The sequence below is a fragment of the Bufo gargarizans genome, chromosome 4 (genome assembly GCF_014858855.1).
Source record: "Bufo gargarizans isolate SCDJY-AF-19 chromosome 4, ASM1485885v1, whole genome shotgun sequence".
Taxonomy (NCBI): domain Eukaryota; kingdom Metazoa; phylum Chordata; class Amphibia; order Anura; family Bufonidae; genus Bufo; species Bufo gargarizans.
The window spans coordinates 178,899,242-178,971,330 of NC_058083.1; the positions used below are offsets into that span (position 1 = coordinate 178,899,242).

Genomic DNA, 72,089 nt, shown 5'->3' on the forward strand with positions numbered 1-72,089 from the left:
GAGCCCCGGTACGTCACCGGAACTCAGAAAAATGCCTTTGCCCTGTGCAATTTAGCGCAGGGCAAAGGAGAGCATCGGAGCATGAACTGCTCCGATGCTCATGTCAGGGGGGCTGCCTGGGTGAAAATGGAGGGCTGTCCAGGTTCAGCTCTGAACCTGGACAACCCCTTTAAATAGCATTATTTTTGGCTTAAAAGCGTTTCGTATTAGGGTCTTATTAAAAATTTGAATTTATTTGTTTGCTACAGCTTCTATGAAGTAAACTGCAAGCTGCAGAATGCCATTCACAGTGAAATCCATCAGAGATCTTGTGTGACAGCTCTGCCTCCAGCCACCTCGCTTTCTCTCTCCTACAATCTTCTACGTTGATTTGTGACTATATCCTGAGTATAATGTAATTGTATACACTCCTAATTTTAGCTTGGAAACTACGTATGTGAGACACTCACCAAACCTGCTCTGTGGGAATGACACCCAAGCATGCTAAATACTGTATGTGTATATAGCAAAAATATTCTGTGTTTTTTCCAGTTTGAACATGGCAATGAGTGTAAGCATGGAGCGGTAGAAGGAAAAGTCATCTTATAAGAAAAACCGTATTGGGTACACAGATAAAAGGGTGATAACAAGTCTGTACTATGATAAGAAGAAAAATCAAACATCTTTCTTCTTCGTTTCTGCTCAAACCCTTTGGTGTCTTACCTTTATATCTGCATTTCCAAGAAACGAAACATGGAGACATGTAGAAATACATATCTGAAACCAGCTTGTCTCCTGAACTCAGTAAACCAATAAAAAGCTTACCCTTCGGAATTCCCTCGGTTTCTGCATTGGTTATTAAAAAGTGGTTTCATTTCTATGTAAGTCACAATTATAGATGACCACAATCTAAATCAACTAATAACACTCAGATACATGTACCGTTTATGTCATGTATTAAGAACATTAAGTAAACTTCCACAGCGCAGTGCAGGGGGAAAAAGTGAACCCTTTAATTTAATTACCTGTAGGGGCCCCTTTAGTAGCAATCACCTCCACCAAATGTTTGTCTGTAGCTGCAAAGAACATTTGCACAATATTGAGGATTAATTTTGAACCATTCCTCCCTGTAAATGTGTTTCAGTTCATATATACTGGAATAAATCACGGGAAAAAAATATATAAAACATCCTGCACAATATGTTAATGAATGTTGCAGGAGCAACACACAATATGTGCAGCGTCTGCGCTCCTGAACATAAATGCATAACAGCGGCATAGGCAGGTTTAGCATAGGACCCGCCTTAAATGAGACCACCTTGTCGCTTGGTAGGTGGGCTTAGATGTGTTTTGATAAAAATGTATTTACCAAGTATCTCAGATTTTATCAATATAGTGAGGGCTTAGTCCATATGTTATGCTTGCATCTATCATTATAGTGCATTATTTTCTGTGATTGTATAAATGTAGCCATGTACATCCTCAACATTCATTATCATATTGTGCAGGATGTTTTATATTATTTTTTTCCGTGATTTGTTTAACTTGTCTTGAAGGAGTGCATTATTTTCTGTGATTATACTTCTGGAATGCCTTGCACGTCCAGCCTTCTTCAGGTCATACCTTAGCATCTTAATAGGGTTAAAGTCAGGACTTTTTCACCTATTTTCTATTTGGTTGACATGTTGGCTTTGGCTCATTGTGTTGTTGCGTCACCCAACATGTCTCCATCTTGAGGTCATGGACTGCTGCCTTTACATCTTCCTGCAAAATGTTTTAATATAGTGTCCCTCAATGACTGCAAGGCACCTAGGTTATGAAGCAGCAAATGGACCCAAACCATGATGCTCCTCACACATTACTTCACAGTTTGGATAAGGTTTTGGTGATATCCAGGGGTGCACCACCAATGAGGCCAGGTGAGGCAATCGCCTCAGGCAGCACCAGGTAGGGGCAAGAGGGGGGCAGGCGAAGGGTCATGGGCTAAAGAGAAGGGGTTAGGTTAAGAAATTTGCATTGGGAAGGGGGGCGCCATTTCAGTTTTCGCCTCAGGCAGCAAATAGGCTAGGTGCACACCTGGTGACAGCCTGCAGTGTTCTTTTTCCTCCGAACATAGTGTTGTGCATTTGTGCTAATAAGTTCCACTTTTGCTTCATCCAGTCCATAGAACATGGTCTCAAAAACATTGTAGAACATTCAGGTGGTCTCAGACAAACTTTAGGTGACCTTCATTGTTTGTTTTGGACAGTATCTTTGTGCTGTTTCTCCATGATGCTATATTTGGAGGAATAAGAACATTGCACACCATCGACAAAACCTCAAGGTACTGTGGCATGACCTGAAGAAGGTTGTGCATGCAAGGCATCCCAGGAATATTGATGAACTGAAATAAATTTAGGCTTATTGCATATGAACGCTTGCGCTCCGTGGCCGTATTGCGGACCGCATTTGCAGATCTGCAATACACGGGAACCGTTCCGTGTGCATTCCGCATCAATGTGGACCCATTCACTTCAATGGGTCCGCAAATCCGGAGGTGCGGAACGGGAGCACGGAACAGAACCCTACGGAGTGCTTACGTAGGGTTTCATCCCATACTTCCATTCCGCAAAAAGATAGAACATGTCCTATCTTTTTGCGGAACGGCCGGATCGCGGACCCATTAAAGAGAATGGGTTCGTTATCTGCTGCGGCTGCTCCATGGTGGGTGTTCGTGCATTGCGCCCCGCAATTTGCAGGCCGCAGCACGGCCACAGGGCGCACATGTTCGTGTGCAAGAGGCCTTACAGGGAGGAATGGTTCCTCATCAACATTGTGAAAATCTTCTTTTCAGCTTCAGGAAACAGGTGGTGGAAGTGATTGCTGCTAAAGGGGAATCTTCCTTATTTTTTCTCCCTGCATGGGGAAGCTTACTTATAAAAGACATGAACAGTACAACTGCTTGTGTGTTATTAGTTTAGTTACATTGTATATCTATCTAATTGTGACTTAGAGAACATTCGGATTACATTTTATTGGTGGTTCATGCAGAAATCTCGGTAATTCCAAAGGGTTTACTTGCAACAGTTAGGTAAGGGTAGGTTCACATCTGGGGCAATATTTCAGTTTTCTGTTCCACCATAATGACAAAAAAAAAACTGAAACGTCAGATGGCTAAAAAAGAGACTGTCACACTTCAGGTATGAATACTGGCATTGTGCTGGACAAAATACTGCAAGGTAAAAGTTTTGGTGTGAGTTAGATATCTAGGAGATGGAACATTTTAAACTTCACTTCTTTAAGACATTTTTATAATGGCAGAATTAAAGTACTTCCTGTATTATTATGGTAGAGCTGTACCTCACCACGTTTTTCTACCTCTTTCATGCTGTTTAGTTGTTTTTCAAAAGAAGAAAGTCTGGTACCATGTTAGCCAGTAGAAATGGTGTTACACGGCAAGCTTTTGAGACAATTTAGGTCTCTTCATTAGGCATAATATAATGTTAGAAACCTAAGTTTTTCTCGAAACCTTTCAATTTAACATCATTGCTTCAATTTTTGTCAGCCATAAAAAGGTATCAGACCTGCAAGACACTTAGGCCTCTTTCACACGGGCGTCATGTTTTTTGCCCGGATAAGAGGCGGGTGCGTTGCGGGAAAATGCACGATTTTTCCGCGCGAGTGCAAAACATTGTCATGCGTTTTGCACTCGCGTGAGAAAAATCGCGCATGTTTGGTACCCAGACCGCTTGGGATTGATGTTCTGAAGATTGTATTATTTTCCCTTATAACATGGTAATAAGGGAAAATAATAGCATTCTGAATACAGAATGCTTAGTATAATAGTGCTGGAAGGGTTAAAAATAATAATAAAAAGTTAACTCACCTTCTCCTCTTGTTCGCGTAGATTCCGGTCTGTTCTTTAGCTGTGGACTGAATGACCTGAGGTGATGTCAGATCACATGCTCCAATCACATGGTCCATCACCGTGGTGATGGAGCATGTGATCTGACGTCATCAAAGGTCCTTTAGCCCACAGCTAAAGAACAGACCGGGATCTACGCTAACAAGAGGAGAAGGTGGGTTAACTTTTTTTTATTATTTTTAACCCTTCCAGCCCTATTATACTATGCATTCTGTATTCAGAATGCTATTATTTTCCCTTATAACCATGTTATAAGGGAAAATAATACAGTGAATAGACTGTCACCTAGAACCCATGCGTGAAAATCGCACCGCATCCGCACTTGCTTGCGGATGCATGCGATTTTCACGCAACCCCATTCATTTCTATAGGGCCTGCGTTACGTGAAAAACGCACAAAGAGGAGCATGCTGCGATTTTCACGCAACGCACAAGTGATGCGTGAAAATCACCGCTCGTGTGCACAGCCCCATAGAAATGAATGGGTCAGGAATCAGTGCGGGTGCAGTGCGTTCACCGCACGCATCGCACCCGCACAGAAAACTCGCCCGTGTGAAAGGGGCCTTACTCTGTTTTCTCCTAATGACAGCAATAAACCACTTGTTTTTAAAAAAATTGTTGCATTACTTAGTGAAAACCACAGTTTCTCTCATGTCATGTGCAGAAAATGTTTGGCTAAGAAAGGAAAAAGAAAATCCAGCTGATCTAGCGAGTTTAAATTTCACTTCCTTTGTGATATAGAACAAAACTTCCAAACTTTGGAAATTCAATATACCATACATATACTTATTGTGCCAGGTCAGAAACTTACTAAATGGTACAGATGAAACATACACTTTAGGTGCCAAAATACTACACAGCTTATACCATGTTAAGGGTACGATCACACGGTCAGGTTTCCTGATGCAGTTTTGGAAGCCAAAACCAGGAGTGAATTAAAAAAAGAGGGGAAGCCATATCTGTCTTTTATATTTCTCTCCTTTTATGAACCATTCCTGATTATTGGCTTCCAAAATTGCATCAGGAAACCTGACTGTGTGGCCGTACCTTAAGACGAGGGCGAATATTTGTCGCACCAATGTCACACAACATTTATTGTCATGGATTTTTGTGCGACTGTCGCATCGCAGTGTGACACGAATGTCACCTGTCACCTTGTAGCCCTAGCCTAAGAGCTACTGTGCACGATAGCAGCCAAAAGAGGGACTTGCTCTCTCTTCTGCATCAGGATGAAAGCATACGTATATACTAGAGCACTGGCTGCAGTCGTCAGTGAGTTTTCATCTGAATTGCAGGGTACATCACATACATATGGATGGAGATGAGTCTGCATAAAGAGATTTTTGAAAACATTGAAAGAGAATGGGTGCAGAAATGAACAAATCAGCAATTAAGGGGGCATTTATAATTTGATGTTGTTTTAAAGGGGTTGTCCAGGTTCAGAGAACCCAAACCCGGACATGGTGACAGGTTCTCTCCAATACTTTTTCTTTTATTATACATTCCTGGTTTTAGTTTTCAAAACTGCATCAAGAAACCTGAATTTGTGGCTGTGCCCTACATATGTCTGAAGGCAGGATCGCCGGTGATGCCGGGCAGTACATGCACAGTGTGTACAGCCACTTGACCATTCAATTTCAAGCAAGTTCTATTTAAAGGCATTTTTCCCATTTTAGTTCATTTCTCTTTCTTTTGGAGGGTATTTTAGTGTTCTGCTGTCTGATCTTTATTGACATGACCTGTATAGACTCCAACTAGCTTGACACTCTTTCCTGTCCTTTGTCATCTGATGCTGGCTTATTGGACCATGTTCCTACTCATTCCATTAATCCACAATACTCCACCCTAGATATGCCAGACTTCTCTTACTTGACACGGATTACTCCACAGTACTGCCTCCTGAATCAGTCTGACTACAGTTACCAATTGCTCTATCTGAACCTGATTCGTTTGAAAATGTCTCCTACGGTACGTAGCGGGCTAAAATATATGGGCTCTACTGAGGCTTTGAAAATCTGGCTGCAAATAACATGAGACTTGCTTCGTCTCGCGTTTATGATGTGACACTAAGGTTAGGTGCGTATAAATTATATAAAAATCTCATTAATCAGCTTCGGATTTAGAAACAGTGATTTATGTGCATAACCAAAGTGTAACATTATAGACAAGAGACGAAGCAAGTCTTAGGTTATTAGCAGCAAGATTTTCAAGGCCTCAGCGGAGCCCATACATTTTAACGTGCTGTGGAGGGGATATTGTAAACAAAGTTTTCAAACAAATCGAGTTCGCATAGAGCAATCCGAACCCGATTCGCTCACTAGTTACCAACTTTGGCTTCCCTGTCTGCTTGAAGGGGTTTTCCCATGCATGACATATATTATAGCGCATGACAATTTATTTCTAACAAACTTAGAACCAGCCCTGAACCTCACATGGATCCAGAGATCTCCCCATTCATTGCTCTGCTAGATTTATATCAAGCTGACAGCTCAAGGGGAGTGTGTCCTTTCTCTATACAGATACATTATATTGATTAACTCAGTGGCTATAATACAGTTCCAACTACATCCAATTACAAAAGTATTTAGATCCATGTTCTGGTATGAATTATGTTGAATATTTTTCATGGGACAACCCTTTTTATGTGAGCATCCTCAGTCTCCTCAGCGGTATTCTTATTTATTTTAGTGCCATTAATTCCATGGCGCTGTACATCCAGCCGGGGTTACACAGAAATAAAAAATACAATAAACAAGAAACTATTAACAGACTGGTACAGAGGGGTAGAGGACACTGCCCACAAGAGCTTACAATCTATAAGGGAAGGAGAGAACACAATAGGTGAGGGTATATGATGCTCATGTGGCCAGGGGCGGATTGGGAACTTAAAGTGGCCCTGGAAAAGAACCAAAAAGTGGCCCCATGTTGTAGGTGGATAATAACATAAGACGGGCCAAAGCAAGCAGGCAGGGACAACAGAAGTAGTCAGAGCCTGTAATATCAAAGTGCAGCGCAGAATACCGCCCCACCAGAACCAAATACCACAGGGCAGCACAAAATCCTACTGCCCGACCACAGTATTCAACTGTATCACCATCATGAGATTGGTAATACAGTCGAGTTCAGGAGGGCACCAAGGGGGATGCCATCAAGGGCGCTTGAGTGGCCCTCTGGGCATCAGCCCACCGGGAAATTTCCCTGTAGGTTCTATGGCCAATCCGCCCCTGCATGTGGCTGTCTGGTGGCAGCATGCTCATTGCAGTTGGTAGGCTTTCCTGAAAAAGGTGGGTTTTCAGGTTACTCTTGAAGGTTTGGATGTTGGGGGAGAGCCTGCTGGGGTAATGAGTTCCTGAGTAGGGGAGAGGCACGTGAGAAATCTTGTAGTCGAGAAGAGAACAGAGGAAGAGGTCCTGTGAGGATCTGAGATTACGTGTGGGGATGTATCGAGAAAGCAGGTCAGAGATGTATGGAGGGGACAGGTTCTGGACGGCCTTATAAGTAGTTGTATTTTAATCTGAATTTCCTGAGCAATGGGGATCCAGTGAAGAGATTGGCAGAGGGGAAATGAGGGGAGAGGTGGATTATCCAGGCAGCAGAGTTGAGAATAGATGGGTCAGGATTTAGCACGGGTGCTGTGCGTGCACTTCACGCATGTCACCCGTGTGGAAAACTCGCTTGTGTGAAAGGGGCCTTAGGCTCATGTCAAGACAAAACTTTAACTTTGTGTATCTGAACATTCACATGTAGACTTGCACTTGAGTTTTGAATTATCGCTTCGCATAATCCAATCAGGGTATCTTCACAAGTGGCTGATTTGTTGCAGAAATTACTGTGACTCCCCCATTCATCTGAATGTAGAAATCCAAATGCTTGCTGCTTAAACAACTCTATTTAGGTAAATCATACTAATTTTTACTTGCAGAATTGTCTACCATCTGTGAATATACTCTTAAAGTATAACTGTCATATTATTAATTTTTTGGGAGCATTGGATTGTGGTGATTTAATATCTCCTTGGTGGCCCTATTTCAACTTTTCACTGTGTTTTCAATTACCCCTTAATTCCACATTTTTGTTCCCTGTACTGCCTGCTTTTACCTGTGCTTAAAATAGGGTTGCCAGGCATGGTCCGTCTATGTGTTGAAGGACGGAGGACGCAGAAGCACTGCAAGGTCACATTACTGACAGCTAGGGACTGTAAGTAAATGATTAAAGCCAGGTCCTCCCCAGCAGCTGATACCAGTGCTTGGGCTGTGTGCACTTCTCCCTGTCCCTGCGCTTGGCAGACGCTCCCTCACTCAGCAGAGCTGGAGAATGCAGTGTTGGAGCAGCGCAGACCGGTGAAGGGAGATCTGCCATCTGCTCAGTGTATAAATGAAAGCAACATGTGGTAAGAGGAGCCCTTTGTGCTGCAGGAGATTAACCCTTTAGGGGGAGGGCTATAGTTACTGACACTTTTGGGGGGCTATTGTTACTGGCTAGTGAGGGCAGGCGGGATTAGCCTCAGGGGGAGGGCAGTGGCAGCCATCTTAACTGAATAGTGAGATTGCAGTTTTATGCAGACTGGTTGCTAAGGGCTGAATCTTATTAAATATGAGGTAAGTCAGTCTAATAGTAACTGATTCTGGAATATCATGTTATTAGTAACTACCTATATGAAAATTGAAATTAGGGTCTAAGTGTGACAGTTATCCTTTAAGGTACCCATATACACAACGAACGATCGATGACAGACCATTATTGTTAATACATGGAGGTATTTGCACTGATACACATTGTAAGGTGGTATTTTTTGTACTGGCACACATTATAGGGATATTTTTGTACTGGCACACATTATAAGGGGGTATTTTTGTACTAGCAGACATTAGGGGTTATTTTTCTACTGGCACATATTATGAGGAGAATTATTACTACTGGGGGCTATGGAGAACACAATTACTAGTATGGGCACAACGGGGGCATTATTACTATTAGGGGCACTGTTAATACTATGCACTCTAGGAGATAATTATTTCTATTGGTGTGACTTTGGGAGCACTATTACTGTGCACTCTTCCTGGCACAGTATCAGTTTAGCACAATTATTTTGGGGAACATTATGTTTACACTATTAGTGTCAGAGACACTATTTTGCTGGTTGCTGTTATTTCTTAGTTCACTGTGATCCAATAGATATTGAAGGAGGCACTATATGTGTGGTATTAGTATTTTCAGGGGTGCTGTTTCTTCAGTATAGTATTGGGAAGCACAGAGGGCACAGTATTGGGGGTGGCAGTATGGGGTGCTCAGGAGGTAAGAGGATGATGAAAAAGTAGGAAACAGATGTCTGTTTGTCCAACTTTGCAGAGACAAGACATGGCTGAAAGAAATCATCATGGTGGTCTGCTCAGAATGGAGAAGATAAGGAAAGAGAATGTCTACATCAGAGGAGAAATCACTGGATGTAAGAGGTATGTGGCGCTGTATTACCCTGTATGTTTTGTCGTGCTGTATGTAATGATTTCTAAGTATGTCTTTAGCAGTTGGGCTGGGGGGAAAGGGTAAGGTTGAGAATTTGGGATGGGAAGGCCATTTCAATTTTTACCTCAGGCAGCAGCCCTGCCCCTTGGCACAAAGCACTGAGGGAAGGGGGGCGCAAGCTGAACTCTTGCATCAGGGCCCAAGAGACTTTGGCTACTCCCCTTAGTGAGCTACTTGGTGTGAGAAATATAAGGCAGATGCTTGGGCCAAAGTCTACCTTGCACATAAAGTTTATTTGCTGGGCAGTGAAATTATTTTGTAGACCAGTCATACAGTTTTGATGGACAGACATTAGCCCAAGCACTTGAACACTATTTTGTACATGTTTTCCTTTTGGCAAAAAGTGTTTATTTTAGCAGTGTGGTGTTGATGGGTAGAAATACACAGCCCCCTTGATCCAAGCCTAGACCAGTCTGGGGTCAGATATATCTATAATGAAAGTACTCCTCAGTTTGTTCTGAGGTCTGATAGGGGGATATTATAAGGGCCACCAGCATGGAGCAGAGACTCTGATGTCCAAGGCCCTGCAGTTATAAGAACCCTGAACATCACCGTCCCCACTCAGACTGAACAGTACAGTACTTTCTTCATGGGAGTGTCCCTTAAACTGGCCTATGAGACGATTGGGGCTTATTAAAAATTACAGCACCCCCGAGCAAACAGCTGATTTTACTAATGGTAACCATGACCAGCCAGACATTTACCCGGACAGGGAATATGTTTTATTACATCGTGAACATTTAGGCAAATTACCTGCTATGTAATACAGTGACAGCTTGAGTAGCCAGAACTCATGTGGCACATGGACAGTGGTTGTCACCATGAGGGTACTACAGGCTGCGGTCGTGTACCGCGTGGCCCATTGGGCCGCAGATGACTCCTATTTAACTTAGGGAGAGTTCACATCACCGTTATTTTTCCATTAGAACAGAAGAAAAAAACAGGAACCCGGAAAAAAAAACGGTTATGCACATTTGGCAACCATTTGAGCCATTTCCATCTAAGATCTTTTTTTTTTAGATGAAAAAAAAAGTACTGCATACAGCCCTTGTACAGAATTATATACTGACAGATTTATGTCACTATGATTTTGTAGCAGTAAGGTCAAGCAGTGGCACACAGCATTATAAATCATGATAATGCCATGCGCTTCTGTAAGTCCAGAACGTAGGATCACTTTCACACAAGGAGCGTTAGTTCTGCGCTGGACTGAAACAGCCATAAGGGTATATTCTGCGTTTTTTCACAGAAATTTCTGTAACTGTCCCAATTATCTGAAAGTACATGCTGCTCAAACTGTTTCTTTCAGGTGGAACAGATATTTTGCAGAATTTCTTCAACCTGATGCATGTGAATTTATTCTAATTGATCCAGATATTGGCGCTGTGTATGCTGGTCTTAATTTGTCGTGCACCTGGCATGAGATGTGCCACAACTAAGAGGTGTACGACTCATAGTGATTGTAGCACATGTAGGGCCCCCCATGCTCCAGAAATGAAATCTACTCCCATTTCCATGGGTCAGCAAAAAAAAGTGTCTCCGTGTGCATTCCGCTTCCGTATTTCAGTTTTTCCGTTCTGTTCAAAGATAAGACATGTCCTATTATTCCCCACAAATCACGGTCCGTGGCTCCATTCAAGTCAATGGGTCCGCAAAGAAAATGAAACACATACGGAATGTAATCCGTATGTCTTCCTTATCCGTTCCATTTTTGCGGAACCATCTATTGGAAATGTGATGCCCAGCCCAATTTTTTTCTATGTAATTACTGTATACTGTACAGTATATGCCATACAGAAAAACGGAACGGAAAAACTGAACCGGAAACACTACTGAAACAAAAAACTGAAAAACTGATCCGTTAAAAACGGCCCACTGAACATTAAAAAAGCCATACGGTCGTGTGCATGAGGCAAAAAGCGTGGAAAAACTGCAGTGTAGTATACTACCAGCAAAGTGTATGAGATTACACAAATCTCATGTACATTTTGTGGATTTCCAAATCTGCAGCATGTCAGTTATGTCTGCTTTTTTTTTTTATCCTTTTCCAATGAAGGGTGAGATCTGCGGCAAAACTGCATCAAATCCGCACCAAAAACTGTTGTTAGAAATTGTGGACATTGGTACAGATTTGCTGCAGAAACGCACCTAACTCAGCAGAGAAATTCATGCTTATCTTATGTGCGTTCACGTGCACTCGTGTGTTTCACAGTCAGTGTTTGGCCAGTGATTGTTAGCAAAGACCAGGAGTGGAGCCCACACTGAGATCAGGTATATTGGAAGATTTACTCCTGGTCTGTGGTTTTGACCTGCACCTGATTTCGGCTCTCAATCACTGATGGAAATCACTGATCAAACACTGACCAAACACTGAGGCCTCGTTCATATTTCCGTTTTTCACTGACGTGTGCTGTCCGCATTTTCCACGGACAGCACACTGATTTGGTTGAGTCTGTTCACATTTCAGTATTTTATTACTGACTGTGGGTTAGTAAAAAAAATCACAGGAACATGCACTACTTTGATCTGTGATGCGGACCAAGCACGCCCATTGAAGCCTATTGGTCCTGTGAAAATCACTGACACACATCCGTGTTGTGTCCGTTTTCACTGAAGACTAATAGGAGATTCTTTGAAAATGTATTATCAGCTGAGCAACGTCAGTGAATTACTGATGACACATGGATGGTAAAAACGGACGCACGGACCAACCATGGATCCTTCACAGACAGCTTCACAGATGAAACACGTACGCTTTTTTTTTCAGGGACATGACACTGAAAAGGAAATGTGAACGAGGCCTGACTGTGTGAAAGCGGTCATATGCTGGGGTCATGCGGCAGCATGAAGATTGTGATGTTGCATTGCGACATTGCATCTGATGATTGGCAAGGGGGGGGGGGGGGGTGAGGTGACACGCCACCTGCCGCAACCGGGAAGCGACAGTCACAAGCAAAAAGTCCAACACTTGAATTTTTGGTTGCAAGTCACATACAACTGTGTTGCCGTGTAGCCTTAGGCCCCTTGCAGACGAGCGTAAGCGGATTAGGTCTGGATGTGTTGCGAATGCATTTAGTGAAAAATGCGCGATTTCGCAAGCATAGGCATTCAGTTTAGTATGCGATCGCGTTCAGTTTTTATCACACGGGCGCAAGGCGATTTAATGCATTTTGCATGCGCGTAATAAAAAACTGAAGGTATACAAATAACATCTCTTAGCAACCATCTGTGAAAAACGCATCGCATCCTCACTTGCTTGCGGATGCTTTGCGATTTTCTTGCAGCCCCATTCACTTCTATAGGGCCAGCCTTGCATGAAAATCGCAGAATATAGAACATGCTGCGATTTTCACGCAACGCACAAGTGATGCGTGAAAACCAATGCTCATGTACACAGCCCCATTGAAATGAATGTTCGCATCATGCATTGCACCGATACAGAATACTTGCTTGTGTGAAAGGGGCATTTTGTTTCCTTGTCCGTTCCGTTTTTTTGCTGATAGGATGCAGACCCATTCATTTTAATGGGTCCGCAAAAAATGCAGACAGCACACCATGTGCTGTCCGCATCAGTATGTCCGTTCCGTAGCCCCGCTAAAAAAATAATGCATGTCCTATTTTTTTCTAGTTTGCGGACAAGGATAGGCATTATTACCAATGGATCCACAAAAATAACGGATCGTCATCCGTTTTTTTTGCGGATCCGCAATTTGCGGACTGCAAAACACATACGGTCGTGTGCATGAGGCCTAAGACAGTGAAAAACGAACCTGTGATGTACTTTTTTTTATCCGCCATCAACCGTCCGTTTTAAGACCAATGGTAGTCTATGGGGTTATTCACACGGCAGTGTTTTTTGACGGTCAGTGAAAAATATTTTTCTATCTTGTCCGTTTTTCACTGTCCAACTGCCCCCATACAATTAAATGGGTCAGTTTTTAATGTCCATTTCTGAGAAAGGCATCAGTGAAAAAATTGTCCGTTAAAAATGGACAGTTTATCTGTTTTTAACAGACTTTTTTTTTCACTATCGTGTGCCTTTGGGCTCATGCACACGAACGAATTTTCTTTCTGTGTCCATTCCGTTTTCTTTGCTGACCGCTATGCAGAACCATTCATTTTAATGGAACAGCAAAAAAAACGGAAGTCACTCCGTGTGCATTCTGTTTCCGTATTTGCGTACAAACATGTCCTATTATTGTCCGCATTACGGACAAGGAAAGTGCTGTTCTCTCAGGGGCCAGCTGTTCCGTTCCGCAAAATATGGAATGCATCCGTATTTTTTGAGGAACTGTTTTTTGCATTCTGCAAAATACATACGTGTGCATGAGCCCTTATTCAGATAGTCATATTGAAAGTTGTAAAAGTTTTTCCAAGGTCTTTTCCCCCGGATTAACACTGCAGGATAACAGATTAAACTTCATGGACGCGTGTTTTCAACCTTTCGGTCAATAATAAAAGTAATAATAATAATTAAAGAAAACTGTGTCGTAAACTCGGCACAAATGCTTCAAAACAAGATTGCAAAAGAATGAGAGCCTGTGAGCGTGCTCCTCCCTCCCTATAGAAGGCGCAGCGTGCAGTGCACCTCTCCACACTGGCAGCAGTCCTCCCTCCCTATAGAAGGCGTAGCGTGCAGTGCACCTCTCCACACTGGCAGCAGTCCTCCTACCACCAGCATGAACTCTGCCGCAGGATCCCACATTCTCCCCCTGGCTGGACTTGTCCTTTTCCTATTGCTGCTTCAGTCTGTATTTTTTGCAGTTACATATATTTACTTCAGAAATGAAATCAAACAGGTATGCTGCATTTTCTTCATCTTCTGAAGCTTTCCAGACTGAAGCTCTCCTCACAGCTGGAGTGATACATACAGTATATACCGTATACTCCCCGTCCTCTGTATATATACTGTATGTGGCGTCCTCTCCTGTCTACTCTTACTCTGCTCTCGGGATAAGGGAAATAAATCTGGGTGGATTTACTTCTTGCACATCGGTTCGGATTTCTTTGTTCTTCCAGTTTAGATGCTTTGTGAGGTGGCTTTGTGCTTGCTTTATATCGCAGCGCTGCTCCACATTAAAGCATATCCTACAGGTTATAACTCTGGCTAATTTCCCAGAAAATACAAGTTTTTTTCTTCAGGATTTGGAAATGCTCCCAGTGCGCCGTATAACGTTTGGCATAAATATGACTTATCTTTTCTTATTCTGCATGTATAAGCTATGTCAATTTGTCATTTGGGTCTGTCCCTGGTCTGCATGCAAATAATATTCTAGGGGAACCTATCTAGGGGTCAGCTACACGGTGACATGTAATGTTTGTCAATGGTGTTACGCGACAAAAAATTCAGGAATTTCGGATTTTATGCGTGCAACTTTGATTCCATTAACGTTAATGTAAGTTGCAAGTGACTCAGCTGCGTTTCCATAAAATACTCATGTGACGACAAGTTGCATATTTTTGTGCTGCGCGACTTTTCTGCATCTTGCAGTCGTGTAGCCGAACCCTTAACGTCACAGACTGACAAATGTAACTCTGCTGTACCTGACACACTCAGCTCAGGCTGTATCAGTAGTTCGTCCTATCCCATGCAGAAATGTGATATTGTGCTGTTCAATTGTGGGTGCTGTGGTCTTTACATGAAAAGCATAGTGGGTGACCACATCCACTAAGAATTGTTGTGATGTTTTTGACCAGATGGCCGAGCCCTAATGATGTTGAGTGCGGTCCCTCAGCAGGAGGCGCAGAGACTATGGCTTTTGTGCTGTGTTTGTTCACAGGAATGCAGTCAAGTTGAATGTACACAGCTTGTTGTTAGAGGATACAGTAGGCACGTAGGTGTGTGCACGTAAACAAGCGCAACCGCGTCGAAACTAGAAAGTGATATATAGTGCTTAGCTATATAAGCACTAATACATGAAGGAGAGACCCCCTTTAAATTCCACCACTGGAAAATGTATTATGTGGCACAAACCTGATTACAATAGGAGAGCTTCATTTTCCAAAAATCTGCAAAAAGGGAATATTTCTACATAATTTACGGGATTTGAATAGGGGCAAAGTTTACAAGGTCCAATGATCTAGGATTCAAAGGATGAGAGGAATGCAAATGTCTGTATATTAACGTATGCACATACAGGGAATGGTAAAACCAGAGCAGTATACTGTGCAAGGACAATGATTGAATGTAGTGTATATTACGGTATATACCGTACAATGTATTATATGGATAATAGGACAAAAGGGACAAATGCCCTTTGGGCCGCTATCATACTCCTCAGAATGATTCTCTGATGTTTGTTCTGAAAATCCATGACCTGATCCCTGTTATCTGTACAGTGTATAGCGCTATTATTTAAGGTGGGTTTGGACGGGCCGATGGAGCGGCCGATTGTCGGGACTGCTCGTTCAGTGAAGGTGACACCTGTATTTACATGCAGTGATCTCCTTCACAGTATGACTATAGCGATCCTTCGTCCCCATACAGAATCATTGTTTCTGGGCAGCAGATCGCCGTTCAGACGGCACAATCTACTGCCCAGAAACTAGGATCGGTGGTGGTGCCTGCACGAACGACAGGATCACCCAATGAACAAGCGTTTTGCTCGTTAACTGGGTGATCAGTGACACAATTACAACCTGCGAGCATCCGTTCCCGATAATCTGGACAATTATTGGTTTGTCTAAATCCACTTTTAGGCAGGGTATCTCGGTATTATTAGGGCACTAGATTATATTACTGTTATATACTTTTGTTTTCTACTTTCATCCTGGAGTTTTTACATTTCTTTTCCAAAAAGACCTTGATGAGGTTCTAGCTGTGTGGGCTGAACTTTTGTAAATGTTACTTTTTTTAAGGTTAAGGTACCAAGCAGTATGACTAACTGCAAAAAGATAATACCAAGTATACGAGGCAGTGTTCTTGGACGCTGGTGGTGTTTACATGCAACGTGCACGCTAGCTAGATAAATAATCCATGAGACTGCAGAGTACTTTGACCATATTACCTTGACCACAGTTCATACCTGCAGTATAACCTGAGAGTCATTGCACACTATTGAGCAGATTACATTGTTTACTTTATGCCTCTTGGCAGTTCCCTGCAGGAAAACACAGAGACCATATACCACTTACCGCCAAAATATGAAGATAACATGCATGTAAAAAACATTTTTCAAGGAAGACTTCCTTGAACTGTTTGTAAAGAAACCTTCTTAGTTCAAAGCACATACAAACTTTTTTATGGCATTTCCCACAAACCACCAGCTCTAACTGGTAAATCATTTTACTAGTATATGATTTTTACTAGTTTCACTCAAGTTTTGTGGGTTTTTTGTGGCATATTTTTCCCACTTTTTTAATCGCCCCAATGTTACTTTAAAGTCTACAGGTAATTACGAACTTCACTGCAAAGTGTTTTTCGTGTCGTATTTGTGTGTTTTTAGCATTTTTGGCATCTTTGTCCAAATGCAGCATTATCTAGATATGGTGACTTTTTATGTGTTTTTCCCTTAGTGTACTACCGCGCTACACTTGGGCAATAGTACCGCATGGCCTTATGATCCACAACTGCATTCTATTAACTCATTACAACTGCATTGGTTCTTCAGTCTTCATTTTAGTGGCCGTGTGGTTTTGTGAAATACCCCTCAGCCATTAAAAGGGTTGTCCTATCTCGCCATTTCCTCAGCAAGATGGGACTGAGCTCCTTTACAGAAACAGCCAAGTGGGCTGGCACTCTGCTTTAACTGTAATCCCCTTTGTAGTGAATGGGAGCTACAATAGGTTGTTCTGCTATGCTGTTTGTATAGCTCCCATTTACTACATTTGCTCCCAGAGAGCTGGCCCACTTGACTGTTACCTTAAACCACCTAAGGCCAGCGTCATTGAAATGGCGAGATGGGACAACCCCTTTACCAACGAAGACAGAAGACACAATAACAATATTGTTTTTAGTTAATAGGATACAGCTGCAGGTTTAAGGGCCGCAGACCACGATATACTGAGCACAACACAGCCACTAAAAAAGCCAAGAAAAAATGTAAAAACCATAAAAACATATAGGTTACCAAGGCTTTTATGCCAAATGGCATTAGAAAGTCACAAATTATGGTGCATTCCATAATGCACATAACTTTCCTCAAGTGGCTGTAAAAGGAAGGGGGGGGGGGGTTCAAAAGAAGTGGCGCCTCAACAGAGAGCTAGAGATAATAAATTAAGCACATGTCACTTTAAAGCCAACAAGAAAATCATGAAAAACAACAAAAAAAATGCAAAAACCTGCAACCCATAGCGCATATAACTAAAACAGTACGAATTAGATTTTATAGCAGTAGCCAAACTATACCGGAAAAAAGAACATGTGGGAATATGCATGCAGAGATATATACATATCCATTTTTGACAATATAGACATCAAATAGTAAAAACAACTCGATATAACATTTAAATGCAAAAAAAAACCACATCAAAACTTAACTGTAAGCTGTTGCCAGTTGAAAAACTACGATGCGTGAATGGGAATATTATAACTGCAAATCTGGTCACTACAAACCATATGACCGGTTCAGTGTGAACTGGCCTTTACTAATGTGTTCCAGATGCTAATATCATGAGCCCCTGTGTGTAGGAAGGCAAATGCAGTATGGATAGAATGCAGACAGTCTCCTATTGTACTCCAGCTATGTACACCTTTAGGGGCAATTTCTTTTTTATTATTGCATTGTACTTATTTTGAGCTAAAAACAATTTTTTCACTTGGTCTTTATTAAAAATATGGAACCTTTTTTTGTGTACAGGGCTGAGATACTCTACTAGCTGCCTGTGGATTTTCTCTCTTTTCCGTCATCTGGGGAGCAGACGGACTCCTTATCTTTGATATTATAAACACTCATTAAAGCTCAGTCCTTATCGTACTGATTAGAATGTGGCTTATATAAGTGTTTATGACCTCTCAGTAGAGTTTAGAGATAAGATTAGACAAAGTTAAAATGAAAGTACCAGTCACACAGTTAGAAAAACAGTTAACCCTTTGTGACAGAACAGCTCAATATTTTTTTTAATAAAGGCCAATTGAAAAAAAAAAAGAGTAAAATACAATCATAAACAAAAATTGCCCCTGAAGATGTACATAGCCTTTAATAGGATTTCGTCCTCTGTGTTGAAGCAGCAATAAGGCTGGTCACACTTTTCACGCTAATTATTAATTCGCCGTAAATCTGAAACTGAAGCAATGTCTCTTTTAGCAATTATCCAAGCCCTGTGCTTGACCTTGGGAGTGTCTGGATCTCATCCTGTTTTATTTCTTTTTCAAGGAAACTGAGCCTAGTCGGACAATGAAAGATGACAAATAACGTTAGCTTGCAGGCCTCCACTGCAGCGGGGTTTACACGTGAGATCCCTTATAGACTTCACATTGTGGTCTGCACTTTATATGACTCACAATTACAGCAGACATTTCTGTCTGGATTTTCAGCAAATCAGCAATAACATCACAAAGTTACAAACAAATGTGATTTTAATTCACTCTTGCTGTAGTGGATTTCTTTCAAAAACCTGCAGCGAGGTACCAATGTGAAACCTCATGCACATAGGGGGGTGCAGATTTATAGCATAATGCAGATTTTTCTATCCACAGCATGTCCTAAATGTCACTGATATTTTCCAGCCCTTTGCAATGCAAAAGATCATATGCAAGGCACAATTCGGGGCTAAAAAAAATTCTGTGGATAGTCAGGTATATCTACTACAGAAAATGATGGCCAGATCAGGACATAACCTAAAAGGGGCCTCTAGCTTTGAAGCTCTATTTTAATAGAAAATTTGCACGACAGTCAAAATACCAAAATTCCCCTTCCCTGCCCTGTGGGGGGCTGTTTCTGTCATTGTGTCTTGTTCAGCCAATGGGCATTTGCAGCAGGCTGTGTCAGCACAACCGCTTGTTATAGTCTTGAGCAGAATATTTGCAATAGTATACATTACAGACCAAAGGCAAATAGTGCCACCAATACCACACATCAAAAACAGCATTCCCATGTAAATGCATGATTTGCTGCAGTACTGGTTGCAGTCTTGTAGTAAAGAAAACTGTTTTGGGAACATTGTCCTATAACCATGTACTGTATATGGAGACTGTGTTGCGGTAGTACATGTATAACCCACAATCACTGTGTATACTATACATGCAGTTTTCATGGGCAGTTTTCAATCCTGCAGTTTTCCCAGATTAAAGTAATACATAAAAACTGGAAGAAAACATGATATAAAAGGTCACAAATGTCTGATGAATGGCAGCGCATAACCATATAGAACAGGGCATAACCATATAGACCATGTTATGTCAATGAGAAGGACTGTGAAAAACATGACGAAAAAGGTCACGAAGCACAAGAAACATTCAAGATTCCTTTAATTACTCATGGGCATGGACAGGATGAGTCCACAGAGCCGCAGGACTTGATCTTCCTTGGTGGCCCCACCCCAGCTCTTGCCCATAGAGGGGGTCATGATAGAGCAGAGAAAGGCAACCTCTGGCACTCGAACTGTTGTGAAACTACAACTCCCATCATGCATACTTGCTCTGCTCTTCTAAGAACTCACATAGAAATGAATGGAGCATGCTGGGAATTATAGTTTCACAACAGCTGGAGTGCCGAAGATTGCTGATCCCTGTGATAAAGGGACAGGGGGTCTATTGAAAGACAGCACCCCCAATAAAAAAGAGTTCCTGCTGATAAAAAGGAGAATGTAGGTTGGTTAATCATTAGATAATTTTTATTTATTTTTTTGTAATAGTTTTTCTGAGTTGCACTGAAATTCTAGTAAGGTTCTGGTAAAGGGGTCATAAAATAAGCGCTATATCTGTATTATGCGCCATAAAAGTGGAAATTTGCTTTAAATAGAAAATATTTCCTGGTAAACATTTTCAGGAAGTAAACCTTGTATGAAAGCTGCAGAACAGCCCAGCTCTATTATTGTCACCCTACAAGGAAATTGCACAAAGTAAATGCAACACACTCTTTCAAAGAGTCTGGGAATTCCTCCTCATTAAAATAAACTAAGCGTTAACAGATTTTTGCTATTTTTATCTTTAAACTAGCCCCAAAAAATCCCAAGAGATGGCCTCTACCTGTCACGACCGCTATCCCAGCAGCAGTCGTGTCGCACCAGACGGAGGGGAAGGGGGACCCTATTCTACGGATGGGAAATAGAATGGTCACCCCTGACTAACCCTAAGCTGGCACCTGTCTGCCCTGATACCCTATACGGGATGTGAACCCGTGCGGCGAGCAGGATGCCTAAACCCTTAGTCACCCTAACAAGACTAGCCTGGGGAAAGGCAGATGGGAGCACTAGTCACCATCACTCACGTCTAGGAGAACAACAGGGGAAGACAGCAACAAACAAACAAACAAACAAACAATCTATAACATAGACTTATCCAGTCACGAGCAGAGAAGGTGATCCCAGCAACGACAGTCCACGCCAGACCAAAGCTCCACGGCAATACCGTCAAACGATCTCCTCCAAAGGTCAGAATAGCACTGGAAGTAAGGACTATATCTGGCAATGACTGCAAGTGAAACTGAAACTAATATAGTAGCTGGGAGTGGCAGACCGGACTCACCTGAGAAGGATGCCTACAAACTCCCAGTCAGGACAAAAAGGTTCACAAGGCAAAACCCGGATGACATACCCTGAACCACGGAGCAAACTCACAAGCTATCGCGAGTAGCAAGTCGCTGCGACCTTCTCCTCCCAGACCTGTCTGGATCAGTCACAGACGTGACACTACCTAAGAGTAAAGTGTTCTTTACTTTACCCCTAAACACCTGAGACAGAAGGACTTCTACTTCTTAGTTGTCTACCTTGGATACAACTGCCAATCATCAGCAGATGGGTGGGGAGACCGGAAGCTCATGAATAACCATGACTCTTCTCAGGCAGCCGTGACTCTTCGCCAGGCCCGGACTGCAATGATTATGGTGCTGGTTCTTGGCAGCCACGCACTTTTAGCCCATGAATGACACACCGCTGAAACCAACGTTTCTGTCACTACTTCATTCTGCCTTCAGTGAGGTCAGCATACAGTTGGTGACAGGTTCCCTTTAAATGTCTCACCGTGAAGCTTTAGCTTATAATTCCTTCTGTGCTATGTTTGGCTAAGGTTTATTCCCAGAGCTCTGAACAAAATCAGGTCAAGGCTTAGTTGAAAATTAAGTGAAAAAAATATTTAAAGAGATCCCATGTCTCATCCTACTTTCATGCAGTTATGTCCTTTGCTGCATAAATAGAAGGTAGGAGGAGAAGTTATTTCCTGCTTTCGTAATGTCGCAACTGAACAACTCCCCCCATCATTCCTTGTTTCAGCTTTTTAGAAGACTATAAATTAGTGTGAAGCACCAGGCTTGTCTGACGTATTCCAGATGGACATCTACCATATATCAGATTGTACAGGCAAAGATGCAAGTGAACATCTCAGAGAGAAGCATGGAGTGGTTGAGGGTTGTGACAGATTGCAGATCTGAGAGATGATTGGCATCCTTTGGGGAACAAAGCGCCATGAGAGTTTATGGACTGACAGTTACGTCAATCAGAGCAACTGAAGACAGTGACGGATTTGGGCTGATGCTAGAGAACGTTACAGTTGGATTTTGCTTTGTTAGACACCTACATATTGTGTTGAGCTATTCTCCTACAAAGCCAATTTTTCAGACACTAAATTGCCTGGAAGAACCCCATGTGATTTGGATGATCTCAGACTTCATCCAGATGTTTCCCTGGTTTTATTTCATGTGCGGTTAAAAAGTTGACTCAGCAAAGTAAGAAGGAACAGATTTTAACAATAACTCTACGCTGCTTTCAGCTGTGCAGACTGTGGTTATGTAATATACCAGGGACCGACAACCTCCGGCACCCCAGCTGTTCTAAAACTACAGCTTCAAATGGATTTATAAGAACAAATGAGAAAATGTGCATGCTGGGAGTTGTAGCTGTGCAGCAGCTAGAGTGCCAAAGGTTATTAAAGGGGATGTCTCATCATAGACAATGGGGGCATATCGCTAGGATATGCCCCCATTGTCTTATAGGTGAGGGTCCCACCGCTGTGACCCGCACCTATATCGAGAACAGAGCCTGGCAAGGTGGTGGCTAGAGTACGCCAGTCCGGCCACCACCAAGCCGGCTCCCCATAGAAGTGAATGGGAGCGTACCACAGTGCTCAGCTATTTTCGCCAGCCCCATAGGAAATGAATGAAGGGGTTCTGCGCATGCGCAGTGCGCCCTCCTTCACTTTTGGGGCTCAGTTCTCGATATAGATGTGGGTCCCAGCAGTGGGACCTGCACTTATAAGACAATGGGGGCATATCCTAGGGATATGCCCCCATTGTCCATGATGAGACAACCCCTTTAACTCCTGTAGCAGACTGTTGGGCCCCTTCCCATGGCTCCCTGTGCCTGAGGGCCAATAGTTTAGGATATTTTCATATTAGACATACTGATAGGGAACATAGATTGTGAGCCCTATTGAGGACAGCTTGATGCTAATGTCTGTAAACCGCTGCAGAATATGTCAGCGCTATATAAGTGCATAAAATAATATTGTCCACAGAAAAAAAATAAGAATTTCAGTCTAAGGCCTCATGCACACGACTGTATTTTTTACAGATAACACACTGACCCATTAATTTGCAGCCATGCACACATTGGTATATTTTTTGTGGCCGTTCCCCTAATAACAGAATACATCCTATTCTTGTCCTTTCTTCTTTTTTTTGTGTAATTGTCTTTTTATTAAAGTATTTTATATCATACAGTAATACACCAATGGAAGCAATCATTTGCCCATAAAATGCATGGGTAATCAAAGAAGGAAACATACACATCTAATATCAATAAAGATAGCAGATGGATATCTGCAAGATACATGAACCAAGATCAATTTAGCAAAATACAATAAAGTATACCGTAAATTGTGATGTTTGTCACTAAAGAGTCATATAAACAATAAACTCGTACAAAAGGGGGGGACACCATAAGACAAGACAAAGGGGGGGGGGGATGGAGGGGTAATAGACTAGTACCATTGATGCTTAAAGAGGACCTTTCACTAGTACCATTGATGCTTAAAGAGCACCTTTCAATAGTTTAAAAACTAACTATATCAGTGGGCAGAGTGGCGCCCAGGGGTCCCCCTGCACTTACTAGTATGTCTGGGCGCCGCTCCGTTCGCCTGGTATAGGCTCCGGTGTCTGCAGCTCCCTCTGTTGTACTGGGCGGAGTTTGTATTAGGTGTGTCCCTTGCTGCAGCGCTGGCCAATCGCAGCGCACAGTTCATAGCCTGGGACTCCCAGGCTATGAGCTGTGCGCTACGATTGGCTAGCGCTGCAGCAAGGGACAACCCTAATACAAAAACTCCGCCCAGTACAAAAGAAGGAGCTGCAGACACCGGAGCCTATACCGGGCAAACGGAGCGGCGCCCAGACATACTAATAAGTGCAGGGGGACCCCTGGGCGCCACTCTGCCCACTGATATAGTTAGTTTTTAAACTAGTGAAAGGTCCTCTTTAAGAGCGTGAGTCAAAAAACTCATCCCACAATTGCCAAATTTTCTCAACTCGATCGACCTATCTTCTTTTGATGGGAGTGAGATATCCACATGGAAGGTGTCTCTATTTAGTGAACCCATTGGTTGTGGGTTGAAATATGAACATGACCGTGTCCATGAAGCCTAAACCTAATCCCAACTCTGTATTTGGATCATTCTGCTGCCTGCTCCTTCTCCTTCCAAATCTACAGCACTGCAGGGATTGCTGAAAATAGCAATGCCCTTTGGAGGAAAGCAGGGGCACTGGAGATGTGTATATGGGCCGCTGGGAGTATAGATGGCCAAGGTGGAAGAGTGTTGATGTATTGAATGGTATCGCACTTTGTTTCTGGTGTATTCTGAGTTACATTGTAAGCTTCGTACACCCAGAGAAAGAAACCTTCTCCAATATGTATTATTTTCTAGATGAATGAGAACTACATAAGAAACAATGTTGCCTGCTTGGTGGGAGATGACTTCAGCTACGTATTCCAAGCAGCAAACCTCCACAACGCTGATGACAAGATTGAACCATGTAGAGAAGTGAGGAAACAAGTCCAGCGTGTTATCAGAATGGTAAATTCTTCTGAAATTGCTGTGCATTAATATTTCTTTCAGTACAGTCCATGCTGTGGTCTGTGTCACAGTGAATAGATTTTTTTAATCCTTGGCGTAATTTTCATAATTTCTGATTTTTTCCTTTTAGATTTTGGAGGAAAAGTATGGACATGAAATAACATCATTGATTAAAGGTATCTTTTTCCACCATCAGTTTTTTTTCTTCTTCACCTTAGTACTTGATATTGGGGAGTGATCCATATGCTCATGTATGAAAGTTGGAGGCCTCTTACTTCTAATAGATGAGTGCATTGGATCACTCTGTTTAATTCCACCATTAAGCCTCATTCACACGTCAGTGTTTTGGTCAGTGATTATGAGCCGGAACCAGGACTGGAGCCTCCACAAACATAAGGTATAGTGGAGAGATCTTCACCTGTTCTGTGTTTAGAGCTGCATCTTGTTTTGGCTCAAAATCACTGAAGGAAATCACTGACCCAACACTGACGTGTGAATGAGACATAACCCTTTGGCCTCCTGCACATGATCGTATGGCTTTCTCATTATTTTGCGGTCCGTTTTTTCATGGATCAGTTTTTCAGTTTTCTGTTTCAGTAGTGTTTCCGCTTCCGTTCCGTTTTGCCGTTCCGTATTTCTGTTTGGTTTACGCTTGTGATCCGTTTTTTGCGGATCGGAAACGGAAGCATACAATAATGCTTAAACAGTAAGTACATAAAAAATTGGGCTGGGCATAACATTTTCAATAGATGGTTCCGCAAAAAACGGATACGGAAGACATTAGGATACATTTCGTATGCATTTTGTTTTTTTTGCGGAACCATTGACTTGAATGGAGCCATGGAACATAAGTTGCGGGCAATAATAGGACATGTTCTATCTTTGAACGGAACAGAAATATGGAAACGGAAGGCATACGGAGTACTTTCAGTTTTTTTTGCAGATCAATTGAAATGAATGGTTCTGTATACGTAACGCAAAAATAGGAACGTAAACAGAAAAAAATAACATTTGTGTGCAGGAGGCCTTTATCACACACATACTGTTTGCTGTGAAAGCCTTCCTGGCCAAGCTTTAGGGTCAAGCCTTAAGGGTAAGGCCACACAGTCAGGTTTCCTGATGCAGTTTTGGAAGCCAAAATCAGGAGTGGATCATAAAAGAAGATAAAGCATAGAGGACACATAAAAACATTTTTTTATTTCACTCCTGGTTTTGGCTTCCAAAACTGCATCAGGAAACCTGACTGTGTGGCCTTACCCTTAAGGCTTGACCCTTAGTTTCATGCAGAAACGTGACTGGGTGGCCGTACCCTTACAGTTGCCAGATCGCGTGGCCTCACATAGGTTGGTAATTGAGTAGTTCTCACCATAAGTGATCCCGGTTGCACGCAGTGACAAAAGAACAATCAATGTTCTGCTATTCATAACCAAAGTCCAAAGCTTCACTGTTTGCATTTAACTATACATTGACATATGAAAAGGTAAACACCTTCTTACTTAAAGCAATATTTCATGTCACTCCATGGTCAGCCTCTTCTGTTAGTTTCATGTTTGTTCAGGTTGGTCTTTATTAATATCTTAATGAGAAGGACCTTTCTGCAGAAGTACATAGAGCACTGTGCACAAAGTTCGAGGAAATAACATACAATGTCTTTGTAATGACACAGTTTTCTATTTAGTTGACTATTTCATTTTAAACACTACCACATCTAGAACTGTATTTTCATGCACAGCAGGAGCATTGCTAGGTCAAAACATTCGGGGCCTGGGCCCCTGATGTTTTGTCCCAGGCCCCGAATGTCCAGCCTGCCTGTTAGATATAACTGTATTGCCGTCCTCAGGACGGCAATGCAATTGATTCTAATGCACTGCAAGAGCTGAAGGACCTGTGGTGATATCACAGGTCATGTGATCAGTTATAAATACAGTAGCTGAAAAGGACCTGCAATGATGTCACCATCATGTGACCAGTGCAGGAGAGGATGGTGCTCAGCAGTGACGAGAAGCCCTGGGAAGAAGCTGAGATGATGTCTGCTACATGAGGAGAGGTAAGTGAAGAGAGAGGCAGAGCAATGCTGGGAGTTGTAGTTATTTAACTGGGACTGTATGTTAGGGCTGAAGGGAGGGAAGTTATTTACATGGGACAGTGAGGTGGAATGATGTTAATTACATGGAACTAAAATTTGAAGGTGGCTGAGGTAGGGTGATGTTATTTACATGGGACTGTATGTTGAGGGGTAATGTTATTTATATGGGACTGCATGTTGAAGGCAGCTGTGGGAGGAAGTGATATTATATACATGGGATTGAATGTTAAGGGGTTATGTCATTTTAATGGGACTGCATGTTGGAGGTGGCTGGGGAGGGGGTGATATTTTTTTTTACATGGGACTGTATGTTGAAGGTGTCTGGGGGAAGGAGTGATGTTATTTATATGGGACTGAATATTGAGGAGATGATGTTATTTACATGGGACTGTATGTTGAAGGCGGCTGGGGAGGGGGTGATGTTATTTACATGGGACTGTATATTGGAAGGGGCAGGAGAGATGTGTGATGTTATTTATATGGGACTGTATTTTAGAGGGGGATGTAGATAGAGAGGGATGTTTTTTACATGGGACTGTATATTGGAGGGGGCTGGAGAGATGGTGTGATGGTATTTATATGGGACTCTATGGCAGAGGGAGGGAAATAGTGTTATTTACATGGGACTGTATGGCGGAGGTGCTGAGGAATTATAATTTCTGAGGACACTAAACTGAGAAATATAACTACAGGGGGCATTTCAGGCAGCATTATAAAGACTTGGGGCGCTTCAGGGCGAGTATTATAACAGTAGGGGGCGATATAACTACAGGGGGAACTGCAGGCTGCATCATAAATACTTGGGGCGCTTCAGGGCGAGCATTATAACAGTAGTGAGCGATATAAATACTGGTGACACTGTAGGGAAATTTTAAATCCAGGGGACATTAGGCGTTCTTATTACTACTGGGGGCTCTATAGGAGGGACTTATAGATCTGCCTTATTACTACTGAAGGTCTGTAGAGAGCTTTATTACCACTGGGGGGACAATAGGGGTCCTTATTTATACTGGGGGCTCTGTGAGGGTATTATTAATACTGGAGGGCTCTTCTACTAATGGAGGCACTCTTGTGGAGCATTATCACTATTGGGTCCAGTAGGGGGCAGTATTACTAATGAGAGCATTCTAGAAGGGAATTACTATTGGTGGGACTATGAGGATTACTGTTACTATGGGGGGGCACTCATTTTTTCTTCAGGATAGTATTTGGGGGTAGCTAAGGTGTTCGTGTGTCACACTCTGCAGAGACGAGGCGGCTGAGAGAAGTGTCCGGACCGAATGGAGAAGATGATGATAGAGAAGATCTACATGAGAGGAGACGTCACCTGGGAGGCCCTGGATGTGTGATGTATGTGCTGCTGTATAGCAAGTACAGAAAAGTGTATTCAGTGCTAGTGTTTGCAGGGAGGGGGGGGGGGGGGCGGTTGTTCAACTTAGAGAATTCAGCCATAGGCATTGGTGCTTGGGCTCCGGATCTTTTGAGACCCTAGCAGGGGCTGCTGCACAGCAAACAGATCTGGTGCCAACTTCCAGCTCCAGAGCTACTGCAGAACAGCGATCAGCAAGGATGTGGATGTCAGACCCCACCAATCAAATACTGAGGATAGGCCATCAATATTAAAATACCCCTTTAAAAGACATCTATCAGCAGATTTGTGTCTATGAAACTGGCTGACCTGTTGCATGTTCGCTTGGCAGCTGAAGGCATCTGTGTTTGTCCCATATTCATATGGTCTGCACTGCTGAGATAAATTATGTTTTGTTAAATTATGTTTTGTTATATGCAAATGAGCCTCTAGGTGCAACGGGGGTGTTGCTGTTACACACAGAGGCTCAATTGCACAGAGAGCAGAGCCTCTAGGTGTAATGGCAACGCCCCTGTTGCTCCTAGAATTCTATTTGCATACATTAAAACATCATTTTTCTCAGCAATGCGGGCACATATGAACATGGGACCAACACAGGTGCCTTCAGTTGCCAAGTGCACATGTAACACGTCAGACAGTTTCTTAGGTACAAATCTGCTGACAGATGTCCTTTAACGCCTTTACAGACTAAATTGCAAAAAAAAGTTTGTAGATAGGTGATAAATTATGGTAAAAACCTTTTAAGTATCAGCACTGCTGACGTTAGCCATAATGCGAGAATACACATTAGGGCCCATTCACATGACCGACAAGAATAGGCATTTCTATCATGGAGAAGGATGCTCCGTTCCACAAAATACAGAAGGCACATGGCCACTATCCATGTTTTGTGGATCCGCAATATACAAACTGCAAAAACTGTTTCAGTTGTGTGAATGAGCCCTTACAGTTTCAGCAAATAAAAGCTATCTACTATATAATGAAGTTCTACCCGTTTCCATTTCTCCTCTGCTTACAGTCACCTTCTAAGGAATAAAAACCTGTCTTGATCATGTGATGATCTGGTGCATTACACGACATGGCTCTGATTACTGTACAGTAAAGTCATGCACATGATCAGGGAAGCTTTGCTTGCCTTAAGGTTCCTATTGCATGACTGCAAGTAGAGATGTTGAATACCTACAGAGAAATGGTAACATTTTTCATTATATCCAGAATAAATTGTATTTGCTGAAATTGCAATACCCTTTAAATCAGACTTGTAAAAGTAAATCACTGCTAAACTAGGCAGCGCGTACAGTATAATTATTTGTCCTACTTTTCTACCGCCCTTGTGAATTATTACTGAGAAAGATGTGAACCACAGCTGTGGATGACTCACACTGGCACCATGCTTATACACGTACCATATCTCTATCATCCCTTCCAAAGAATGAATCTTACTCAATGAATTGGCAGATTTGAGCAAAGTCTGACTTACATGAATGCAGCTGAAGTGTCCTCCTAAGTGTCTGGCAGCAGCTTATTCCCCCTCTCTGTAGAAATAAACATTCTCACTCCGCCAACCCCGGCAGGCATGTTTATGGGGGAGCTAGGAGCCTTCCTCCAGTGTCCACGTCTATCTCAGGGGCATGGTGAACATTACCTTCTTTACATTTTTAGCATAGTTGCATTCAATCGGAGACCACGTTGCTTAAACATTAGAAGTAATTACAAACCTAAAGGGGTTGTGCCAAATATGAAAGTTTTCCCCTATCCTCGAGGATCCACAGGGTCTTACAGCCGGGATCTCCACTGATCTCGAGCATGGAGGCCCATGTTCTCTTCCTGATGAAGTGCAGCATGTGTCCTGCCCAGGGAAGTAGCTATAGGGGAAGCGGCTGCTTTGGGGCCTCACCTCAGAAGGGGCACATCCAGGAGTAGGACTAAAATATTTTATTGTCAGGGCCCCCTCAACACTATTATAATATGACATTATATACAGTGACTGTAGGAAACGGACGAAGTGGCTGCTGGGCCTCCTCTGACTAGCCGCAGGATGGAAGGTTATAAAGAAAATGTTTGTAGGGGGGAGGTGTCCCGTTCAAAAATTTGTTGTGGGGCCCAGTCATTTATAGTTACACCACTGGTCTTGCCGCTCCATTCTCTATAGGACTGCAGGAGATAGCCGGGTACAGTGCTCACCCATTTCTGGCAGTCTCGTAGAGAATAAATGGAGCAGTAGGGTGCAGGCTCAGCCTGCCGCTCCATCAGGATGAGAACATGAGACCCCCGTTCTCCAGATCGGTGAGGATCCCAGCAGTCAGACCCATACCGATCAGTTAATTATCCCCCATCCTCTGGACTTAGCACAATCCTTTTACATGGGCCAATGATTGGGCAGATGAACATTCATAATAACACTTGTTCCCGGTCATTACCCAGTGTTCATTTGTCAGCTGATTGGATCTTCTATTGCTCATCGGCAGGACACCTCCCTGCGTAAACAGAGGATGTACTACACGGAGGACGAACAATCACACTTTCTATCGACTGGTGTGAAGGCTCTTTAAATGAGCGTTCCCCGACTTATCGTGATTGACGCTTGTTATGGCCCCGCATTGGGCCATGTAAAACCACCTTTACTGAAGCATAACCCTCCCTGTGGCACCAGAGCTTTGTTACAGTCTGCGTGTATATGTACTGTACATCATATTTATTATCTAAATGTGCTCTTTTTTCTTCCAGAAAAGGTTTCAGATGTTCTCCCGGTCTCTGTTGCTGAGAAACAAGTCTACACTGGTCCGATGATTGCTGCCCATGTCACTGGAAGCCATAAGAAAGCCATGCCTGCTGTAAAAAGTATGATTCAAGATTTTATTAATAGGATGGCAACAGTATAGAAATGCCAATGATGATATTAGGATGGGATGAGGTGGAGCTTTAAAAATAAGAATAATAAAATGCTGAATATTTTTATTTATACAGGTTTAACCTAAAGCAGAAAATGCTAAATCATGTCTTCTCTATGATTTAAAGGCTAATCACTCTTTTGCAACCATTTCTTTTGTTTCTCACTATCAATAGAACAAATATCCTACATTTTTAGGTATACAGGCTATATGCAGGCCTGTGTTGACATTTTTGTGTATGTTTTGTGTATTTTGATCCTGGAGTCATGTTTTACCGTACTGCTGGGTGTTACCAGTAGCGGGTGTGTCTGACTGTCCAATCAGTGCTGCTGGTGTCAGTCAGTGCAGGGACACCCCCCAACTGGCATGTAGTCAGTACAACAGACATGTCAGGAGAGGTGACAGGTCCTCTTTAATCCAGACTGTTTACTAGGTTCCCTATTTTTCTGCTGTTTTCTTAGATGCACTAAATCAATAAAATAAATATTTGCAAAAGTGCTCATATACTTAAATGGCTTTTCTGAAATATTTTTACTGGTGACCTATCCTCCGGATTAGGCCTCATGCACACGACCGTAGTTATGGTCCGCATCCGAGCCGCAGTTTTTGCGTCTCGGATGCGGACCCATTCACTTCAATGTCCTGTCCTCATCCGTGTCCTGTCCGCATCCGTTGCTCCGTTCCGAGGCCCCACAAAAAAATATAGCATGTCCAATTCTTGTCCGTTTTGCGGACAAGAATAGGCATTTCTACAATGGGCCGCCCGTTCCAAATTGCGGAAGGCACACGGGTGGCTTCCGGTTTTTGCGGACCGCAAAAAAAGGCACGGTCGCGTGCATGAGGCCAAAGTCATCAGTATCTGATTGATGGGGTCCGACACCGGGGGCAGCTGTTTGAGAAGACACAGGTGCTGGCAGTAGCGCCGCCGCCTTCTCTCAGCTTAGGGTGGGATGTGACGTCACCTTCATCAGTCACATGTCCTAGACGCAGCTAAGCCCCGTAAAAGTGAATGGAGCTGAGCTGCAATATCAAGCACAGGCGTTGTACAATGTACGGAGCTGTGCTTGGTGAGCAGGGAGAAGGCTGCGGCATTGTGCCTTCTCCAACAGCTGGTCAGATACATATCCAGAGGATAGGTCATCAGGAAGAATATCTCAGAAAACCCTGTTAAAGTTAAGGTTAAGCAGCTAGCCATCTGGTTTAGATATTTTATCTCTTGGACTGCCGGAGCTTAATCATAAACATGAATCCACTCTAGCTAATATATATATATCATGCATATGTAAAATAAGCAGAAGTCCTGGGTACATAATGCGGCTGGTATGATTGCAGATAAGCAGATTTCACAATGCTGAGCTGACCTTAATCTTCCTAAGAAGTGAAATTCTTTTGCTCCATGACTCATTGCATGCAAACAGCATAAAGAGCCCTTTCCACAGGCCAAGAATCCCCCAGATAATCTCTAACAAGCGGTCAGAGGAACGCTCATTAGCGATTATCTGGTAGCGTAAAGGTGTCGCCGATTACCCAATGAAACGCTCTCCTGCAGGGAAACAACGAGTCTGTATGGAGACGAGTGATGGCATTAGTGATCACTCCTCTCCATACTGTGGAGGAGATCACCACATGTAAATGCACTGCTCTCCTCTACTGATAAGCAGGCGATTGTCACGAAGGAACGCTTCCTTCCCGACAGTCGCCTGCTGTATCACATCCTGTGACCGCCTCAGCCTTCTCTGTGATCTTCAAGCACAGTGCCGTCCGTATATTGTATAGTGGCTGTGCTTGGTATCACATTCACTAGCTGTGCCTAGGCCACATGACAGATGGATGCGTCGTCACTGGCTTATGAAAAGCTAAGAGAAGGCCACAGTGCTCACAGGAGCACCGGTCCCTTCTCAAACAGCTGATTGGCAGGGGTCCCGGGTGTCGGACCCCCACTGGTCAGGTACTGATGACCTATCCTGAGGGTAGGTTATCAGTATTAAAATCCCAGAAAACCCCTTTAAGCGAATGCAGATATCTTGTTTTCTTTTTGCTACTGGTTTGAAAGTTTAATTTATAGTTAAAGGGTTGTTCCTATCTGGACATTTTGTGGCGTATTGACAGGGTATGCTAGAAATGTCTGCTAGGCGCAGGTCCCACTTCTAGGACCTACAACTATCTTCAGTACAGCACCCCGTCTTCTATGGCTCTTTCCATTCATTACTATGGGAGTTTCAAAGTTGACTAAGCATGGGAGGTCCTGCATCTATTGGATATTTGTGGCATATGCTGTGGCTATGCCATACATTTCCAGATGAGCATACCTCTTTAAGGTAAGTTATGAGATTTTCTTCTCATAACAAACGCCAGTTGATTACAATGGTTGGGGGGGAGGGGGGTGAACAATCAATCATCAATGCACTGCACTTTACCACTGAACATTATTTGAAGTGGTCATTTTTTTACTCTCTAAAGGATGTGATCAGCTGATCAATGAACATATGTTCGTATGTTGGCGGCCATGTTTAGGCTGCCCATCCATAATGTGGCAGGATGCGCATGTGGCTCACCGCTAATTACCAAGCCGCACATGTACATGCTATTTGTTTCAAGCACAGGTGCAGCATGGCAACTAATAGTGAGCTGCATGTGAATGCTGCTGCAAGGGCACATCGTGTATGGGCACCCCTATATTGGGCATTGATTGAGAATGAGCTTTCAAATAAGAGCTTATTGGGCCTGATCATTGGCCTATGTAAAAGGGCCTTAAAGGGAATTTCTAGGTATATTAACTAATAAGGGAAGAGTCAAACTTACCTACTTCCCACTGCTCCCGTCTTGCACGCTGGCTCCCATTTCTCCACCTTCTGGTCCATGGCTTGTTCCCTTCTGGCCTCGGCATAGGCATGGCCACATGCACCGCTGCAGCAAATGACTAGCTTCAGCAGTGATGATTTACCAAGTGACACCATAGATATGGTTTCCACCTCACTGGTAAACCACCAGCTTAGCCAGTGTTTGTGGAAGGAGACCAGTGTCAGTATTTAGTTTTTAAGTGCTAATTAATATTAGGTAATTGAATTTCCTGCTTCTACTCCATATATGTAGTCAGTGCTATGATGATGAAGGGGAGGTACCCCCAAATACCCCTGTGTGCTTAGCTCTTATTCTGTCCCTACTTTTAACCTGTTACTGCCAGGTCTTGGAGACACACAGTCTAAACAGTGAGCCACTGTGCCCAATGTTATTAGTAGGAGGATTTATTTTATTTTATTTTTAAACCTCAGTAGAATTCGACATAAGTATAATGTATTCACATGTATAATGTACCGGTGTCTACAGATACAACTCTCTATATATCAATACAGTCTATGGGTGTTTTTTAAGAGGCTAAAAGCGAAAACATAATGTTTTAGTAACTGCAAAATAAAGCACAAAATAAATTACAATAATCACAAAACTGTCCATTATAGGGGGAGAACAATAAAAATAATGGAAGTGGCATCTCTATCAAATGACGAAAATGAATTTCACCTAACGGACCACATTTGCTATCAAACGATCGCCACCTGACGGACCCCACTGATTATAAAAAGGACACCACCTGACGGATCACACTGACTATAAAATGACCTCCACCTGACAGACTGCAATGACTGAAATAGAAAACCCCACATTTTACCAGGCAAGAAAATGCAGCATGCTGAGATATTCTGTCCTGTGTTTTAGATGGCATCTACAATGGAAGCTCCTGACGCATCCTCCAATACAGATGTAGACGAAACCTAACATGGCCTTCTGGGCATGTGATCAGTTACCCCATCAGCCCAGGCATACTTGCTCTCTGTCACATATGGGGTCTTTTTCAGAAAAGGAATGGGAAGATGAGTGTTTTCACATCTAATCCCCACACCAAACACTCAACACGGGGTGCACACGCTTCAGTTATGGTGACCATCACTGGAGAAAACTATTGAAAAATTTCTGACAGATGGAGAAGGTTACCGTTAGAGCAGACATTTTCTCTCGCTGACTGTCACCATAAACCATCGTCTTCTACTAGTTCAGGGGCAGCATGGGCAGCAGTTTTCACACCTCTGTGGTTATTTGCTTCACCATTAGAGCTCATTCAATTATACCTGTTCACGCATGAAGCCAGGGCGGCATGTTATATTAAAAACAACCTGAATAATTAGTTTTGTGGTTTTAAAAAAAGTGCAAATCTCAAAATATGATCAAACCATTGATGTCAATGCCCCATGTTAAGCCAAACCTCCAAAACATGCAATTTTTAACCCTGCAAATTTGGATGGTATTTTGTGTTGGCAAAGGTGTCAACCCTAACCATGGTCTAGATATAAGCTAATATGTTCCATATAGTTGCAATTGCAACTATTGTAAGAAGTTTCCTTCTCCTTGGGTGCACTGGGGAATAGGGTTCTACGCTTTTCTCATATTTTAACAGTATCTCCTTCTGAAATGTATACAGTGGATCTAAAAAGTCTACACACCCCTGTTAAAATGTCAGGTTTCTGTGCTGTAAAACAATGAGACAAAGATAAATCATTTCAGAACTTTTTCCACCTTTAATGTGACCTATAAACTGTACCACGCAATTGAAAAACAAACTGAAATCTTTTAGGTGGAGGGGAGAAAACAAAAAACTAAAATAATGTGGTTGCATAAGTGTAACTGGGTATGTAGCTGTGTTCAGAATTAAGCAATCACATTCAAAATCATAGGAGTCAGCATACACCTGCCATCATTTAAAGTGCCTCTGATTAACCCCAAATAAAGTTCAGCCGCTCTAGTTGGTCTTTCCTGAAATTTTCTTAGTTGCATCCCACAGCAAAAGCCATAGTCCACAGAGAGCTTCCAAAGCATCAGAGGGATCTCATTGTTAAAAGGTATCAGTCAGGAGAACAGTACAAAATAATTTCCAAGGCATTAGATATACCATGGAACACAGTGAAGACAGTCATCATCAAGTGGAGAAAATATGGCACAACAGTGACATTACCAAGAACTGGACGTCCCTCCAAAATTGATGAAAAGACGAGAAGAAAACTGGTCTAGGATGCTACCAAGAGGCCTACAGCAGCATTAAAAGAGGCTGCAGGAATATCTGGCAAGTACTGGCTGTGTGGTACATGTGACAACAATCTCCCATATTAGTCATTTGTCTGGGCTATGGGGTAGAGTGGCAAGACGAAAGCCTTTTCTTATGAAGAAAAACATCCAAGCCAGGCTACATTTTGCAAAAACACATCTAAAGTCTCCCAAAAGCATGTGGGAAAAGGTGTTATGGTCTGATGAAACCAAGGTTGAACTTTTTGGCCATAATTCCAAAAGATATGTTTGGCGCAAAAAAAACACTGCACCAAAAGAACACCATACCCACAGTGAAGCATGGTGGTGGCAGCATCATGCCAAGGGGCTGCTTTTCTTCAGCTGGAACTGGGGCCTTAGTTAAGCTAGAGGGAATTATGAACAGTTCCAAATACCAGTCAATATCAGCACAAAACCTTCAGGCTTCTGCTAGAAAGTTGAACACGAAGAGGAACTTCATCTTTCAGCATGACAACGACCCAAAGCATACATCCAAATCAACAAAGGAATGGCTTCACCTGAAGAAGATTAACATTTTGGAATGGCCCAGCCAGAGCCCAGACCTGAATCAGATTGAAAATCTGTTGGGTGATCTGAAGAGGGCTGTGCACAGGAGATGCCCTCGCAATGTGACAGATTTGGAGTGTTTTTGCAAAGAAGAGTGGCCAAATCTTGCCAAGTCAAAATGTGCCATGCTGATAGACTCATACCCAAAAAGACTGAGTGCTGTAATAAAATCAAAAGGTGCTAGTGTTAGTTTAAGGGTGTGCACACTTATGCAATCATATTATTGAATTTTTAGATTTTTTTTCTTCCCTCTACCTAAAATATTTCAATTGAGTTGTACAGTTTATAGGTCACATTAAAGGTGGAAAAAGTTCTGTAATTATTTATTTTGGTCTATTTTTTTTTAGATTACAGAAACCTGACGTTTTAACAGGGGTGTGTGGACATTTTATATCCACTGTAATTCTCAATAAAATGTCTTGTACATATCCTACCTTTTAATACCTAAATTATACTGGGTAGAAATAGCAAGCTTTTAAAAGCAGATATGTCATGCTTTAAGTATATTTTTAGTAGTTTGTGGGCAAAGAATGCAAAGTTTATTGTCTTCCTTATGAAGCTTATACTATTAAGTGCATTTTCTGCCAGAGCCGCCCTAATGTCACTGGACCTGGGAAGGGAAGCATACTTACCTGCTCCATGCCTCTGGATTACGGCTTCTTCGATCCTCCCTCTGCTGCTACCTCGTTCTGCTCTCTGCGTGTTAAAATCCTGTTTGGCATGGGCTACATGGCCACTGCAACTAATAAGTGGCTGTAGAGGTGAGATGCCCCCCATGTTTCATGTCACTGGGCCACATGACACATGGGGGACAGTTACCATTGCAGCCAGTGGCTGCAGCAGCCATGTGACCGATGTCAAAAGGATGTTGACATGCATAGACCACAGTGAGACAGCATCGTTTAGGGACCAAAGAAACCAGTACCCAGCAGCAAGAAGCACCTAAGTATCCTTCCCGCTGCAAGTCTGGTGATGTAGGTGAGTCTAACATAAAGGCTCTGTCACCTCCGAATCCCCTGCAGCAAACAGCAAACTCCATAACTGTATATGGGCAGGTTTCCAGTAATTGCCGAGGGTGGCATCTTGAGAATTGTTGCACTTAGTTCTCACAACAGTCCTTTACAATACACAAAAGTTAGTCTTGTTGGAATCACTTTGCCTGTAGTATTTTCCTTTCTGCATCAATGTTTTACAAGAATACGAACCACTAACACATATGTCCCTTTTTCCTCAACAGTGTTCTCAAATGTGCACCACAATGGGCATAAAATAACTGAATGGTCTAATAACACCCTTGCAGGCATGAACAGCATCAAAGTGCAGAATGGAGAACTGGTCATTGTAAAACCTGGCTTTTATTATATCTATGCCCAGACATATTTCCGTCACCAGGATAATGAAGGGAAAGTGAAACAACTAGTGCAACACATTTATAAAATGACAAGCTACCGAGATCCCATAGCGCTAATGAAAAATGTTAAGACTACTTGTTGGTCAAAAAGTGCAGAATATGGACTTCATTCAATTTATCAAGGCGGAGTGTTCAAACTAAATGAAAATGATCGGTTGTTTGTCACTGTAAGTGATAAAAATATCCTTGACATGGATGAAAAAGCCACTTTTTTTGGTGCGTTCCTAGTATTCTAAAGGTGCAGTGAAGAAACTGAATAATTTTGCGAATACATCAAGAGAATTAAGCATCAAGTTCAAAAACATTCAGTTGAATATCTTCACATGTTGCTTCCAAGGCGTCTATATAACAGACATATGAAACACACTTATACAAGAACTGTGTCTATAGGAAGCAACTGGAGAAAACTTGCACCATACATATTTGATTTGAGGTCCCATGCCATGTCTAAATTGATAGGAGACTAGTATCATTGCTTTAAAGGAACACTAAATCTAGAACTGAATGTTTGAGGGTAGTCGGAGATAGACTTGCTCACACCATTTGTTAGTCTGTAGGATCTCCTCCATGATTAAAAAAAAAACAGTCCTGTGGAAATCTTGCAGAGAACACAGGTGTAAATCTCCTCCAGATCCCTCAATGTTTGGCTGGCAGGCGGTGGCAAGAGCAGAGTGCAGTGTTCTTGTTCAACAGTTACTGACTAAGGGGAAGGCATCTGCTGCAGCCAGCTGCCTTATAGCCCGACAAGAGATTGTGAGAAGGAGGAGGGGAGAAATGACTAATCTCCTTGGTCTTAGATTTATTACATCAAGGAAAAATCCCAATAATTAATTTTTATGCATTCTCTGTGTTTAGTGTTCCTTTTAAATATAGGGAACGCACTAGATAACAAGTTCATAATATTTTAGTATACTGTAGTATACTACATATATACAGATATGTCCTTCCTTACCTTTTCTCTTTGTGCATGTTTTAAGGTGTGTGGTGTGAGAGAACTCGTTTATAAAACAAACAAACATGATTTTGTGATACTGTGTCAAGAGGCATAGCCATCCACTTTTGAGAAATTTAGGGTTTTGGATAATTCAAGAAAAGGTAAGGGTGGACAAATCTGTATGTTCAATTGTATTTGAAGGGTCATTCGTTGGTAACTGAATGATATGGAATGAATCCAAAATGTTTTAGTTCTGCTGCTAACACCTCAGTATTTTCATGCATTTTTTCTCAATCTTGTAGCATCTAAGAACACACATCAGACATGATGTAAATTGTAGCCAATATGTCAGTAGCATTAATCAACAAGAACAGCTCTTAATTTTTGAAGCAACAAGACAACCTACCAAGGTTTCAGGTTGTCTTAGACATGCAGATTGGTGTCCAGTGTTGTCCATATCATATTACAGCCATGTTGCCTGATAACCTACACAGAAAAAAAACTACTAAATGTGACCTGTGTAGCAAGAGTACAAACTCAACAGGTAGCCTGTAGTTTACTATGACATACTTCTTCTCATGTAGCACACAGAATAGGCTTTGTCCCATGCTGATCCTAAATTTAATGGGGTTTCCTATCTCTGTCTTTCATGTCCAAGATGGGAATAACCAGAGTGAGGGTTGGCCAGGAGTGATTGGTTTAAGTAAATGGCTGAGCAGTCGGAACTCTTATAGCAGTGAAGTAAGCTACCCAAACACCACAACAAAGCAAGCTAACCTATCATCCTTACATCCTGAGATATAGAAACAGTGTAATCTGCTGTGTTACACTGTTTGTGTAGTTTCTGCTATGTAACTGCTATGGAAGTTACCGAAACAGCCACAGTGCCAGCCACTTGGATGTTTCCATAATTTACGGGTTTCCCTAGCTCTTTTAAGGGAGAGCATACATAGTGTGCTCTTTGTAAGTAGAAACTGAATTTTATTGTTTTACAGTATTTTCCATTATTAATAACAGAGATGCGGTCTAGTCAATGGATCCACCTTCCTATGGGGATAAATGTGAACGAGGTGAGGTTGTACAAAAATGAACAACCACCTTTAGGCCGGGTTTCCAAGATGTGCCTTAGATGCGGCAGCTGCCTATAGCCGAGGCCCCTTCCACAATTTTGAAGGTAATACTTCTGTTAACCTGCAGATTTATGCACCACTGAGTTGCTTCCACATTGTGGAAACCCAGCCTTATTGATAGACCATGTGGTAACTTGAAGTAAGCAGCTGGTCACATGAGAACTCAAATTAGTAAGATGTTAGTGAGAGCTGGGCCTTGAAGGTGCCTTTTTTTCTAGTCAAGGACTCAAGGTGAATATTGCCAAATTGTGGCTCTATACATCCTTTGAGATGTTGAAATCCCACAGAAGAAAAATTGTGGCATGTTCTCTAAGATGTCATATAAGGCTGTGTTTACATCTGTGGTATTATTTCTATTGTCATGCTCTGTTATAGTTGCCGAACAATGAATATAGTAGAAGGACCGCCTCTTTCAAATGATACATAAAACGGCATCCAACAAACCCAATTGGCTATAAGACGGTCCGTCAGGTTTCCGTCAAGGAGCTTGTTATTTTATAGTCTAGTATCCAGTATGCTGTCTGGCATTTTGACTTTTTTGTGTGAACACAATCTTACAGAACCATCCTCCCCTAGAAGCATTGCTTCTAAGAGAGACGATTTAAATAATACAGTGCTATTAAGAAGGCTGTGCCTTTCATATGGCTTTTAACCACATCTTACAGTATAGTATTTCTATAGAAATGAGAATAAATGGCTTATATTAAGCATGTACATACTGTACAGTTTTCTACGATTCACAAGTGTCTGTAGAATTGATTTTAGATCTTTGATCAAACAGAAGGAAATCTTTTTGTATATCATTAATAGATTGAACTATTAACATGTATTAATATGTCATGTAAAGACATGCCATGAATAGGCCTACCGATAAGGGAAAAACCACTGAAATGAAAATCAATATAAATATTAATTAATACATTTTGTAGCCATACACTAGCTTTCTTTATAGTCATATGGGATACTTTTACCTAATTTGGGCTAATAAACTGAAAATGTTAAAGTTTATATCATGCTAAATGTATACTCAGTTGTACATATCTCTATGGATAGGATAAGTCTTGCTTAAAATCTTTTCACATTTTGTGATCTGCTCGCTACAGTTTTTAGAAAATCAATTTTTTATTTTCAATATATGTTTTTGTACATAAAGTAAATAAAAGACAAAGAAACAATGTATTTGTATTTTACTATGAATCTATTGGAGAATCTTGCTTTGGCAAATAAACATTTTTATTAAAAAATGCCTTTTTTAAATTAAAAAAAATCTTGTGATGTACTAAAGACCAAAAATGGTTTGTATAGAGGTTAAAGAAGTAGTAATTTATACAAGCACATTTCCTAAAAAGAATTCAATCCGAAATAAGCCCTAGGATTTCCTCAAAAGTCCAGTGTAATGCTAATTGACGGGGTTTCAAATTTCCATCTTAATTACAGGAGCGATAAATAGAGGGTTTGTTGCAGTTGCTCTCTTGGAATATATGTAAATACTGCTTTAAAAATATAAAGAGGTAAGTCCAGTCACTAAGGGGCCTTAGGCTCAGGTCCTCCGTGCAGCAGAGAGTGGGGGCTCGTCTCTCACATGAGAGCGACGCTCCTGTTCTAACAGCCCAGGCCAGCAGTACCGATGTGTGTATAGGCTGGTTTGGACCTGGTGTAGGCCCCAAGCCTGCCTTCAGTGTTCCCCAATATAAGAAGAGAGAAGAGGAATAAACCCCAAAAAAGAGTGTTAGTTACAGATTCCTTTTGGATAAAATCCAAAAGGGTCTTGGAATAACTGCACTGTGCCAAAGGTAAGGAGAAAGAAACTACAAGTGTTGGAGCAAATGGTGGGAGGCTATCAGTAGTGGCTGAATATGCATCAGAAGCTGCTGCATATAGCAATAGGTAAAGAACAGAAAGGTTACTGGAAATAAGGTGAAATAGAAGATTTCCAAAGGAAGTTGTCTAAAACTTTATGGTATAAAACCAGTTGGTGTAAAAAGCATATAGAAAAAGTAGAAAATGAAAACAATAAAAAAAATATATGACTGCACTTGGGGACACTTTCAAAGTTTTCCCAATTTTTCGGACTGACTGACCTTCATTTCTTAAAGTAATGATGGCCACTCGTTTTTCTTTACTTAGCTGCTTTTTTCTTGCCATAATGCAAATTCTAACAGTCTATTCAGTAGGACTATCAGCTGTGTATCCACCTGACTTCTCCACAATGCAACTGATGGTCCCAACCCCATTTATAAGGCAAGAAATCCCACGTATTAAACCTGACAGGGCACACCTGTGAAGTGAAAACCATTTCAGGTGACTACCTCTTAAAGCTCATCAAGAGAATGCCAAGAGTGTGCAAAGCAGTAATCAAAGCAAAAGGTGGCTACTTTGAAGAACCTAGAATATGACATATTTTCAGTTGTTTCACACTTTTTTGTTATGTATATAATTCCACATGTGTTAATTCATAGTTTTGATGCCTTCAGTTTGAATCTACAATTTTCATAGTCATGAAAATAAAGAAAACTCTTTGAATGAGAAGGTGTGTCCAAACTTTTGGTCTGTACTGTAAATATATACAGTTACCATAAAAAGTATGTGAACCCTTTGGAATGATATGGATTTCTACACAAATTGGTCATAAAATGTGATCTGATCTTCATCTAAGTCACAGCAATAGACAATCACAGTCTGTTTAAACTAATAACACACAAATAATTAAATGCTACCATGTTTTTATTGAACACACCATGTAAACATTCACCGTGCAGGTGGAAAAAGTATGTGAACCCCTAGACTAATGACATCTCCAAGAGCTAATTGGAGTGAGGTGTCAGCCTACTGGAGTCCAATCTATGAGATGAGATTGGAGGTGTTGGTTACAGCTGCCCTGCCCTATAAAAAGCACACACCAGTTCTGGGTTTGCTTTTCACAAGAAGCATTGCCTGATGTGAATGATGCCTCGCACAAAAGAGCTCTCAGAAGACCTACGATTAAGAATTGTTGACTTGCATAAAGCTGGAAAGGGGTATAAAAGTATCTCCAAAGACCTTGCTGTTCATCAGTCTACGGTAAGACAAATTGTCTATAAATGGAGAAAGTTCAGCACTGCTGCTACTCTCCCTAGGAGTAGCCGTCCTGTAAAGATGACTGCAAGAGCACAGCGCAGACTACTCAATGAGGTGAAGAAGAATCCTAGAGTGTCAGCTAAAGACTTACAAAAGTCTCTGGCATATGCTTACATCCCTGTTAGCGAATCTACGATACGTAAAACACTAAACAAGAATGGATTTCATGGCAGGATACCACATAGGAAGCCACTGCTGTCCAAAAAAAATATTGCTGCACGTTTACAGTTTGCACAAGAGCACCTGGATGTTCCACAGCAGTACTGGCAAAATATTCTGTGGACAGAAGAAACCAAAGTTGAGTTGTTTGGAAGAAACACACAACACTATGTGTGGAGAAAAAGAGGCACAGCCCACCAACATCAAAACCTCATCCCAACTGTGAAGTATGGTGGTGGGGGCATCATGGTTTGGGGCTGCTTTGCTAGGTCAGGGCCTGGACGGATTGCTATCATCGAAGAAAAAATGAATTCCCAAGTTTATCAAGACATTTTGCAGGAGAACTTAAGGCCATCTGTCCACCAGCTGAAGCTCGACAGAAGATGCTGTGGCATGACCTCAAGAAAGCAATTCACACCAGACATCCCAAGAATATTGCTGAACTGAAACAGTTCTGTAAAGAGGAATGGTCAAGAATTAGTCCTGACCGTTGTGCACGTCTGATCTGCAACTACAGGAAATGTTTGGTTGAAGTTATTGCTGCCAAAGGAGGTTCAACCAGTTATTAAATCCAAGGGTTCACATACTTTTCCACCTGCACTGGGAATGTTTAAATGGTATGTTCAATAAAAACATGGTAACATTTAATTCTTTGTGTTATTAGTTTAAGCAGACTGTGATTGTGTATTGCTGTGACTTAGATAAAGATCAGATCACATTTTATGACCAATTTGCGCAGAAATCCATATCATTCCAAAGGGTTCACATACTTTTTCTTGCAACTGTATATACGTATATACAGCACAGCACATCAAACATTATATAATAAAGTGATGCATATAAAAGTAACAACTTAAGATAAAATTGCCATAAAGTTGCTAGATAGACGAAGAGACAAAATGATAAAACCAGGAATAGTTTCTGAGAAATGGATGGTACACTATGGGAATTGCACACTTTGGGGGGTAGGGAATGCACACTATTGGGGATATGAACGGTAGATGTGTTTGATACTGATGATACCCAAAGGATGTCTAATAGTTGGTGTATTACAAGGACTCATTGAGTCCGAACGGAGATAAAGTATTGAGGCGGTAGATCCAATACATTTATTTTCTACAAAGAGATTGGTAAGAATTTGGGATCCACTCAAGGGGAGTCACTTTTAGGATGGAAGGGTCGCTATCATGGCAGATAGAGAAATGTCAGGAGTCACTGTGCATCTCGTGTTTTAAAATGAATGTTTCATTCGAAGAGGAACTTATAATTTCTTTTACATTATGGATTATGATAGAGCAACATTTTGTCACCACCAGACATCTGAGAAGCTCTGACAGACGTTCTTCAGAGAGAAAAACTTAAATCCAGCTCACCTCCCAGTTAGTATGATCCCGATTCTGAAACCCTAGGGGAGTGACCCCGTCGCAGGCTGCAGGTAATTTGGAAGAAGGTCTCAGATTCAAGTAGGGTCCATGTTAAAATCGCTTCTTTATTTGGACATCATACAGACATGACAGACTGCCACACAGTACAACAGATTAGCGTTGACGCGTTTCGGGTACTGAGACCCTTAGTCGTACCGTTGTTGCACAGTGAGATACCCCAATATAAAGGGAAAAGATAGCCATTCCCCCCTACAATCCATGGGAGGCGGCATTGATCCCATTGGTCGTCTCACTGTGCATCACACCTTAGTTGCCACCCATTCATTACCAAGTTGATGCATTGCAGACTGTGCTGGGACTTAACAAAAGTTAACCCTTGAGGACTCTGGTCCAAATTCTGTGAACATTCACAAAAAAAAAAAAAGGGGGGGGGAGGGGAAACAGGTGAAAGTCCCAAAAAAACCGCACAGTGTGAACACACCAACTTGTGTAACATATAAAAACATATATTGTACAAAACCAAAACAGCCTTCACATTAATAACAGTATTATTAACAGTATTATTTCTGCTTGGGACATTGTTGCCACGCTTGGTAATCTTGTTATGCAGGAGAAAACCACTAATAATGATAATGGCACCAAGAACTGGGGACCAAATGGACAGACACAAGAAAAGGAATGGGGGGGGAAGGGGAGACAGTGAGAAAGAATAAACACGCAGGAATGATGCACATAAATGCACATGTTTATATATAAATGAACATATTTGTTATTGGTATATGTACATCAATTCCTTTTTCAGGTTAAGGCCATATGGAACTCTAGTGTTCAGCCTGAAGATCCAAAATGCCTCCCGTAGGAGGAGTTTCTTGCGGTGGTCACCACCTCTCTTGGGGGCAAATACCCTCTCTATCGCGAAGGCTTTAAAGCCCCTTACTTGACGATCATGTATTTGTATAAAATGTCTAGCTACATTCGAAATATTAAGTGCATTAGGGTTGCTTATATAATTTTAATGTTCCAGAAGGCGATTCCTGAATCTTCGGATCGTACTTCCAACATACATTAAGTCGCAATCCTTGCACTGTATAATGTATACCACTCCTGCAGTGTTGCAATTGATATAGCTTTGTATTGGAAAGCTGCAGGAGTGGTCAGATCTGTCAAAGGACTTAGAGGGGGTGGCATAGATGCAAGTCTTGCAGGGATTGCCCCCGCATTTGGAAAAGCCCTTGTATCTGAGCCAACTAGGCTTCATGCTGGCTCCCATCCTATTGGCCGTGAAGAGGGATGGGGACAGCGAGCAGGACAATGTAGTGGCTTTTCTGGAAACAATTTTAAGACCTGATTTCAGGGCATTATATAATATTTTGTCATCATACAGAATAGGCAGACAGCCCTTAATGATGGAGCTGATTTTATTGAACTCCTTGCTATATGCCAGCGATAACGTTGGTACATTGTCCTGGTCACTGTTCCCATACCTCTCCATCCTCCTGGATGGGGTATCCCGTTTGCCTCCTGCTGCTATTTTGCCAAAAAGCATTTCCCCTCTATTTTTCCTCCGTGCAATAGCTCTGCCCCTCTCTAGCATCCAGGTAGGGTAATTTCTAGCTTTTAATCTGACATCTACCTTATTAAATTCCTCGTCCAGAAGTGCAGGGAGACTGCAGTTCCTGGCTGCTCGTATGTATTCCCCAACGGGGATCGCCCTGATGGTATGTAGGGGATGATGGCTCCTGGCATTCAGGATGGAATTTCCGGCCACCTCTTTTCTATATGTTCGGGTGTGCACCACTTCACCTGGGCAACCTCGGAGCGTCAGGTCTAAGAAATTGATAGTGGTCTCACCAAAGGCACATGTGAAACGTAAGTTGTAATTGTTCACATTGAGGTACATCTGGAGGTCCGGGACGGCAGATACACCGCCCGCCCAAATCATGAGCAGGTCATCGATGTATCTGCCGTACCAGACCAATCCAACCCCAAAAGGGTTGTCCACATTATATATGAATTTTTCTTCCCAGTATGCCATGGTTAAATTCGCCAGCGAGGGCGAAAATTTCGCCCCCATTGACACTCCGCGTGTCTGTAAGTAATGCACACCGTCGAACATAAAATAATTGTGAATGAGCAAGAAGGCTGTGACCTCACACACATAATCAATGTAGTTGGGGCCACATCCCGTATACCTATGGAGATGGTATTCCATGGCCATCAGGGCGACCCCGTGGGGGATGGAGGGGTACAGAGCTATAACATCCGCCGTGATCCATATATAGTTGGCTTCCCATTTTAGGCTGTACATGGCTCTTAATACGTCTGATGTATCCTTAAGGAAACCCGGCGTGCGCCTGACAAGTGGCTGGAGGATGTTGTCCAGCCAACTGCCCAGACGCTCCGTCAGGGATCCCATGCCAGACACTATGGGGCGAAGAGGGGGGGGGTGGACACCCTTGTGGATCTTCGGCAGAGCATGCATAATTGGGGTCACGGGCGCATCCACACACAGGTACCTATATTCTGTTTCTGTAAAAATGCCCATGTCTCTTCCTTTTTGTATTAGAGACATATACTCAATCATGTATTCCCTGAGTGGGTTACTAGTTAATATTCTGTATGTGGATGCGTCCGTTAACATGTCCCGCATCTGGCCGCCATATAGATCCTTGTCCATGATGACCACCGCCCCCCCCTTGTCCGCCGTTCTTCAGAACCTCCTCCTTGAGGTTCCTTTTGTTTTGCTTTCGTTTTCTCATCTCGTTAGCCTCTCTCAGCTGTCATGTAGTTGCACTGATTGCATCCCTTTAAATCCCTTCCCATACTGCATCACTTTGCGGTTTATACAACTTCCTGGAGTGTGTGCATGCTGGATGCTACTACTGATAAGTTTTGTTCATTCATTTGTGTTTTCCTGTTTGCTGGATCCCAGGTGACCCTGACTCCCTCCGTATCAAGTGTAGGGAGCCAGTGGTCGTGTCCCCTCACTATTATAGGGTGTTCAGGTGTTATACAGTTGAGGAACGAGGATATGCGATCATCTACCATTGAGATTTTTACATAGGCTGAGCAGTTAGGGAGAGAGCCAGGTCTGTTGCAGGTCTCTCCCTTTGGTTCCTTAGTTTCAGATCCAGTCAGTCGGATCTTCATTTTGTGTCTTCTAGTTTTCTGTACGCCTTCCGTGACATTATAAACCGCCAAAACCGTCTCAAGCATGGATCCGGTTTCACTTTTGACTGAACACATGCAGGGTCTTTTATTGGAGGTAGCAGATCTCCGTAAAACTGTTTATCAGTTTCAGGTGACCGGTTCAGCTTGCGTTCATGGAGTTTGTTCTGAGCCTAAGATCTCGCTCCCGGATACGTTCTCCGGGGGTAGTGAGAACTTTGTTCGTTTTAGAGAGGCTTGCAAACTCCATTTTCGCCTACTTCCCCATTCCTCTGGTGATGAGGAGCAGAGGGTGGGGATCATCATCTCGCTGCTTCGGGATAACGCTCAGTCCTGGGCCTTTTCGCTGCCGGTGGGGGCAGGGCCCCTCTGTTCAGTGGATTAATTTTTTTTAGCCCTGGGTCAGATATATGATGATCCGGATCGTATTGCTCTGGCTGAGTCTAGACTACATCTTTTATGCCAGGGTAAACAGTCCGCAGAGATATACTGTTCAGAATTTCGGAGATGGGCAGCTGATACTGGTTGGAATGATGCTGCACTCCGAAGTCAATTTTGCCATGGTCTTCAGAGGGATTGAAAGATGCATTTGCCTTTCATGAGAGACCTACCTCCTTGGACTCTGCCATGTCTCGGGCCGTTCGTATTGACAGGCGTCTTAGAGAGAGAGGAGAGATCACTCCTTCCTGTCATACTCAGTCCAAGGACAGTGTGGCGGTCTCATTCAGTGCACAGGGGTCTCAGTCGCTCTCAATCCCTTCTGAGCAGGGGCCCATGCAGCTGGGTTTGCTTGCCTCTGACAATAGAGAATTCAGCTCTCATAGGAAGGTTTGTTTCTGTTGTGGAGGTATAAATCATTTGGCAAATGTTTGTCCCTCTAGGAGATTCAGGCAGTTTTTTGAGAGTAATAAAGAAACAAAAATAAAAAAATCCTCTAAAAACGTTCCATCTGTTATTATTGGCAAGGTTGATGCGGAAATTGAAGGTTTTCCATTTGCTTGTAGTTCCCGTTTTGTCCTACCTGCCAGGGTGGCGCTAGAGAGCAAGAACATTTTTTGCGAGATTTTTGTAGATAGTGGAGCAGCTGTCAATCTCGTTGATAATCAATTTGCTATAACTCATGGTTTCCAGGTATGCACTTTGGGAAAGGATATATCTGTTTTTGCTATTGATTCCGTTCCACTTTCTCAGAAATCGTTAAAGGGCATAGTTCACAATATCCGTTTGATTGTGAGTGATACTCATGTTGAGGATGTGTCATGTTTCGTCCTAAGCGGGTTGCCTACTCCTCTATGTGGGTAAGTAACTGGTTCAGTGATAGAAAACAGAGGGTGGTTATTAACGGTACACACTCAGATTGGGTCACTGTCACTAGTGGGGTACCTCAGGGATCAGTATTGGGCCCTATTCTCTTCAATATATTTATTAATGATCTTGTAGAAGGCTTGCATAGTAAAGTATCAATTTTGGCAGATGACACTAAACTGTGTAAAGTAATTTACACTGATGAGGACAGTATACTACTACAGAGGGATCTGGATAGATTGGAGGCTTGGGCAGATAAGTGGCAGATGGGGTTTAACACTGATAAATGTAAAGTTATGCACATGGGAAGGAAAAATGCAAGTCACCCGTACATACTAAATGGTAAAACACTCAGTAACACTGACATGGAAAAGGATCTAGGAATTTTAATAAACAGCAAACTAAGCTGCAAAAACCAGTGTCAGGCAGCTGCTGCCAAGGCCAACAAGATAATGGGTTGCATCAGAAGAGGCATAGATTCCCGTGATAAGAACATAGTCCTACCACTTTACAAATTGCTAGTCAGACCACACATGGAGTACTGTGTACAGTTCTGGGCTCCTGTAAACAAGGCAGACATAGCAGTGCTGGAGAAGGTCCAGAGGAGGGCATCTAAAGTAATAACTGGAATGGGGCAACTACAGTACCCTGAAAGATTATCAAAATTAGGGTTATTCACTTTAGAAAAAAGACGACTGAGGGGAGGTCTAATTAATATGTATAAATATATCAGGGGTCAGTACAGAGATCTATCCCATCAGCTATTTATCCCCAGGACTGTGAATGTGACGAGGGGACATCCTCTGCGTCTGGAGGAAAGAAGGTTTGTACACAAACATAGAAAAGGATTCTTTACGGTAAGAGCAGTGAGAATATGGAACTCTCTGCCTGAGGAGGTGGTGATGGTGAGTACAATAAAGGAATTCAAGAGGGCCCTGGACGTATTTCTGGAGCTTAATAATATTACAGGCTATAGCTACTAGAGAGGGGTCGTTGATCCAGGGAGTTATTCTGATTGCCTGATTGGAGTCGGGAAGGAAGTTTATAGTCCCCTAAAGTGGAGAAAATTGGCTTCTACCTCACAGGGTTTCTTTTTTTTTTTTTTTTTGCCTTCCTCTGGATCAACTTGCGGGATAACAGGCCGAACTGGATGGACAAATGTCTTTTTTCGGCCTTATGTACTATGTTACTATGTTACTATGTTACCCTGGCTCACTAAACATAACCCCACCATTGATTGGCAAGCGAGGCAAATAAATGGTTGGAGTGACTTTTGCAGAGAGAATTGCCTCACGACATCTGTTTCTGAGGTTTCTACTAAGACTGTACCATCTTTTCTCTCTGAATTTTCGGATGTGTTTTCTGAGAGTGGTGTTCAGGACTTGCCCCCGCACAGGGAGTACGATTGCCCTATTAATCTCACCCCAGGCGCCAAGCTGCCTAAATCTCGTTTATACAATCTCTCCCAACCTGAAAGGGTCGCTATGCGTGCTTATATCTCTGAGAGTCTGAGAAAGGGACACATACGACCCTCGAAATCACCTGATGCCGCTGGTTTTTTTCTTTGTTAAGAAAAAAGATGGTTCTTTAAGACCATGTCTGGATTTCAGGGAGCTGAACAGTATCACAATTCGTGACCCTTATCCGCTTCCTCTGATCCCGCACCTGTTTAACCAGATTGTTGGGGCTAAAGTTTTTTCCAAGTTGGATCTAAGAGGGGCATACAACCTCGTCAGGGTCAGAGAAGGAGACGAATGGAAGGCGGCCTTCAATACCCCTGAGGGCCATTTTGAGAATTTGGTTATGCCTTTTGGTTTGATGAATGCTCCAGCCGTCTTTAAGCATTTTGTGAACAGCATTTTTTATCATTTAATGGGGAAATTTGTATTAGTGTATCTAGATGACATTTTGATTTTATCTCCTGATTTCAAAACTCATAAGGAACACTTACGTCAGGTCTTGCTCATTCTGCGGGGGAATAAATTGTACGCTAAACTGGAAAAATGTGTGTTTGCGGTTCCAGAAATTCAATTTCTGGGGTTTCTTCTCTCCGCTTCTGGTTTTCGCATGGACCCCGAGAAGGTCCTCGCTGTGCTTGAGTGGGAGCTTCCTGAGAATCAGAAGGTGCTGATGCGTTTTTTGGGTTTTGCCAATTATTACAGGAAGTTTATTTTGAATTATTCCTCTGTTGTTAAACCACTCACTGATATGACTAGAAAGGGGGTGGATTTTTCCTCCTGGTCGGTAGAGGCGCGTAAGGCCTTTTCTAATATCAAGGAGAGTTTTGCTTCCGCTCCCATCTTGGTACAACCTGATATTTCTCTGCCCTTCATAGTTGAGGTGGACGCTTCTGAGGTGGGTGTGGGTGCGGTCTTGTCTCAGGGTCCCTCTCCTGCCAAATGGTGACCGTGTGCCTTTTTCTCGAAGAAACTCTCCTCCGCAGAGAGAAATTACGATGTGGGAGATAGGGAGTTGTTGGCCATCAAGTTAGCTTTTGAGGAATGGCGCCATTGGCTAGAGGGAGCCAGACACCCTATTACCGTGTTTACTGACCATAAGAATCTGGCCTACTTGGAGTCAGCCAAGCGTCTAAACCCGAGGCAGGCCAGATGGTCTTTGTTCTTTTCAAGGTTTAATTTTGTTGTCACGTTCCGCCCTGGGGTTAAGAATGTGAAGGCGGATGCCCTGTCACGTTGTTTTCCGGGAGGTGGGAATTTTGAAGACCTGGGTCCCATTTTGGCTGAAGGTGTGGTGGTCTCTGCTCTTTATCCTGAATTGGAGGCAGAGGTTCAGGTAGCCCAATCAGAGGCTCCTGATCGTTGTCCTCCTGGGAGGTTGCTTGTGCCTCTCGCTTTAAGACACAAGATTTTTAAGGAGCACCACGGGGGCAAGAGCCACAGTGGATCTCATCGCTCGGAGATTCTGGTGGCCAGCGCTTCGTAAGTCGGTTGAGGGTTTTGTGGCAGCCTGCGAGACCTGCGCTCGTGCCAAAGTCCCTCATTCACGGCCATCAGGTCCTCTCCTTCCCTTACCCATTCCTTCCTGTCCTTGGACACATCTGTCCATGGACTTCATTACAGACCTGCCTCGTTCCTCGGGGAAGACTGTGATTCTGGTGGTGGTGGACCGTTTTAGCAAAATGGTGCATTTCATTCCTTTTCCTGGCTTGCCCAATGCTAAGACGCTGGCGCAGGCATTTATTGATCACATTGTCAAATTGCATGGTATCCCTTCAGACATAGTCTCTGATAGGGGCACGCAGTTTTTTTCCAGATTCTGGAAGGCTTTCTGTTCTCGCTTGGGGGTTCGGTTGTCATTCTCTTCTGCCTTCCACCCGCAGTCGAATGGCCAGACAGAGCGCGTCAATCAGAATCTGGAGACATATCTGCGCTGTTTTGTGGCGGAGAATCAGGAGGATTGGTGTTCTTTTTTGTCCCTTGCTGAGTTTGCTTTAAATAACTGTCGTCATGAGGCCTCTGATAAGTCACCATTTTTTGGTGCATATGGGTTTCATCCGCAGTTTGGGACATTCTCTGGAGAGGGGTCTTCTGGTTTACCTGATAAGGACAGATTCTCCTCGTCTTTGTCATCTATTTGGCAAAAGATTCAGGATAATCTAAAGAGCATGAGTGAGAGATATAAGCGTGTGGCGGATATGAGACGTGTGCCTGGTCCGGACCTGAATGTTGGTGATCTGGTGTGGTTGTCTACTAAGAATATCAAATTAAAGGTTCCCTCCTGGAAGTTGGGTCCTAAGTTTATTGGGCCTTACAAAATCTTGTCCGTCATCAATCCTGTTGCCTACCGTCTTGATCTTCCTCAGACTTGGAAGATCCATAATGTTTTTCATAAGTCCTTATTAAAACCTTATGTCCAACCCATTGTACCCTCCTCTTTGCCTCCTCCTCCGATTGTGGTTGATGGTAATCTTGAATTTCAGGTCTCTAGGATTGTGGATTCTCGTGTTGTCCGCGGTTCTCTCCAGTACCTCGTTCATTGGGAGGGTTATGGTCCTGAGGAGAGGATGTGGGTCCCAGTGACAGACATTAACCACTTCAACCCCGCTAGCTGAAACCCCCTTAATGACCAGGCCACTTTTTACACTTCTGCACTACACTACTTTCACCGTTTATTGCTCGGTCATGCAACTTACCACCTAAATGAATTTTACCTCCTTTTCTTCTCACTAATAGAGCTTTCATTTGGTGGTATTTCATTGCTGCTGACATTTTTACTTTTTTTGTTATTAATTGAAATTTAACGATTTTTTTTTCAAGAAAATGACATTTTTCACTTTCAGTTGTAAAATTTTGCAAAAATAACGACATCCATATATGAATTTTTCGCTAAATTTATTGTTCTACATGTCTTTGATAAAATAAAATGTTTGGGTAAAAAAAAAAAAAACAATGGTTTGGGTAAAAGATATAGCATTTACAAACTATGGTACAAAAATGTGAATTTCCGCTTTTTGAAGCAGCTCTGACTTTCTGAGCACCTGTCATGTTTCCTGAGGTTCTACAATGCCCAGACAGTACAAACACCTCACAAATGACCCCATTTCAGAAAGTAGACACCCTAAGGTATTCACTGATGGGCATAGTGAGTTCATAGAACTTTTTATTTTTTGTCACAAGTTAGCGGAAATATTTTTTTTTTTCTTACAAAGTCTCATATTCCACTAACTTATGACAAAAAATAAAAACTTCCATGAACTCACTATGCCCATCACAAAATACCTTGGGGTGTCTTCTTTCCAAAATGGGGTCACTTGTGGGGTAGTTATACTGCCCTGGCATTCTAGGGGCCCAGATGTGTGAGAAGAAGTTTGCAATCAAAATCTGTAAAAAAATGACCGGTGAAATCCGAAAGGTGCACTTTGGAATGTGTGCCCCTTTGCCCACCTAGGCTGCAAAAAAGTGTCACACATCTGGTATCGCCGTACTCAGGAGAAGTTGGGGAATGTGTTTTGGGGTGTCATTTTACATATACCCATGCTGGGTGAGATAAATATATTGGTCAAATGCCAACTTTGTATAAAAAAATGGGAAAAGTTGTCTTTTGCCAAGATATTGCTCTCACCCAGCATGGGTATATGTAAAATGACACCCCAAAACACATTCCCCAACTTCTCCTGAGTACGGCGATACCAGATGTGTGACACTTTTTTGCAGCCAAGGTGGGCAAAGGGGCACACATTCCAGAGAGCACCTTTCGGATTTCACAGGCCATTTTTTACACATTTTGATTGCAAACTACTTACCACACATTAGGGCCCCTAGAATGCCAGGGCAGTATAACTACGCCACAAGTGACCCCATTTTGGAAAGAAGACACTCGACAAAAAAAAAGAAAAATCTAGGAACTCGCCATGCCCCCCACGGAGTACCTTGGTGTGTCTTCTTTTCAAAATGGGGTCACTTGTGGCGTAGTTATACTGCCCTGGCATTTTAGGGGCCCATATGTGTGAGAAGTAGTTTGCAATCAAAATCTGTAAAAAATGACCGGTAAAATCCGAAAGGTGCACTTTGGAATGTGTGCCCCTTTGCCCACCTAGGCTGCAAAAAAGTGTCACACATCTGGTATCGCCGTACTCAGGAGAAGTTGGGGAATGTGTTTTGGGGTGTCATTTTACATATACCCATGCTGGGTGAGAGAAATATCTTGGCAAAAGACAACTTTTCCCATTTTTTTATACAAAGTTGGCATTTGACCAAGATATTTATCTCACCCAGCATGGGTATATGTAAAATGACACCCCAAAACACATTCCCCAACTTCTCCTGAGTACGGCGATACCACATGTGTGACAATTTTTTGCAGCCTAGATGCGCAAAGCGGCCCAAATTCCTTTTAGGAGGGCATTTTTAGACATTTGGATCCCAGACTTCTTCTCACGCTTTAGGGCCCCTAAAAAGCCAGGGCAGTATAAATACCCCACATGTGACCCCACTTTGGAAAGAAGACACCCCAAGGTATTCAATGAGGGGCCTGGCGAGTTCATAGAAAAAAAAATTTGGGGCATAAGTTAGCGGAAATTGATTTTTTTTTAGTTTTTTCTCACAAAGTCTCACTTTCCGCTAACTTGGGACAAAAATTTCAATCTTTCATGGACTCAATATGCCCCTCAGCGAATACCTTGGGGTGTCTTCTTTCCAAAATAGGGTCATGTGTCGGGTGTTTGTACTGCCCTGGCATTTGAGGGTCTCCGCAATCATTACATGTATGGTCAGCATTAGGAGTTTCTGCTATTCTCCTTATATTGAGCATACAGGTAATGAGATTTTTTTTTCCGTTCAGCCTCTGGGCTGAAAGAAAAAAAATGAACGGCACAGATTTCTTCATTCGCATCGATCAATGTGGATGAAAAAATCATTGCCGGGATTTTTTTTTTTATATACAAAGTGTTTGCCAAAGCATAGGAACACTGCCACCTCCTCAGCTCATATGCCTCGGCAAACGTATCTTTTACTGCAGAGGAGAAATCTCGTCTTGCAGCGCCGCATACACCGACTTGTGTGTAATCTGACAGCAGCGCAATGCTTCTGTCAGAATGCACATCAGTGCTGCAGCTAGTTGATCGGTTGGTCCACCTGAAAGGTAAAAAAAAAAAAAAAAAGAAAAAACCAGGCCGCAACGCAACAATTTTATTAACTTTTGAACAGAACATATAAACTTTAACTTTTTGAACTGAACATTAACCTTTTTGCTTACTGGTGATTATTATTTTTTTTTTTTTTTACCTTTATAGGACAAACCTCTCTTTCCCCATGGGACAATGTGCAAAGTGCAAATCGCCCAAAGATGTGGCAAACTACATTATGCACTTTATCCCAGGTGAAAGGAGAGGTTTGCAGCAGCTGTATGTGAATGGGCCCTAATAGCCCTGTGTGCCTGTCCTGGTGAGATGTGATCCCTATGCTAGGTGTACCTGTGTGTGGTACTTCCGGAAACACTCTCCAAAGCATAGGGCAGGGTGGTCAGGGCAGTCAGGACAGAAATAGCGGGTGTCACGCCTTATTCCACTCCTGCTACAGACACAACATCTTTTTCGGGGTGACGTTTGGGTTGAGGTACCAGGAACGACATTGGGGAAATGTTGCTCGTGTAGACGGCTAACTACACTGGTGGATGGGGCCATGGAACCTCCTGGATACAGGAGGTTCTCGATGATCTCTTCCTGAAATTTGAGGAAGGATCCTGTTCTCCCAGCCTTACTGTAGAGAACAAAACTATTATACAGAGCCAATTGAATCAAATATACAGACACCTTCTTATACCAGCGTCTGGTGCGTCGGGAAACTAAATACGGAGACAACATCTGGTCATTGAAGTCCACCCCTCCCATGAGCGCATTATAGTCGTGGACACAGAGGGGCTTTTCAATGACATGGGTTGCTCGCTCAATTTGTATTGTCGTGTCTGCGTGAATGGAGGAGAGCATGTAAACGTCACGCTTGTCTCTCCATTTCACCGCGAGCAGTTCTTCGTTACACAAGGCAGCCCTCTCCCCCCTTGCAAGACGGGTGGTAACGAGCCGTTGGGGGAAGCCCGCGCGACTAGTTCGCGCGGTGCCACAGCAGCCAATCTGTTCTAGAAACAAATGCCTGAAGAGGGCCACACTTGTGTAGAAATTGTCCACATAAAGATGGTACCCCTTGCCGAATAAGGGTGACACCAAGTCCCAGACTGTCTTCCCACTGCTCCCCAGGTAGTCAGGGCAACCGACCGGCTCCAGGGTCTGATCTTTTCCCTCATAGATCCGAAATTTGTGGGTATAGCCTGTGGCCCTTTCACAGAGCTTATACAATTTGACCCCATACCGGGCGCGCTTGCTTGGGATGTATTGTTTGAAGCCAAGGCGCCCGGTAAAATGTATAAGGGACTCGTCTACGCAGATGTTTTGCTCAGGGGTATACAAATCTGCACATTTCTGGTTGAAGTGGTCTATGAGGAGCTGAATTTTGTGGAGCCGGTCAAAAGCTGGATGGCCTCTGGGACGAGAGGTGCTATTGTCACTAAAGTGCAGGAAACGCAGGATGGCCTCAAATCGTGCCCTGGACATAGCAGCAGAGAACATGGGCATGTGATGAATTGGGTTCGTGGACCAATATGCCCGCAATTCATGCTTTTTGGTTAGACCCATGTTAAGGAGAAGGCCCCGAAAAATTTTAATTTCGGAAACTTGGACTGGTTTCCACCGGAAAGGCTGGGCATAATAGCTTCCCGGGTTGGCGGATATAAATTGAGTGGCATACCGGTTTGTTTCGGCCACGACTATGTCCAAGAGCTCCGCAGTCAAGAACAGCTCAAAAAATCCCAGGGCCGAACCAATCTGAGCTGTCTCAACCCGAACTCCAGACTGGGCGGTGAAAGGGGGAACTACAAGTGCGGCTGAAGTTGGGGACTGCCAATCAGGGTTTGCCAGCACCTCAGGGATTCTAGGGGCTCTACGGGCCCGTCTGTGCGGTGGCTGCGACGGGGTAACTAATGCACGTGCCACCGTACCAGCTTCAACTGCCCTTCTGGTGCTCGCCACTTCACCATGTTCTACGGCAGTGCTGGTACTAGGTCCAGGGAGGGCTGCGCTGCTGGTGAGACTGTATGCTGCTGGTGAGGCTGTATGCCTCACCACGTAATCCAACAGTGCCAGCCCCACTCTGCTGCCCTTGAAGCGGATCCTGCACAACCTGTGGTCTAGCGACACGGGGCCGGGTACACCTGGTGCTATCAGGGACCTCAACCTCCTCGTCCGAACTTTGGGTCAGAGTGCCACTGCTTTCTACAGGTTCATATTCTGACCTGCTAGATTCATCAGATGAGGGTTCCCATTCCTCATCCGACTGGGTCAGAAGCCTGTAGGCCTCTTCAGAAGAATACCCCCTGTTTGACATTTGGGCAACTAAATTTAGGGGTATTCCCTGAGACTACCCAAGAAAAAAAGCAAGCCTGTCTTACAAATGGGAGGCTAGCGAAGTACCGGAGGACGCTGCGGTTGATAAAAATATCAAAACTGATTTTTTTATCGCCGCAGCGCGTGTAAAGTGATTGTGCAGTGATAAAAAATAAATAAAAATTTGTCACTGTGGTGGGGCGGGCGTGGGTGAACGAACGTGTCGGCGACCGATCAGGCCTGATCGGGCAAACACTGCGTTTTGGGTGGAGGGTGAGCTAAGATGACACTAATACTATTATAGATCTGACTGTGATCAGTTCTGATCACTTACAGATACTATAAAAGTACAAAAGCTGATTAGCGATACGCTAATCAGCGAATAAGTGACTGCGGTGCGGTGGGCTGGGCGCTAACTGATCCCTAAACTACCTAACCAAGGGGCCTAAACTATCCCTAAAACCTAACAGTCAATACCAGTGAAAAAAAAAGTGACAGTTTGCACTGATCACTTTTTTCACTTTCACTAGTGATTGGCAGGGGCAAGAAGGGGTGATCAAGGGGTTAATTGGGGTGCAGGGGGGTGATCTGGGGCTAAGTGTAGTGTTTGGTGCTACTCACTGTGAAGCCTGCTCCTCTGCTGGATCCAACCGACCAAAAGGACCAGCAGAGGAGCAGGGCAGCCATATAACACATCATATTTACTAATATGATGTGTTATCTGGCTTCTCATTGGATTTTTTAAAAATCAGCAACCTGCCAGCGACGATCATTGGCTGGCAGGTTGCTGACGTGACCCCCCTCTAACTTTTGCCGGCCCGCGATGCGCATGCGCAGGCCGGCAAAGCGCGTCATCTCGCGTCTCGCGAGATGACGCGTATATGCGTGACTCTGCGCAGCGCTGCCACCTCCGGAACGTGAATCTGCGTTAGGCGGTCCGGAGGTGGTTAAGGCCACTCGTCTCATCAAGGCTTTCCATAGGTCCCATCCTGAAAAGGTGGGCTCTGAGTGTCCGGAGTCCACTCGTAGAAGGAGGGGTACTGTCACCACCAGACATCTGAGAAGCTCTGACAGACGTTCTTCAGAACCTCCTCCTTGAGGTTCCTTTTGTTTTGCTTTCGTTTTCTCATTTCGTTAGCCTCTCTCAGCTGTCATGTAGTTGCACTGATTGCATCCCTTTAAATCCCTTCCCATACTGCATCACTTTGAGGTTTATACAACTTCCTGGAGTGTGTGCATGCTGGATGCTACTACTGAGTCTTCTACAGATAAGTTTTGTTCATTCATTTGTGTTTTCCTGTTTGCTGGATCCCAGGTGACCCTGACTCCCTCCGTATCAAGTGTAGGGAGCCGGTGGTCGTGTCCCCTCACTATTATTATAGGGTGTTCAGGTGTTATACAGTCGAGGAACGAGGATATGCAATCAGCTACCATTGAGATTTTTGCATAGGCTGAGCAGTTAGGGAGAGAGCCAGGTCTGTTGCAGGGCTCTCCCTTTGGTTCCTTAGTTTCGGATCCAGTCAGTCGGATCTTCATTTTGTGTCTTCTAGTTTTCTGTACACCTTCCGTGACACATTTGCATATTTTGATATTGCATCTGTACGACCCTGTCCTAGCGGAGTTATCTTTTCCAATTGGAGGATGTGTGGTTTCTTTTCTCAGTGATAACTTTGGGTAAGATGGTGCGATCATATTCTTAAGTGTTTGTGCTCATCTGTAAGTAATCATAGAAAACGGGCTAGTTATTTTTTAAGTATCGGGTCTTTTAGAAGTTCCCCCAAGTGTTTTGTTAATATTTGTCTAATAGTTGTATGTTTAGAGTTATATCTTGTTATGAGGCTCACTTGGGAATCTGTTGTAGTTTTTTCTTGTTGCTAGATTCTTTTGGGGTTGCTTCGTTTTGTTTTAAGACTTTTTTTTGGCTTTTGCTCAGGGTTCCTTTAATAGATTATTTTATAAGTTTCTTAGGATACCCCTTTTCTCTGAAATGATCTGTGAGGGTCTTGAGTTGCTGCTTTAAAGTATGATCTTCAGAGCAGTTTCTTCTGACCCTCTTCATTTGGTTAAAAGGGACATTCTTTAACCATTTATGGTGGTGGCAACTTCTGTAGTCTAGGTAGCTGTTAGCATCCACCCTCTTAAAATTGTTTTTTGTAATGATTTTATCCTGTAGTGAAGTTAGATGTATATCTAAAAAGATGGCATCTGTCCCCAATTGTTGGTACTTAGTGTTCCTATAAAAAAACAAAAGTGTTTCTACATCCCCTTCCCAAATAAAGACAATATCATCAATGTATCTGCAATAGAGTCTAATATTTGGGTGGAAGAGTAAGCCAAATCTGTCCTCAAAGAGTCCCATGAAAAGATTTGCATAGGACGGGGCAAATTTTGTACCCTTCGCGATGCCCTTCTCTTGAATGTAAAAGACCTAATTAAAAGCAAAATAGTTGTGATCTAAAATGAATTTGATGGCTTTGAGGATTAAATCTTTCTGGGATACGGGCATGGAGGAGTTTGTTTGTAAAAAATAGTTAACCGCTAGTAGCCCTAAGTCGTGTTTAATAATACTATATAAAGAAGACACGTCCAGAGTGACCCAAAAAAAAAAGTCCTCCCACTGGACAGGTACCAAAGAGGAAGGTAGTTGGATGACATATTTTTGAAGGAATTTATCGACATAAGCTGACAAATTACATGTGAGGGATCCAATCCCAGATATGATGGGTCTCCCTGGGGGTTTATCTAAGGATTTGTGAATTTTGGGTGAAAAGTAGAAACGGCCACTCGGCCACTGCTTTTTTCCCCACCGGAACAAGAAGTCACGTGGGCCGGCCCTTGCGCTCCATGTATGCGTTCCACGGCAAATAACCGGAAGTCACGGACTTCCGGTCTTGGCCGTGCTTGAATATCTGTTACCCTACCCCCCTCATCTCCCTATCCCTCGACGATGGACATATGCCTAGTTAATTATTAATTACCTAATTAAGAGAAATAGCTCTGCAATTTATAAACAAATTATGCTAGCCACCTGTGGAATGAATGTTTTCCGAAACTGGAAGTGACGTAATTTCCCCCTTCTCGCCTCTCCATGTGCATGTTTCAAGCTGGCACACACTACATAGAGCTATATAGGACCCATATATCCTGCACACTTTTATATGCTTGTGATTTTTTTGTATATGTATATTGATTGCTCTTGAAGAAGGGTGTACCTGTTCAAGAAACCCCCAAAACGTGTTGAGCCTTGATACCAATAAAGGGAATTTTCCAGAAGTACCTTCTGTGGGACTGCGGTTCTTCCTAAGATTCTACAAGCGATCCTGGCAGGGGAGTGTAAGCCTATGGGTCTATATATATATATATATTCGATTTCTACTTTTTATATATGCTTTTTAAACCAACTGGTTTTATACCATAAAGTTTGAGACAACTTCCTTTGGAAATCTTCTATTTCACTTTATTTTTATTAACCTCATCTAGGTGATTGGCGCCCCCGCTGTGGCTGGTGTTTTCTATTTTTCTGTTCTTTACCTATTGAGCGTTCCCCAGCAGGATTGGTCAATGTCAGTAAATGCAATGTACTCTAACAGTGATGGCTAACCTCTGGCACTCCAGCTGTGGAGAAGCTACAACTCCCAACATGCTACATTCATTTCTATGGAGTTCTGAGAACAGCCAAGCAAGTGTACATCTTGGGAGTCATAGTTTTACCATATGCTGGAGTGCCGGAGGTTAGCCATCACTGCACTATAGGGATAGTGTACTCTATATTAAAAGCAATTAAAAGATTGCCTATTATAGTCCCCATGCAGAACTATTAAGTGGTTAAAAAAAGGTAAAAAAGAAATTTATTGAATTAAAAAATTCCAATTAAAAAGATTGAAAATGCGCTTTTCATTTAAAAAAAATTGCAAAAATAAAATCTCCCCCACATGTTTGGTATCGCCCCATCATGTCATGGCGGACTGGATCTCAGATCCACAGACAACCAAATAAACAAGTATCTAGGCGAGATGCTGGGGAAAGGTCACCTCCTAGCAAATCCCTGACTTCTCTCCCTACGCTGCTAAGCCCACATTCAGACCTTGAAGGTAGGAATAATGTGTCCTCATGCCTGGACTGCAAATACCCTAGAATCCCTGAGATGGTGAAAGGGGAGAAGGGGCAGAAGAGACACAAACAGCCTAGACCGCAAATAACAAAAACAGAAACCAAACTTATCTGAGCTGGAACAGAAAATCCTTCCTTCCTTGAAACCAAGGCCAGACTGAATTCTATAACCCGCACAGCCCTTTGGGAGCGAAATCAATTTAAACCAATGACCCCACCCAGAGCACCTGAAGGAAGGCGGATCCAGCACAATTCCAAAACAAAACAAATGATTAGACACGTGCTGCCAATCTGACAGACCTCCGCAGACCGTCCGAGCAGGGCATAACACATCAGTAATGACCTGCACTACACAAATATCATGTAAATGATCCCATATGGTGAACGCTGAAAAAAAAAAGCCAGAATTGCTGATTTATTCTTAGTCGCCACCGGAAAAACGTAATAACAAGCAACCAAAAAGTGTTATTTACCCCAAAATAATACCAATGAAAACTACAAGTCATCCCACAAAAATCAAGCCCCACACAACTCCATAGAAACAAAAATAAAAAAAGTTATGGGTCTTGGGATGCGGCAATGCAATTTTTTTTCTTGTTATAAAAAGTGGGTTTTATTGCACAAAAGTAGCAAAACGTAAAGAAAAACTATATGTATTTGGTATCATTGTAATCATAATGACCCAGAGAATAAATATGTTATGATATTTATGGCAAAAAATGAACACCGCTAAATTTATAATGTAGAAACTCAATGGCAGTATTGCTGTTTTTTCAAATCTCCCTCCCAGAAAGAGTTAATAAAAGTTAATCAGAAAGTTATGTGTACCCCAAAATAGCCATTAAAAACTACAACTTGTCCTGCAAAAAACAAGCCCTCATAAAGCTATATAGACAGAAAAATAAAATGGTTATAGCTCTTGGAAGACAACGATGAAAAAAGGAAAAAAAATGCTTGGTTAATAAGGCCTAAAGCAGGTCACTAAGGGGTTAATATTTAAATTCAATACACCCTTATACTTACAATTGTGATGTTTCTAATTCAAAAGGTTGGCCACGTCAGAAGAATATTTCTGAGATGTCCATATAGTGCATTTTGTGGGACAGTAAGCTCACAGCAATGAATGGAAAGGAAAGTGGCCACATGAGGACACAACCACAGACGGACAGTCGGGGAAATTTATAGCAAAACACGAGCTCAGGTAATATACAAACATGCCGCGAGTTTGTGCCACAGCATAAACAGTATGGCCATTTTGGAAATATTCTTCTGAAACGGCCAACCCTTTTAAGGGACCTCTGTGAGAAACAAATATTTGTAAGTGGATGTCCACATAATGAAGAAAATCCCAGAAATAAGATAATAATGCACTTAGTAAAGTAGATGCAAGCATTATATATGGACAAAGTCCTCACTCTGATATGATAATATCTGAGACACTTAGCCAATATATTTTGATCAAAACACATTGGATAGGAAGGGCAAAAGTGCACAGGAACGCTACTCCCAAGATAAAATAGGATTCACACTTGAAGGTGCCACTGCCTCAAGCAAATACTACATAGATAAAAAAAATCACAGAAAAAACTAAGATAAAAACATCCTGCACGGTATGCGGATGTCACTGACCATATTATTGAAGAAAATCACAGAAATAAGATAATAATGCACTTAGTAAAGTAGATGCAAGCATTATATATGGACAATGGTCAGTGACATCCGCAGATTTGTATATCATACCGTGCAGGATGTTTTTATCTTAGTTTTTTCTGTGATTTTGATGTCCACATAATGTATTCATTATTAGGATCTTGTTGCCTTGTTCAAAAATTGTTAGCTATAAGTCAGTGGGGAAACATTAAACGCACTACAGACCGTGCATTTGTTGTAGCATTCTCTAGGTATGACGTCTTTTCAGGGATTTTTCCAAAGGCAAAACTCAGAATCAGCTAAATAAATGTCTCTATCTCTTCCCTACCCTCCTATCTCAACTATTCTCTCTCTGTCCTCTTCTCTCCTTTCTCTCCTCTCCATACCTCTCCTCTCTCACCTCTTCTATCCCATCTTGCCTCATCTCCTCTTATCTTCCCTTTCTCTCTGCTCTCTTTAGCTCTCTTCTCTCCTCTATCCCATTTCTCCTCTCATCCTCTGTCTTTTCTCTTCTCTCCTTTCTACCGTCTCCTCTTCTCTCCTCTTTCTTTCCTCTCTTTAACCTCTCTCCTTCCTTTCCTCTCTCCTCTCTTTTCCATTGCCTTTCCTGCTCTTTCGTCATTCTTTCATCTCTCCAATGCTCTCTGTTTTTCTCTCTCCGTTTACTCATGCGCCCCCGCTATCTCACTCTTTCTTGTGCGCTCCTTTTCTCTCCTCCTCATTCCCTTTCGCACTCTCATATGATTTATTTCACTCACAGTTCTTCACTCTCTCTCCTAGCCCTCTCATTATCTTCCTTCTCAGTCCCTCACACTCTTGTTCTCCATCTTGCTTGCCCTCTCATTCTTCTCCTCTCTCCCTTATTCTTGGGCTTTATTCAGATATATGTTGTAGGCTCTGTACCAAATGATATCAGATTTGATGGGAGGAATAACACTACATGCAGCCCCAATGCATTCCAACGGGGTCCATTGGGTGACAGTTGCATCCATCATTCCATGGATCCAGCACTGTGTTATGGCCTGAAGCCATACTGCCGACCTTCATTACCTCTTTTTCACTCTCTTTCTATACAATACAAATCTGGTAGTAAATAAATATAGGCCATTTTTAATACGAAATAAAAGCTATATGTCATATGTAAAACAATCACCTAAAAAATAACAGTAGATGTGACATTTTGCCTGTTTATCTTAAAATTTTCCTATAGCATAAGAAGAAAACTTGAAGAAAAGAAAAGAAGAAAAGAGTAAAGGCACTGCAAATGAAACCAGGACATAGCAGCCACAAATAAACCAGCTACGAGAAGCACACATGTACAACAGTGGGCAGCAAAGAGGTCAAGAGGCCATAGACATAGTCAAGTGGCGTCTTTTATTCCCCTTATCGGCAGGCTAAGCAAAACAATAAAAACTCACAAGAGGTAAAAATATATCAACATTAATGTTAATAATTCTCTCCTCTTGTTAGCTTTGCCCCCTGCATGCTTACATTATTAGAACTGGAATTGCTGCTATAAATTGGTATAGTCCCATGACAACAATTGGTTTCTTAATTCATATAATAAGAACTTTACATACAACAAAGATAGTATACCACCTAAATAAGGCCTGGGCTGCTGGGCAATTAGTCAGGTGGTACATATTCATTTATATCATCTGAGGAAGCTTACGCGAAACGTGCGTTGGGGCTCATTGGATCACTATTCTGGTATTTATTTATGGCATTATTTATTTAATATACTACAATTTATTGTCCATGTACATTGTATTTTATGCACTTTGCACTTTACAAAGTATGTACTGTATTTGGCTCTAATATCTTGTCTATGGCTGGCGAGGTCATCTATATATACTGTATGTCTCCCACTGGGGTATTTATTCACTATCTAGTACGTTTCTGGCCCTATCCTATATATTTTTTTAATGCTGTACCTTATTTATCTGTGATCCTTCCACCCTGTATGTCATCCACTATTGTCTTGTATTGTCTGTCATTGTATTTTATTGGATTTTCCCCTTTGGGAACCATAATAAAGTTTATATATATTGTTAGTCGTGCTGTGCTTGTTCTCTCTCTTGGTGTCGATACTTGGTATACAGGCCGCGTACGCATACTCACTTTGTGAGTCATTTACGATTGGTGTTTATCTAAGTTCTCTTCAGTAGCACAGTGGAGAAGGAAGGAGTCCCTCCCTCTCCACTGTGACGCGGCCGCCACTACCACCAATGGGGAGATAGCAGGGAGGAGGAGGGGAGGAGCTGTCGCCACTGCACCACCAATGAATGTAAAACATAAGTATAGGCAGCAGTATCACAGACCCGGCACCTGGCCTCAATAACAGGGCATGCAATACGCGGCAATTAACCCCTCAGGTGCCACATCTGAGGGGTTAATTGCCACAGATCGCATGCCCTGTTATTGAGGCCGGGTGCCGGGTCTGTGGTACCACTGCAGACAATTGTATAAAGGAGTTAAAGAGGACCTTTCATGGGCCCAAAGAATATGAACTTAGTAGCAGGCTGCATAGAGCAGCACCCAGGGATCTAAGTGCACTTACTATTATTCCTGGGCGCCGCTCCGTTCACCCGCTGTGGCCCCCGGTATTTTCAACATTCAGAGCAAAGAGGAGGAGACGCCAGTGTCTCTCCTTCTCCCTGTCCGAATCAAAAGCTCAGAGTGTGGGAGTTTTTTTTCCTCCCTGGCTCTGAACTCTGCGCTGTGATTGGACAGCGCTGCTGTCAGGGAGAAGGAGAGACACTGGCGTCTCCTCCTCTTTGCTCTGAATGTTGAAAATACCGGGGGCCACAGCAGGTGAACGGAGCGGCACCCAGGAATAATAGTAAGTGCACTTAGATCCCTGGGTGCCGCTCTATGCAGCCTGCTACTACGTTCATATTCTTTGGACCCACGAAAGGTCCTCTTTAATTACATTCATTGGTGGTGCAGTGCGCCCCCCCCCCCCCAAAACCTAGTCCCCCCCCATTATCACTGGCCACAAGTTCCGCCCCCCCTCATTGTTATATGGTGGCCACAGGGTCCTATCCCCTCCATTGGTGGCAGTGGCAGATTACACTGCTGGGGCTCAGATCGTTACCATGACAGCCAGGACGCTACTGAAGCCCTGGCTGCCATGGTCAGCTCCCTGCTGTTGTGTGCACAAAGCACAGAGCAGCAGGGAGAATGTGAGGTCCTATTCACCCTGATAGATCTCTATAAGGGTGAATAGCACAAGGGATGAAAAGATCCAGGTTCTAATCCCTAAGGGAAGAAATGGTTATTAAATAAAAAGTAAAAATAAAAAAAATTAAAAAAAACATCAAAATACTAAAAGTTTTACATATAAAATTTACAAACAATAAAGAATAAACATATTACATATTGCCACGTCCCAAAAAGTGTGAGCTATTAAAATATAAAAAAATATTTCCACTCAGTGAAGGCCGTAACAGAAAAAAAAACTCTAAACCAGGCAATTCGACATTTTTTGTCACCTTGTTCCCCAGAAGATGTCACTGGATGTGATATGTATGTGGTGCTGTTTTCTCCTATATGTAGTGCTGGCTCGCTACTGTGACCTGCGTCTCATCTTCTCAAAGTCCTTTTTTTTAATTATATGCATTTTAAATTTGGCGACTAAAAAAATGTAATTTGGCTCCTAATCTTTTAGTTTAGGAACCAATGGCTCCTGGTCATTTTTTTTGTCTGGAGCACTGGGACACCAAAACACTGCTCACAGCATTTGGTGTCTCTCTGATGAAACAAGCCAAATGGATCCGTCCTGACACACAATGTAAGTCAAAAGGGACGGATCTGTTTTCTCTGACACAATAGAAAATGGATTTGTCTCCCATTGACTTTCAATGGAGTTCATGACGGATCAGTCTTGGCTATGCTACAGATAATACAAACAGATCCATTCATGATGGATGCATGCGGTTGTATTACTGTAACGGATCCATTTTTGCAGATCCATGACAGATCAGCCCAAAACGCGAGTGTGAAAGTAGCCTTATTTACACAAACATTTTACAGCATTTTGTATTATACTTTAAAATGGTTGAAAAAGTAGGTGGAGTTAGCTGATTTAAGCCAAATTAATCAACTCAACTTTTTAAAAAGTCACAAAAATTGTCACAACCTTATTTCATTAAAGGTGTGGTGTAGATAGTGGAGCGGCATCTCAAGACAGAAGGGGTTGTCTCAAATGGCATTTATCATGTAGAGAAAGTTAATACTAATGTACTGTGACTGTCCATATTGCTTCCTTTGCTGGCTGGATTGTTTCCAGGTGTTATGACCCCCCTACAATGCAGATACAAGGTGGCCTTATGCAGAGAGGCTGGTGCTTTTTCCTATAGTCTGCGAGCACAACCACCGTTGGATACAAGTGATGTATAATGCGACTGAAAAATGAATCCAGACAGCAATGGAAGCAATATGGACAATCACAATACATTAGAAAGTGCCTTGTATTAACCTTGTCTGCATAATAAACGCCATTTGCTGAAGTGAGACAACCCCATTTAAAGATGCACCAAATTTATCAAACATTGTGCGATGTTTGATAAATTTGGCGCAATTTAGGTCACAGAAGACTCCTAATAAATCTCTCCCATTTACTTTATTAGACATCACCTCACAGACCACATACAGATTTGTGTATGAGCTTCAAAGAGCAGCAAGATGTTATGTACCTACTGATGTTGTATGTGACATTTACTTGTGATTATGAATGCCTCATATCTAATAGGATGTAAAATGTGAAGATAGACCATTTCAGTAATAGGTAGATTAGCCTTTTCTATTTACGTGCTGTGTGGGTGTGATACTGTATGTGCAGAGTGTAGGTGTAGTGCCATAGGTGACAGGTATTAGCATCTTTGTGACGCAGCTGGCAGAGCGGGTAAACCTGTGGGATATGGTAGATGGCTGACTCTGATCCAGTTTATATTGACCAGTAGTTTATATGAATATGCTGACATGTTTCATCATCCTTAGGATACCTCCTGGTCTCATTGTAAATGCTGTAGACACGCTAGGGTACCCCAAATAGTAATATTTCCCCCGTGGAATCAATCATCGTTGGAACCGGTAAATAACAGATAGCATATAATATAAGTTAAGCCTTAACTTATATTATATTCTACTACTACTTTTTGACTGGGTGAGTCAATAGGGCTTTGCAGCATCCACTCCATAGTTACTGACAGGGTGAGCCACCATTTTCCTTCACTTTTTCACAATAACAGATAGCAAGCTGCAAAATAAAATCTACAAGATCACTGCTGCCCTGGTGGCCATCAGGGGCATAGCTAAAGGGGGTGCAGAGGTAGAAGTCGCTACCGGGCCCAGGAGCCTGAGGGGGCCCAAAGACCCTTGTGCCACATAAGAAGATACCAGTATTATAGAAAGACACCAGTATTATAGAAAGTGCATGCTGGTCAAGTTATAGCTCTGGCTGGAGGGAAGGGGTTAGGTCAAGAATTTGGTATGGGGGTCTACTGTTTCAATTTTTTGCCACAGGCAGCATGAAGGCTATGTTCTTCTCTAGCCACAAAACACTGAGAGAAGGGGGGGCCCAAGCTGAACCCTTGGACCAGGGCCCATGGGCCTTTAGCTATGCCCCTGGTGACCATGTGGGGGCCATCGTGCTGGCTGTGTGATATGACTAATGTTTTTTTCCTCAAATGGCCATGACCAATGAGCAGGAATGGATTTGGCGTATCTGGACCCTGGTCACACTGCTAAGTTTCACCTGTGACATTGCTATGCTCTGCCCATTTGCACTATTAAGTCCCACTCCGTTGGTCAATAAGGCCCATAACTCATTTTTGTATTGTCCTCTAGGTAGTGGCGTACATGGAGAAGTAAGGGCCCCATAGCAAGGATCAAACCAGGCGCCCCACATGGGGCAGAAGTGTTTCTGCCTAGACCTTTTTCAATGACCCTTGGGCCATTTTTCCATTGCCTCGTTTGCTAAGAGTTGTTCCTTTAGAGGGTCCTGACCAAGTTTTTACCTCCAGTAGAAGAGGAGATAATCCCAACTAAGACTGGGCCCCCTCCTGCCCTGGGCCCCATAGCAGTCGCCTGGTCTGCCGCTATGGTAGTTACGCCCCTGCCTCTAGGCATTTCTGCTACTGCTCTACAGCTAGGAAGTGCCCCCTCTATCCCCGTGCAGCTGAACTAGCTGCTGCACAGGCGGTATGTCCATCCCTTTTAGATGCTATTTTTTTTTCCAGCCAACCACTTGTGGCCAGCAGTGACCTCCTCTGAGACACAAAGCATTTGCTTGGTTTTTGGTGGTAAAATATGCTGCTGCCAATGTGGAGAAGAGAAGGAGAGCTGACACCTGTGCGTGTATTTCCTTTACCCCCTCATATGTCCTCTCTCACAAGAGAGTGCCTGTGGAGAAGGGTTTACAACACCCATGAGGAGCAGTGGTGGGGCCATAGCAATGGCAGGGTCTGCAACCACTAAATGTAAATCTTTGTCATTGAATATTGCTGTTTAGTGTGTATCCCCTTCAAGGTTCCATCCTTCTCATATTTAACTTTGTTTCCTTCAGTTTCCTGGATGTGAACTGGAGTTTATAATTTCCTGTTCGCACACAATGGTGTCAGTGACTACTGCAGTTTTGAGGTCATCATACATCTGTACGTCTGGTGCTTTTATGACAGGGTGGTCGTAACCATGGAAACGAGCTGTGGTTAATGTGATGGAAAAATGAATCAAGCCAGCAAAGGAGGTCATATGGACAATGACAATACATTAGTAAGTGCCTTGTATTAACTTTCTCTACATCAGCAGTCAGTAACCTTCGGCACTCCAGATGTGTTGAAACTACGACTCCCAGCATGCTCCATTCACTTTTATGGGAGTTCTGAAAATAGCTAAGCAAGTGTGCATGCTGGGAGTCGTAGTTTTACCACAGCTGGAGTGCCGAAGGTTGCTGATCCCTGCTCTACATGATAAATGCTACTTGCTGAAGTGAGAGAACCCCTTTCATATTCAATGGGAAAGACTGCAGGTGGGTTTTGCCAATAAAAAGGCACAGACTCATGCAGAGTGCCTCTCCCCTGTTCATTGGCATCTGCCACTCCTTCAAAATCTCCCTTAATTTGCGGCCAGATACCCTCCCCAATGACCTTTCTTGTGCTCAATGTGCAATTGATAAGCAGTGTGCTGTTACTTGTAGTTCTATGTGTTACATTGTGCTTCAGCCAAGGTAGCGTGCACCTGCGTCCTCATATTAAGGGTACTTTCACACTAGTGTTATTCATTTCCAGTATTGAAATCCGGTAAAGGATCTCAATACCGGAAAAAAACGCATCAGTTTTGCCCCAATGCATTCTGAATGGAAAGCAATCCGTTCAGTATGCAACAGGATGTCTTCCATTCCGTCCCTTGTACGGTACTTGACCGGGCAAAATACTGCAGCATGCTGCAGGTTTTTTTCTGGCCAGAATCCCAGAACACTACCGCACTTGCCATTGAAATGTATTAATGCCGGATCCGGTACCAAGTGTTCCAGAAATTACCCATCGCTGGATCCGGTTTTCCGGTCTGCGCATGCACAGTGCTTTCTAGCTGTAAAATAAATAAATACCGGATCCGTTATTCCGGATGATACCGGAAAGACGGATCCAGTATTTCAATGCAAAAGTCTAACGGATCCAGAAAAAAATAAATATCCGTTTGCATACGGATTTCCGGATCTGGCAGGCAGTTCCAGCAACGCTAGTGTGAAAGTACCCTTAGAATTATGGAGGTGCTGGTTCGTTTATTTTTTCTTTCCATTTTATTTTTATTTATTTATTTTCCCTTTCTTGTGCCCAGCACCAGGAGCACGTGCCAGCCTTTACCCTTTAGGCCAGGGCACCAGGAGCACGTGCCAGTGGTTGACATTTATTTTCAAACAATGATATATTACCTGGAAATCATGGCTGTTTCCCTGTCTGTTCAAAGTAACGGAAGTCAGAGTAAGGCCCCTTTCACACGGGCGAGTTTTCCGCGCGGGTGCAATGAGTGAAGTGAACGCATTGCACCCGCACTGAATCCCGACCCATTCATTTCTATGGGGCTGTGCGCATTAGCAGTGATTTTCACGCATCACTTGTGCGTTGCGTGAAAATCACAGCATGCTCCTCGTTTTTCACGCAACGCAGGCCCCATAGAAGTGAATGGGGTTGCGTGAAAATCGCAAGCATCCACAAGCAAGTGCGGATGCGGTGCGATTTTCACGCACGGTTGCT

The 72,089-nt window shown here is 42.8% G+C and overlaps 1 protein-coding gene and 1 long non-coding RNA gene across 2 annotated transcripts; both read left to right on the forward strand.

The window, feature by feature from the left end:
• The first annotated feature begins 14,010 nt into the window (after positions 1–14,010).
• TNFSF10 (TNF superfamily member 10) lies at positions 14,011–41,315 on the forward strand. The gene is made up of 5 exons (XM_044289228.1): positions 14,011–14,204; positions 24,416–24,565; positions 24,696–24,741; positions 30,748–30,861; positions 37,810–41,315. The coding sequence occupies exons 1-5, from the start codon at positions 14,085–14,087 to the stop codon at positions 38,217–38,219; spliced, it is 840 nt and encodes a 279-aa protein (XP_044145163.1). The 5' UTR covers positions 14,011–14,084; the 3' UTR covers positions 38,220–41,315.
• Positions 41,316–63,235: 21,920 nt separating this feature from the next.
• LOC122936188 lies at positions 63,236–65,888 on the forward strand. The gene is made up of 2 exons (XR_006388893.1): positions 63,236–63,385; positions 65,045–65,888. It is a non-coding gene; the product is annotated as an uncharacterized LOC122936188 (long non-coding RNA).
• The last annotated feature ends 6,201 nt before the right edge of the window (positions 65,889–72,089 follow it).

Excerpts from the sequence above, each read along its gene's own strand:
- TNFSF10 (XM_044289228.1), top strand. The coding sequence starts at position 14,085 with ATGAACTCTGCCGCAGGATCCCACATTCTCCCCCTGGCTGGACTTGTC. Across the intron at positions 14,205-24,415 it reads TCAGAAATGAAATCAAACAG|ATGAATGAGAACTACATAAG; the intron begins GTATGCTGCATT and ends ATTATTTTCTAG. Across the intron at positions 24,742-30,747 it reads AATAACATCATTGATTAAAG|AAAAGGTTTCAGATGTTCTC; the intron begins GTATCTTTTTCC and ends TTTTTCTTCCAG.